Source organism: Hippocampus comes, unplaced genomic scaffold, assembly GCF_001891065.2.
Source record: "Hippocampus comes isolate QL1 unplaced genomic scaffold, H_comes_QL1_v1.1 scaffold91, whole genome shotgun sequence".
Taxonomy (NCBI): Eukaryota; Metazoa; Chordata; class Actinopteri; order Syngnathiformes; family Syngnathidae; genus Hippocampus; species Hippocampus comes.
This window is the reverse complement of record NW_017805034.1, coordinates 1,315,141-1,377,644: the sequence shown is the minus strand read 5'-3', so window position 1 is coordinate 1,377,644 and position 62,504 is coordinate 1,315,141. Positions and strand designations below refer to the sequence as shown.

The following is a 62,504-nucleotide window of genomic DNA, read 5'->3' as shown; positions in this document are numbered from 1 at the left end:
CGCTGCTCTATTTCCGTGTTCAACTGCGTAACCCGATCGCCTTAAGTTTGAACTCTGCGTTGTCAGCATGTCTCGAGCAAGGAGCCATTTTGGGGTCAAAATATTACCGTAATGACCGTACACAAGACGCATCGGATTTTAAGGCGCGCTGTGAGATTTTAAGAAAATGGAAGGCTTTTAGGTGCGCCTTTTAGTGCGGAAAATACGGTAATGTTTTTTTTTGTTTTGTTTTGTGTCGTTATTTTTGTTTTTTTTATGGAACAGCAACTGTAACTGGTAATTTCAGCCAGGCAAAATATAGGGTGTGTAAAGTATAATGTAATACCTAATTAAGAGACTACGAACACAGCTCGATAGGTCAGTGCAAATGTAGTCTCCAAACTCACCCGCAGCCATGGTGGGTAGCATACTAGCTCTCTCTTCATCAAGCATGAAAGCCCAGTCTTCATAGTAAATGCTTCAAAAAAAAAAAAAACAGTGGGAAAGTTAATTCAAGGTAGAGCATTAAAGTGGACGCTCATAAATGTCCTCTGTTTATTGCCGCGCCCACTGGGACACAGTTGATGGGATTTTCATCAAAACAAAAAATAAACAAAGAGGCTTCAAATAAAGCGCAAAGCGACAGCGCACGAACCCGAGGCGTGGTCGGTCAGCGAGCAGCGTGTGCAGGTAGCGCTCTAACGAATGCTCATTAAGAGCACAGCGCATCCAGGCCCGACCCCGGCCCAGCTCCGACGAGATGTGACGGAGGGAGTAGAAGCGCTGCAGCTCATGCCGGTTGAGATGCTCCTTCACGTAAAACCAGAATGTGAACTCTGCAGGAGGGGGTGGAGGGCATCATTAGGACTGTCGTCATCGCAAAAGTATTCAATAAAGTGATCATGAACGGTCCACGCAGTCAGAAAAAAAAAATGTGATAATAAGCATGAGCGAACGCTCGCTACCTTAAGCTGCAACCCTATGACATGTTGAAACATTCAAGTGATTTGGAAAGTGATAATGCAACTCATTTGCACATGATTAGCATACAGCTCCAGGACATTTGTGAAATTAATGCCTGCGATGGTTTGGGCTTCATTAGACTGCCGCAAAGCCGCAGGTTCGAACAAAAGGAGGACGTTATAAGTGCTAATAGCCACGAATGAGGTGGAGGCCATTACTGTGGGATGAACGGGCAATGCATTCTTGAATATGATGCGGTTTGACGCGCTAATGTGGCACTCACGGCGCCTCAAACAGCGCGACAGTTTTAGAGTTGGGTTGACGACAAGAGAATAATTATTCAGAGTGAACACTTCCTCATGACAGAGCTACATGAGCAAATCTCTAAATATATAACCCACATGAAACTTGTCCAGCTGCTTTCTTTTTGACATGCCGAATTGGAACGGTCTTCACACTGAAGCAAAAACGTTCAAAAAAAAAAATAATCACCAGCCACATATAAGTGTCAAGCAGTGTACCAATACTTTTGTCCAGCGTAAAAGTTTTATTTCTAACTTTCACATGATAATAATAATAATAATAATAATAATAATAATAATAATAATAATACATTTTATTTATAAGCGCCTTTCAACATACCAAAGGACACTTGACAGTCAAAAAAGAGACATGACACCTTCGTCATCTGTCATTCAAGGTAAGAGTTAAGAATTTAAGAATTGTCTTGGTTTTACTAAGACCCCAACGAGATGAATTTTTTTTTTTTTTAGGTCGATTGCAGATTTCGGTATTTGGCTGAATAAAATTCCGACAACCAATTAATCAGCTGACTCATTAAAAAATATGAAACAAATACAATACCTGAAAATATGCTAAAAATAATTCTTAGTTTAATTAACTTCAATTTTGGGCGCGTCTGTTAACGCTTACTCCTGTACAGATATTAATTACAGGCAGAACATTTTAGTCGAATTTAACAAAAGTAGAGAAAACAATCTAGAAGTCAGTAATTTTTTTTTTTTTTTTGCTGATTTAAGCGAGAGGGAAATGTTTGAATGTCGTTACTTTTGTCTTCAGGTGCACTTTATTTTAAAAAGCACTTAAAATCATCAAAAATACACAAAAAATTGGCCGGGGGCTGATTTTAAAAGCGTTAAAAATTTAGCAGATTAATCGTGTCTCATTCATATTGCTCTAGGATGCTTTAATGAGTTTTGAGTTAAAATACACTATTCTTGGTCAAATTACCAGACACGGTAGTATTGGCACACAGTATCGGCATCAGGACTGATTTTACCCAGCATCGAATCGGAAAGTCAATCAATGGTATTGATCGTCACCACTTTTTTTTTTTTTTTTTTTGCGGTGTTATTTTTGTGTTTTACGGAACAGCAACTGTAACTGGTTTTCAGCCAGACAAGACATAGGGTGTGTAAAGTATAATGTAATACCTAATTAAGAGACTACGAACACAGCTCGATAGGTCAGTGCAAATGTAGTCTCCAAACTCACCCGCAGCCATGGTGGGTAGCATACTAGCTCTCTCTTCATCAAGCATGAAAGCCCAGTCTTCATAGTAAATGCTTCAAAAAAAAAAAAAACAGTGGGAAAGTTAATTCAAGGTAGAGCATTAAAGTGGACGCTCATAAATGTCCTCTGTTTATTGCCGCGCCCACTGGGACACAGTTGATGGGATTTTCATCAAAACAAAAAATAAACAAAGAGGCTTCAAATAAAGCGCAAAGCGACAGCACACGAACCCGAGGCGTGGTCGGTCAGCGAGCAGCGTGTGCACAAAAAAAAAAAAACAGTGGGAAAGTTAATTCAAGGTAGAGCATTAAAGTGGACGCTCATAAATGTCCTCTGTTTATTGCCGCGCCCACTGGGACACAGTTGATGGGATTTTCATCAAAACAAAAAATAAACAAAGAGGCTTCAAATAAAGCGCAAAGCGACAGCGCACGAACCCGAGGCGTGGTCGGTCAGCGAGCAGCGTGTGCAGGTAGCGCTCTAACGAATGCTCATTAAGAGCACAGCGCATCCAGGCCCGACCCCGGCCCAGCTCCGACGAGATGTGACGGAGGGAGTAGAAGCGCTGCAGCTCATGCCGGTTGAGATGCTCCTTCACGTAAAACCAGAATGTGAACTCTGCAGGAGGGGGTGGAGGGCATCATTAGGACTGTCGTCATCGCAAAAGTATTCAATAAAGTGATCATGAACGGTCCACGCAGTCAGAAAAAAAAAATGTGATAATAAGCATGAGCGAACGCTCGCTAACTTAAGATGCAACCCTATGACATGTTGAAACATTCAAGTGATTTGGAAAGTGATAATGCAACTCATTTGCACATGATTAGCATACAGCTCCAGGACATTTGTGAAATTAATGCCTGCGATGGTTTGGGCTTCATTAGACTGCCGCAAAGCCGCAGGTTCGAACAAAAGGAGGACGTTATAAGTGCTAATAGCCACGAATGAGGTGGAGGCCATTACTGTGGGATGAACATGAAAGGGTTCAAAGCCGATGAAAATGTTCTGGATATTTCTCACTCAGTCCATGGTAAGTTTATTGTGAGAACGTTGAGATGTATTTCAATACCAGGCAATATTAGCTCTGTTATTTAAATCCTTCTTCTGTAAAAGGAAGGATATGAAAGGGTTCAAAGCCGATGAAAATGTTCTGGATGCTTCTCACTCAGTCCATGGTAAGTTTATTGCGAGAACGTTGAGATGTATTTCAATAACAGGCAATATTAGCTGTGTGTTATTGAAATCCTTCCTCTGTTAAAGGAAGGACCGGGCAATGCATTCTTGAATATGATGCGGTTTGACGCGCTAATGTGGCACTCACGGCGCCTCAAACAGCGCGACAGTTTTAGAGTTGGGTTGACGACAAGAGAATAATTATTCAGAGTGAACACTTCCTCATGACAGAGCTACATGAGCAAATCTCTAAATATATAACCCACATGAAACTTGTCCAGCTGCTTTCTTTTTGACATGCCGAATTGGAACGGTCTTCACACTGAAGCAAAAACGTTCAAAAAAAAAAATAATCACCAGCCACATATAAGTGTCAAGCAGTGTACCAATACTTTTGTCCAGCGTAAAAGTTTTATTTCTAACTTTCACATGATAATAATAATAATAATAATAATAATAATAATAATAATAATAATACATTTTATTTATAAGCGCCTTTCAACATACCAAAGGACACTTGACAGTCAAAAAAGAGACATGACACCTTCGTCATCTGTCATTCAAGGTAAGAGTTAAGAATTTAAGAATTGTCTTGGTTTTACTAAGACCCCAACGAGATGAATTTTTTTTTTTTTTAGGTCGATTGCAGATTTCGGTATTTGGCTGAATAAAATTCCGACAACCAATTAATCAGCTGACTCATTAAAAAATATGAAACAAATACAATACCTGAAAATATGCTAAAAATAATTCTTAGTTTAATTAACTTCAATTTTGGGCGCGTCTGTTAACGCTTACTCCTGTACAGATATTAATTACAGGCAGAACATTTTAGTCGAATTTAACAAAAGTAGAGAAAACAATCTAGAAGTCAGTAATTTTTTTTTTTTTTTTGCTGATTTAAGCGAGAGGGAAATGTTTGAATGTCGTTACTTTTGTCTTCAGGTGCACTTTATTTTAAAAAGCACTTAAAATCATCAAAAATACACAAAAAATTGGCCGGGGGCTGATTTTAAAAGCGTTAAAAATTTAGCAGATTAATCGTGTCTCATTCATATTGCTCTAGGATGCTTTAATGAGTTTTGAGTTAAAATACACTATTCTTGGTCAAATTACCAGACACGGTAGTATTGGCACACAGTATCGGCATCAGGACTGATTTTACCCAGCATCGAATCGGAAAGTCAATCAATGGTATTGATCGTCACCACTGCCAACCAAACATCAAGTTGCAAGACAAAAACCAGATTTGAAAGTGGATACTGAGTTAGTGCTCCCTTTTTTTTTTCATAACCTCTTCATAGAACACACAGGTCAACTCCAAACTCTGACCTGTTTCAACCTTGCTGCTGAAGCCCGCAGCCTGCTTGAGGGCGGCGGCGGTGAGGGCGAGACCTCGGCTTTTTCTCAAGCCGTGCTGCAGCACTGCCTCAAATTGGGCGCAAAGACAGATTACCCTGCAGAGAATAATAAAGAATTAAAGAAGAATAGCACTCCGCAATGACTTAATGATTGACTTAGTGATCCGCAGTAAGATTAGTCATTTGAAAGTCATTCAAAGGATGTAAGAATATGGGCCTGTGAGGCTTGTCAGATTGTCTAGATTTGTTGCTCCACCATTTGTGTTCATATATCCGTTGCTGAAAGGGTGATAACACCGATGTTATTTGTTAGCCCTTTTGCATTTTATTTGGTTTGGGCCTGTGAGGATTGTCAGATTGTCTGTCTATATTTGTTGCTCCACCATTTGTGTTCAAATATCCGTTGCTGAAAGGGTGATAACACTGATGCTATTTGTTAGCCCTTTTGCATTTTCTTTGGTTTGTCAGCATGAAGCTCAACAGAATCAATCATCGTTTGAATACACAAGCTGTAATTCTCTTTTTTGATGTTTAGTTTGACAGCAAACCTCAACCAGGAGTGGCAATAAACTGCTTGAGGCCAATTTTCAGATTTTTTTTTTTCTGCTGCTGCTTGTTGCGAAGTGAGCAGCACCATGCTGCGATTGGAATTAGAATTTTTGCTCACAAGTCAAAAAAAAAAAAGGGGCCTAACAACAGCTAGTCGCTTGAAAAACATATGTCGGGTCACTCCGGCCTCAAGTCATCATCACTGTGTAAAGCTGAAAATGTTCATTTGGAGATGGTAAATGCTGCAAACCTGCTGTCCGAGTCCGTTGCGATCTCCTTTCTGCCCCCAAAGCGGATTTGGCACTGGGAAGACAAGGGATGGTTGATAATGGACGAGAGATGACAAACTTGAATGCAAGCTGACTTTCTCGAAAGGCTTGTGCATTATTAGAATAGTTGTGTCTCTGGCGTGCCGGCCCACCTCTGAAAAAAAAATCTAAGCAAGCCTTCGGCAGTTCAGTAAATTTACATAATAAGCGCCTCCGCACGCAGTTTCTCCAAAGCCAACGAGGCTGGGTGAACATTCAGAGTCACTTTCAAGCAATGGTGGGTTACCACACTCCACAGCCTGAAACATTCTGAAGCTCTTATCACGTCGAAATCATGTCCAGTTTCTTGTTCGAAAATATGGCTAGAATTTAGCGTGCTAATGGGCTCATTAAATTCAGAGATGTTGAATAGAATGTCATATCCACACAAAAAAATATATATATATACAACACCATAGTTTGGAAAGGCGACTTGTACTAACCTGTTTGACAGCATCTAGTAACCTTTCCAAGAGGTTCTGTCTCTTGGCGTCACTCTGCACAGCGCCTGCAAAAGGCGAACAAAGACAACATTTGATTTGGTGGCATGCAATTTCTTAACTTATTGGACAATAATTGGAAACTTAAGGCGTGAAAAATTAATTGAAAAATCAAGAACTAATCGATTACTATTTTAATCGAGTCATTGTTTGGAGCAACCAACAAAGCCGCGCTCTGCTTGGCAAGTCGGTAACCCGTGACCCAAAAAGGCCTGATGGGACTCCTTCAGTTTGATGGCATCCTTTCTGCCAGTGTAAACCAGCGAGTTTGGGGGTTGCCATCAAGACAAGCACCGACCACCTTGCGGCCACAACTCAGATCGACCCCCTCAATAGGGGCGCAGAACGCGGTCCAGTTCGGACTCAATTTGCATGACTGTGGAGTTTACAGCTGCCGCACCCAAATAAAATAACATGTTTCCTACATACTGAAAATTAATAAAATTGTGTGAGCTTTGAAATTGTTTTCAAAACTGCAGCGTCATCTGCATCCTCACGCCCAATATACATTGCTTAGGAGAAAGGAAGCAACAAATACAGTCAGACTTCATTGTGATGACGACACATTTTCATGTCAGTAGGTTAAAACTGATTAATCTTGAAATACAACAGTAACAGTATAGAAATATTTCAAAGTCTGCAAAATCAAATGGACTTTTGCTACAAAAACTGGGAAGGATGTATGACAATAGCTTTGGAGAAACACCCGTGCAAATTGTCCAAACGTGTCCCATTGTGTTTTTCCAAACACGAACTAAATTTACCGTTCATTGTGACAACAAAACTTCAGGTGCGGAAACATCCAAGCTTGACGCTTCCCCACCGAGGTTATTCATCCCTCTTTTTCCTGCAAATCATCCACCGGGGAGGCTCGCGAGGGACCGGGCTCATGCGGCTTCCGTGGCCGAGTTTGACCCGCCCCACCGCGGCAAGAAGAGCGATGCTCTTTCGGTGAGCGGAGAGGCCTTGCCGGTGGAAAATCGCCGAGGCTAAGTGACCTCCGCTGGTTGACATCCAAGTGTCGAGTTCTCCATACGCTGGCGAGCTGACAAAATGCGCTTGTCAAAAGCCGGAATGCAATCTTGAAGTCATGGAGTACATTTGCGTTATGCGAAAACAGCTGCGAATGTGCAAACGCCGGAAGCGGACTGTTGACTCGTGAGCAGTGTGAAGGTCACGTGATAAAACACAGCTGTCACGTGTCCTTGCTCAAGTGGTCATGGGAAACGTAGTTTTTGACAGTACTTGCTCTGCTGTGGTTTTCGCGATGCATTCGCATTTCATTAAATTATACATTTGGTTCACTGACGATTTAATTTTGCCCGCAGGTGTTATTGTGAGTGTGTATGATTGATTGTTTATTTCTCCCCAGTGACTTTGAAACTCAGCTCAAGGTTTCAGGCCTTTTGTTTTTGTGATTTAGATTTGTTGTTGTGTTTACCTTAAGTTGTTTTGTTGAGCTAGTTTTTTTATTTGCTGGTGTGTATAGCATGTTGTTGTTTATTTTTTTGGTTTTCTGTTTTTATTTGCTGTCGCGGTTAGCTTTTTGTTGTTTTGCTTATTCTGTATTTTTTGTTGTTCTGTTTAGCGGTTTATTTTTGTGATTTTTTTTTTTCGCTGTGACATTTGGTATTCGTGTTTGTGTTTTTTTCATGTTTTGTTTAGTTGAATATTTTGATGTTCTTTAATTTGCTGTTGTTTTTTGAAATTCTGGGACACAGGAAAATTCAGTTGTTTTGACCAATTGAATGGAAAATCAGTTACTGTAAATAGTAACACCCTACTTGAACATGATAAAATCTCAGAGACTACCTTTATTTTTTGCAATCACGGGGGTTCATTCTAATACTGCTTGATCCCTGCTTTGTTACCGTCTTGGCGCACTTTGTCGAAGTGTGCAAGATGTGTATCTTATCAGCCAGATAAGACCATGTGCACTTATCTGGACAGTTTTGTCTAATCATTACCTGTGCATGATGGCAGAGCAAACGGCAAATCCCTTTAAAGCGTAGAAGCAAATAAAACAAAAACCCAAGTCCAGGTTTCGCATTTCACTCAGTTATTAACAGTGTGTTAGTCCCAACCAGTCTGCCGGGCACATGAGTGTGCCATGAGAGATCAAGTGCACTGCAGAAAATTATTTACGAAAAAAAATGTACTGTATCTTTGTTTGTCTATCCATGCCACCAACACATAGTGGCAGGCAGAGCTATTAAATGCTCTTCAATTGACTTATTAAATTTCAATCTTAAAAATGATGAATCAAAAGTAACCCAAATTGGGTGAAATAACATACCCAGTGCTGGGTCCAAAAGGGATTGACCCAATGCTGGGTTATTGACCCCCAGGCCATTGGGTTGAGAATTTGAACCAGCACATCGGGTCAAGATTTTGATCCATCAAGGGGTAAATGTTTTTTGGTTTGGTGGTGTGACGTGCGCATTGTCGCTGAAATTATTGAACAGGCGAGACATTTTCAGACGTGTGCGTCAATTTATTTGGAGATTGGTACAATCGGACATCCGCGTTACGTGCGCATTGCCGCTGAAATTATTGAACAGGCGAGACATTTTCAGACGTGTGCGTCAATTTACTTGCAGATTGGTACAATCGGACATCCGCGTTAAAAAAAAACTAAGAGCAAATGAACACAAAATCAGTTTAAACATCAGGACAAAATAGAGTGAAGCACACCACTGTCCGAGTCAAAAAAACCTTAACAAGGGTGCGAATCCAAAATTCAGGAGCTTTGTTTCTTCTTTCATATTGAAAGATGAATAATGCAACGGTCAACATAAATAAAAGCATAGAGTGAAGCACACCACTGTCCGAGTCAAAAAAAACCTTGACAAGGGTGCGAATCCAAAATTCAGCTTGGTTTCTTCTTTCACATTGAAAGATGAATAATGGAACGGTCAACATAAATAAAAGCAAAAAAAAAAAAAAAATCTTTACCTTTTATCTACCGTGAACATTGTCTTGAGATTCAGGACTTACAGTTTCCTTGCCGTACGTCCCGAAGCTCCTTGACCCAAGGTCTAGTTTCTCTCCAGGGACCGCTTTGTGTAAATCTATGTGACATCATCTCAAAAGACATTTCCTAATCAAGCTTGATGATGATTACACATCTTTTGCATGTGTCTTGGCCCGATAAAAGTTTTGGATGTTGATGTCAAGGATTAGTTCATATTGACAGTGTCTCTCTCACAAGTTGCTTTGACGATGAGCTCATGCTGCTGTCATATATCGTGAAGAGCGACAATGCCTCGGTATTTCGGGGTCTCTTTCCCGCCGAACATTCTCTGGTCGAAGCGACATTCTTTCTCAGGGAGTTCCGGATCCCGCTGGAGAACTGGTCGGACACGCGTCTCATCACTCGGCTCAGTCCTTTATTCCTCGGCTTGATGAGGCCCACGTCGTCCTCCAGCTCCTCGGGCGGCACCTCGATGTTGCCAGAGTACCAGAAGACCCACCAGATGAGGCTGAGGAAGATGACGATGGCGCCGGCGTAGATGAAAAGGTCGTGGATAGCCAGACCCCCGAACACCCCCACCATCATGATGAGCACGCCGAGGATGTCGTGGGCCACGGCAAACCAGAAGGAGCACTTGCAACGGCCCACTCCTCCGTACTTCCTCTCCACTGGCGCTTCCACCTGCACGGAGGTCGACATGGTCCTTGAGAAGATGGTGTCAGAATGAATCCAGATGTGGATCCGTAAGCAGCAATGTGCTGCGAGTCGCAGGCGTAGCTCTCACAAACTCTGCAGTAGCAACGGTCGAAGTTCAGTGTGTGCGTGTGGTTATCAACAAGACCAGCTGACTTGGGGAAAAAAAAAAAGTCATTGAATCATCGCAGTGACTGATGGTATCGTGGTTCACTCGAATGACAGCATGGGGCCAGTTCTCAGCGACAGTCAAAACAGAAGTTTGGATGAGTCTCATGAAATGCATCTAGTTCAACCCTTGTGTTAACTTTCTGAGGCCGACATGCAAACCATGGAAGGAGCAAGATGAAAGACTGCAACGCTGCAAAGACTTTTTGCTATGATTAATATGCATTGGCCTTAAAAACAAAATGGTGCCAGCAGGCACTAGTTAGCCCCAAGGACAACACGAGTAGCCCATGGGTGTGTTCTTTAAAAATAAAATAAAATTCAAAAAAGGTCAGCAGTCATGGGACACTATGACTTATGAAGACTTAAAACAGATGTTAACAGACATTCATTCATTTTTCAAACCGCTTGATACTCACGAGGGTCGCGGGGGGTGCTGCAGCCTATCCCAGCCGTCTTCGGGCAGTAGGCGGGGGACACCCTGAAACGGCTGCCAGCCAATTGCAGGGCACACAGAGACGAACAACCAGCCGCACTCACACGCACACCTAGGGACAATTTAGAGTGTTCAATCAGCCTACCATGCATGTTTCTGGAATGTGGGAGGAAACCGGAGTACCCGGAGAAAACCCACGCAGGCCCGGGGAAAACATGCAAACTCCTCACAGGAAGGCCCGAGCCAGGATCGAACCCACGACCTCTGTACTGTGAGGTCGACGGGCCGCATAGTTGTTAACATGTGTTCAGTTATTAAACCCAACATAGTACACATTTCTTCTATACCAAATATTCAGTTTTGTGGGGGGAAAACAATGCTGTTTTTTATTTATCCAAATATTTTTTTAATGTCGTTTTGGAGTTGTTATTTAAATACTGTGATACCGCAATGTTTTTTCCTTCAGGTGTCCCGTCAGAATTTAATATCGACCCATGCCTGACTGCATGGCGACCAGCCCAGACCATAGTCCTGCTTTCGGCCAAAGTCAGTTGAGAAAGGTTCAAGCTCTACCGTGACCCAAAACGAATGAATACACATCATCATCGTCAAGCCACTTGATAGTAGCACCGACGCCTCCTCTTCTCTTTCAATATTGGAATCCAAACCAAGCCCACCACTACAAACATCAGTCCCACGGACACACAGGCAGAGGCGACGGGTCCCGCCTGCACCATCTTACAGAACTGCAGCAGGAAGAGGACCACGCCCGCCGCCGACATCAGAGACCCCATCACGATGGAGATGATGGACTTGTGCAGGTAGGCCCAATCCGAGACCGCCGTACCCGAATGAGAGTTCGGACACAAAATGCCAGAGTCGACAAAAAACGGCGTCTCGTCATATCCTTCCATCATGCCCACAAAAAACGGTGTGACTTCCTGAAAAAAACTTGACTCATAACTTAAGCGGTCTCTGGATCAGAATCATCCGAATGCAGCTACCTCCCGATTGAGAGCTATGTCATCTGTTGTGTGCTTATTCTGTCGCCCAGAAAACTGTTGACACACTGTAATTCCAGATGGCCCTGCACCACACCCACACACACACCAACAGCTCATCGAAGATGAATGGATGAGACACACCGCCTCGCTTTATCATCAACATACTCATGTTTCACCAAAACAAACTCGACTGCACAACAGGTTAGTTTCTTGGATCTTTCCTGAGATTGTTTTTTTTTGACCTGTAATTTTTTTATTGTTAATTTTCATTAGTTTTGAGAGCGCGTTTGCACTTTTTTTTTTTTTTTTTTTTTAAGTACAAGATGGGAAAAAAAAAGTTTTGTGGAATAAAGTACATCTTGTCCACAAGTACAGTCATCCCTCGCCGTAACTTGGTTCATCTTTCACGGCTTCGCTGTTGCACCGATTGTTTTTTGTTTTTTTTGGTGAGACAAATATTTATTGAGAACAAATAATTTAACTTTGCCCATCTATCTATGCCAGCAACTAATAGTGACAGAAAAAAAAAATTCTCTCCCGTTCAATGACAAAAAGTATGAAAGTATGAATATGAAGGTATTTTATTCAGAGGAAAAAAAAAAGAGTCAGCAATTGACTCATCTGATAATTTGACACATTTTGCCCGGTGAAACGTTGGGATGTGATCGATTGAAGAGATTGACAAGCTTACAAAATACTGCGCAGTGTCCCTCAAGAAGATCATTTCCTTTTAGATACGTTTGCTTTTCTTTTCGGTTTCGGAGACCTGACACCTTTCTTGGACATTTTGAGCAGTATGCTTGCATGTTTCTTGTCAGCGGGTCTTCTTTTCTTGTGCTATAACAAAGAGGAGCAAGAGGGAGAAAAAAAATGTAATATAAGTCAATGTCGGAAAACTTGTTGGACAAAATGTACGATTTTTGCGTTTGCGTACAACACGCACCCGCACATTCAGCTTTTTGCCCTTGGTCTTTATGGGGACCAGTTGGGGAATGTCCTCATCCCCGCTATCGTCGTCCTCTTCCTCCTCTACCTTCCTTTTCTTTCCATTCTTTTCCTTTGCAAGAGTTTGTTTTGTGTCCTCGTCAGTTTCTTCAGCAGCGGACTCCTGAAATGCAACATGCACAAGGTGGTTACGACACTGCTTTTTTTTTTTTTTTTTTTGAAGCATTTGAGCTCAAATCTGTTCTCGCCTTCTCTTCCTCTGTGGCTTTGGTCTTCATGAGGTGGCCCAGGCCTGAAGTGTAGATGGGTAGGGCCACAGACCTTTCACTCTTCACGTGGATAATCTTCAGCGCTGGTCCTGCCTACGCAAAAGCAGCACAGGCATTTAGACAAAAGGAGTGCTCGTGAAATGATGACTGAATGATACTGTACCCCCTCAAAAAACGGACTCCCCGCTTTCGTTGACCATCAATTAAATTACAGCAGACATGAAGAAACAATGTGGACATTGTCGCTGAATAAAACGGCTGCGCTCACCATGCGTATTTTTCCCGCCACAGTTTGAACGGCTGCCTCAATGTTTTCCGTCAACTCATCAGCAGTCATGCCGCTGTGGCCCACACGCGCCATGCTGAAAAACACATCAGTGACTATGTCTGGTCCCAAAATACAAATTGTGGATACTTTACGATTATATGCCAGCTAGGGTTGAGCTCGCTTGTATCAACGCAGTAGAGGTAGACTCCGCTTTTTGGTTAGAGGCATTGAATTGGGCAAGCAAACACATTTGAAACCCACCAGCAGGCGCCCTTGTTGTTGATTTTCACACTGGTACCCTGGACCACTTTTTGGATGTCTTGAGCCAGATGTTTGCTCTGCAGGTTCACAGCAAGCGGCTCCCTAGAAAACAAGGAAAAGCGGTCAGCACGTATCCCGAACCTTTCGTCCTTTGAACTGTTTTAAATTGGAGGAAAATACGGTCTCAAAAATGTTAAAATCTGACCTTTTCTTCTCGTAGAAGTGTTTCCCGAGTTGGGAAGGCAGACGGCGACGAATGCGGCCATCGGCGAGAAACATGTTGAAGTTCCCCAGTAGGCGCCGTTTCGCCTCAAAAGGTTTGTACTCCGTCTTCAGAACCTTGAATGGGATTATCTGACAAAGATGGAGTGACATGGTCATTAGTGATGGCCTAGTCTGATCCAGTACGACTTTGGCAACCGATGATGTTTACCTCAGTGACATTAGTGACTCCCCTCTCTTCCATTAATTTCTTATAAAACCTCACGGTTTGGTCCGTGGTCATTTGGGGCTCATCTCGGGTGAAAAGGCATACTTCCTCTGAGCTTGTGCGTTCGGCATGAGGCAATGGACTGATGACCAGACAACAAGAGAGCACTATTAACTCTTCATTACAATGTGGGGTTAAAAAAGAAAAAAAAAAACTCTGGAAACTTTACAACACGCAAGCTGTGTCGTTGCACATTTATCACGTAACGTAAAATACAACACGATTATAAATCCACTTACATCCGAATTGTCTGCGCCTCATTGGGGATCTTCCATAAGGTGAAGAGTATGCTGATATTTTGAGACTCGTTCTTGAAAAGTTTTTTCCCGGTCGGCTTGCTTTTGAGGAATGCCTGCAGGGCTAGAACGGCCTTATTCACCTGTCTTAAATGCAAACAGGCCAAGGGGGTTTCCGCCCTTCTTTTTTTTTTTTTTTTTTTGAAGCATTTGAGCTCAAATCTGTTCTCGCCTTCTCTTCCTCTGTGGCTTTGGTCTTCATGAGGTGGCCCAGGCCTGAAGTGTAGATGGGTAGGGCCACAGACCTTTCACTCTTCACGTGGATAATCTTCAGCGCTGGTCCTGCCTACGCAAAAGCAGCACAGGCATTTAGACAAAAGGAGTGCTCGTGAAATGATGACTCAATGATACTGTAGTCCCCCCAAAACAACAGACTCCGCTTTCGTTGACGCCACGAATTAAATTACAGCATTGATGAAGAAACAATGTGGACATTGTCGCTGAATAAAACGGCTGCACTCACCATGCGTATTTTTCCCGCCACAGTCTGAACGGCTGCCTCAATGTTTTCCGTCAACTCATCAGCAGTCATGCCGCTGTGGCCCACACGCGCCATGCTGAAAAACACATCAGTGACTATGTCTGGTCCCAAAATACAAATTGTGGATACTTTACGATTACATGCCAGCTAGGGTTGAGCTCGCGTGTATCAACGCAGTAGAGGTAGACTCCGCTTTTTGGTTAGAGGCATTGAATTGGGCAAGCAAACACATTTGAAACCCACCAGCAGGCGCCCTTGTTGTTGATTTTCACACTGGTACCCTGGACCACTTTTTGGATGTCTTGAGCCAGATGTTTGCTCTGCAGGTTCACAGCAAGCGGCTCCCTAGAAAACAAGGAAAAGCGGTCAGCACGTATCCCGAACCTTTCGTCCTTTGAACTGTTTTAAATTGGAGGAAAATACGGTCTCAAAAATGTTAAAATCTGACCTTTTCTTCTCGTAGAAGTGTTTCCCGAGTTGGGAAGGCAGACGGCGACGAATGCGGCCATCGGCGAGAAACATGTTGAAGTTCCCCAGTAGGCGCCGTTTCGCCTCAAAAGGTTTGTACTCCGTCTTCAGAACCTTGAATGGGATTATCTGACAAAGATGGAGTGACATGGTCATTAGTGCTGGCCTAGTCTGATCCAGTACGACTTTGGCAACCGATGATGTTTACCTCAGTGACATTAGTGACTCCCCTCTCTTCCATTAATTTCTTATAAAACCTCACGGTTTGGTCCGTGGTCATTTGGGGCTCATCTCGGGTGAAAAGGCATACTTCCTCTGAGCTTGTGCGTTCGGCATGAGGCAATGGACTGATGACCAGACAACAAGAGAGCACTATTAACTCTTCATTACAATGTGGGGTTAAAAAAGAAAAAAAAAAACTCTGGAAACTTTACAACACGCAAGCTGTGTCGTTGCACATTTATCACGTAACGTAAAATACAACACGATTATAAATCCACTTACATCCGAATTGTCTGCGCCTCATTGGGGATCTTCCATAAGGTGAAGAGTATGCTGATATTTTGAGACTCGTTCTTGAAAAGTTTTTTCCCGGTCGGCTTGCTTTTGAGGAATGCCTGCAGGGCTAGAACGGCCTTATTCACCTGTGGGAAAATATTATTTGGTTTGATGTGGTCAGGGAAGAATTATTCGAGGCCTGCATTGAACAAGTCAAGACTTCAACTCGTGGGTTAGCTTCACAGCTAACAAATACGCCAAGGTACGGCGTTGTGGTCACTACTGGTCAATGCGTAAAGATATTAGACAACCCACTATCAATCCGAATGAAAAACCGATGCAAGTGTTTCAGTAAAAAAACAAATAATTCAATAAAAACAAAGCTTTTTACCTGTGACCGGTCCAGTTGAACTAGTCGCTCGTCGTCCATGTTGCCTTCACGTGTTTCAGACACGCGCGCATGCGTACTAGTTGATCACAGACAACGTGGACTGCAACGTCAAAAATCTAAATGAAAACTTTATTTGTACGACAAAAAAAAAATTCACAGGTTTCCTTCGTTTTACGATTGAATCTAATTTGTACGGCGGCGACATAACGCGCCCTGAGTTACAACTAATTTAATCAAAAATATATCGTTTTATTCAACTTGGAAATTGTCACGAGGAAAATTTAACAACTAACAAGATAAAAGGTCAGCAAAGGATATACCTTGAATGCAGTTAAAAAAAAACACATTTTCACTCAAGCGTCATGATTCATTTATTTTTTTCATGTGGCTTTGTTATGCAACATTTGCATGTTTGTTCGTCCTTGATTTATCGGAGCAGTGTGAGTGAGGCTAAACAAACTGATGGCGCGGCAACATCTAACAAATAAAATGTCCAAGGGACTTCTCTCATTTTTTAAAATTGGAATTGCACTCATCAAATTAGAATTGTATAATCTTGTTGTTGGTTTTTATAGGGAACAAAATCATCCTGCATTTTTGTATTTTTTTTAAAATTGGAATTGCACTCATCAAATTAGAATTGTATGATCATGTTGGTTTTTATAGAGAACAAAATCATCCTGCATTTTTGTATTTTTGTTCTCTCCAGACTCAGTAACACTGCATCCACCTCCATAGTAAAAACGATTGGTATGGCCAGCCGGCAGCGTTTTCAGCCATGTACTGTCGCTACATTAGTGTTATTGCAGAGCTCTCAATATGAGAACGCTGGACACTCACACTCTCTCACTGTCGATTGTTCATCATAAAAACTGATCCAGTCTTGTTATTTTCATTTGACGCAATTAATTCCCCTCTTCGCTCCGTTGTTGGAAGTTCTTCTCTTTAGCATAGTATAGCATAAAGAAAAGAGTCGCTGTTGTGGTTGGCCCGAGCAGCAGTGCTCTTCTGGTGACAAGCAGCATTACACAACTTGGATCTCGCTTGCATTTAGTCCTTTTCCGGCACCAGCTTCAGCACTTTTCCGATGGCGATGGTTTTGCCTGGTTGGTGGAAAAATAGGTCTCAGAAATAACAATTTGAAAAAGCACAAAGATAAACTTCCAGAGTGCCGTGTCCTTACCTTCATCACGTAGCGTGAATCGCCCCATTTGAGGAAAGTCCTTGAAAGTCTCCATGCAGATGACTCCCGCCGCCCGGAACCTGGCGATACAAACCTGGACCTGCTTCACGAAGCGCGGACGTGTTTTACTTTTCTCTCCCGTCTTCTTGTCCACCATACAAATTAAGGCCTGCAATCAGGATGCAAATCAAACCAAGATGTTGAGAAACTCATGGGAATACCTTGTGTGTAAACAAACGGCCGATGTTCAGCTTTTGTGTCGTTTGTTGATGTCTACTACTTGACATTATGGATCAACTTTGCCTTTTGCACTACTGCCACAGTCAGGCTAAGCCATGCATAACAGAAGGGGCAGCACAATATGTTTTAATATGCAAGGCTGTTAGTACGCCCAAAAGGTTGTTTTTTTACAGTCACAAAAACAAAATACAATAGAATTTTTTTTTTTAAATGCTTCAGTTGGGGAGGCTGGGCAGCAACTTACTGAGATTTGCACCTCTTCGATGCAGGTATGGAGGTGAAGTACTGCATTGTAACCAGGACAAATGATTGATTTGTGCTCAATGATGACAATCTGAAATATGAGAGGAGAAATCATTTGCAATCGAAATGACAATCGTGTAGCTGAACAAATTCAAAAAGGGTTGCTGGGCAACTCATTCAGGATTTCTTCTTGCATTTTACTTCATTACGTACTGCTCGTCGCCTCAAAACGATGCATGTTGGGAGTGTCATAAAGCGATGTATGTCACCTGAGCGTCAAAGGTGCGGCCGGTGTGGCAAAGGTTGTCGGGGCTGCACAAGATGAAACCGGGCAGGATCTCCTCTTCCTCGATGCCCTTGAGCCTCATCTTCAGGTTCTCCCCTGGACCTGCGTCATCAGTCTCCACCTCATCGCTAAGCAGGCTCAGTACTTCCACGATGTGCTGAAAATACATTTGTTTCCACACAAATAACATGAGACAACCTGATTTTATTCAATCCTATTTTTTTCACCACCCTCGACAGAATTTCACTCTGAAAGAATTCCCTTTGGGACATATTTTTCCAAACAATTCTACAAGAACAAAAAGTCATCTCACCCTGTTTGGCATCATGACCAACTGCTGGGCTTTGCTAATGGTTCCGGACTCCAGCTTCCCGAGAATGACTGTACCCATGTCCTAAAACACACGCATGCACGCAACATACAACATGTCACGTCTATGACACAACCTTCAAACCGGAGGCCATTGACTGCTGCGCTGTTTTCTATTCAACTTGGACAACGAAGATGACGACTTCGGAGAGAAAAAACAATAAATGTGACTAGCCTCAGATATTTGGACCTTATTTTTGCTGTGCGTATTTATTTGGGGTATCATCACTATCCTCCTTTTTTTTTTACTTTGTGCTGATTCTACTTGTGCTGAGTGGACTACGTGAAGGTTGTCTCTTGTATTTGTCGATGTAAGATGTGGAGCTTAATAATCATTAGTGAGGAAAAAAAAAGTTTATTTAGTTTCATTTTAAAACGGATTATGAATCACATTTAGAGTAACAGTGGGTTAAGCAAAAAAAGACTTGACAGAAGGTACTGCAGCAGTATATAAGGGAGGCGTGTTTTGAAATATGTAGCAGAGTCACAGTATAAATCACAGACGTCATGATCGTGCAATCAGAGGACTGAGGAATATAGCCACAATGGGAACAACATTCACACACACACACAAATTCCAGTCCTCTGTGTGTGTGCACGTGTTTTCTTTTGGAGGAAGAAATTATGTCACTTTGGCCTCAACCTTAACTGGAAACAATCTGACCCATGTCAGGCGTCTTCACCTGCTCACCTTGTACTTATCTACGATGGGGAGTCTGACCGGCCCGTTGATGGATCTGGTGAAGTTTGGCAAACTATCCAAGTGGGGAATAAATGGCAACCCCCTGGTACAGAGCAAAAAAAAATCAAAGTGGTTCTTTCAAACACATTTCCGATTCAGTGAGAAAAAAAAGTTTGAATAACTGCAGCCATCACGCCAACAGTCCCACTTACGTGTACCAGGGACATTCAGGTACGGGTTCCTTGAGGTTGGCACCTGTGAGTCCGGAGCAAGGCATAAAGTAGATGTCCTTTTTGGGGTTGAAGCCAACCTTCTTGAGAAATGGCACCAGCTTCTCCTTACACTCTTCATACCTGCAAGTATGGAGCAAACCTCTAAAGAGCCAGCACAAATGTTTCCTTTTGAAAGTCCCAACTGAACATCTACATTCACATTCATACACTTCACATCAATGAACCCATTATCGATGTTTTTGCAATGTGGGAGGAAATGTGGTGCTAAGCACCAAGCCCACCTCTGTTTCAAGAAGTCACTACTCGTCAAATCTGAACAAGAGCAGCAATCGCACCCACACCACGTTCACCTGTCTAGGCTCCAGTTGACAGTGGGGTCGTCCATCTTGTTGACCAGGACAATGAGATGCTTGACGCCTGCCGTTTTGGCCAGCATGGCGTGCTCCCGAGTCTGTCCGCCTTTTTCAAAACCCGTCTCAAACTCGCCCTTTCTCGCTGAAATGACCTGACACAGACCAGGAAGAAAGCGGTTGTTACAAAAAAAAAAAAAAGCATAAACGGCGAAGGAATACGCCATCTTCCAAAAGCTACCTCAATTACAGCCATGTTTAATTTTTATTTTTTTATTTCTTCATTTCATATTTACAGGCTAAAGGTGTTTTTCACACAAATATTTAATTCTGACTTTACTCATGTAAAAGCGTAGTAAATTTTTGTTACTATAGCAACAGAACTCCAGTGTAAATTCATGAATGATGTACTGTTTTACTTTATAAGTGACGTCAGTGGGTTTCAGTAAGATCATTTTTATAAAGTATTTTTCGGAGCAGTCAATACGATCATTAGCATCCTTTATGCGACATGCTAAAAGACGAACTGACCACAGGAAGTGGACAAGGCTGCGTTAGCATCCATGCATGAAAATGTGCACGTCTGATCAAAACGACCGAATTAAGATCGAAGTCAACCTCACCAGGACAGCCAGATCGGCTTGTGACGCTCCTCCGATCATGTTGGGGACAAAGCTCTTGTGTCCAGGGGCATCCAGGATTGTGAAGTGTTTTTTCTCCGTCTCAAAATATGCCCTTCCCACCTCCACAGTCTTTCCTTTGTCTCGCTCCTCCTGGTTTGTGTCCAGAGCCCACGACAGGTACCTGCAGCCACGAGAATAGTCACTCAAGGTATAATATCGCCGCTGTCGTGCTGAAATCCCGTATGTCCAAAAATAGTAAATTTAATTATTTCAAAAATCGATACTACTGGTCTGCAGCTTGCCCGTTATCTTACCATGTGGCATGTCCAATATATTGAAAGTCTGGATGTTTTTTTTCCTCCAAAATATTGTGTGAAAATAGTAATTTTAGTTACAACTGGGTAGTATTTTGTGAAAACTGATCGCTGTAATGCGTTGTTGCAGAAGTGAGGTCATTCGTTGGGAGGTAAGTCTGTGCGTTGGCCTCATGCTTAAGGTGTTAGTCACTTAATTGTATTTATTGTGTTAGTTGTGACGCTAAGACCTTTTAAAAGTCATTTGGGAGGATGCCTTTTACACACACGGTGGCTTTTGTGACATATAAATGACTCTTTGTTTGGCCGGGAGCTTCCCATGAGCACAGATTGTTATCATGAAAGCTGGTGCTAAGATTGTCCCATTTTAATCAATGACAGGGAAATAAATCGGCAAATTTTTACCTTCTTTGGGGGTAGGGGATCAAATTAGCCATTAAGGTAAGGCTCATTGAAGTTAATGGAGGACGAGTGAGCAAAAAGCCAAAGAAAGGGGATGTAACAGTTGAAACTTGTATTATTTAAGTATTTGGATTTACTCCCAATATTTCACGACTCGCTTGTGGAGTCATTTAAGTGAAATTTAGGCATCTGTGCTATTTGAGTTGTTTCATAAATGTAAATGCAGCATTAGTAGACTGTGTGTCAATAAAGATGTAGATGAAGTTGATCCATTAAAACACATTCATATAACAATCGGCATAAAATTAGATTTGGACACTTCGAAAATAGAACCCAAGCTGTGCTCACCATGTCTCTCTGTTTTTTTCTTTTGCTTCCCTTTCATATTTTTCCAAAGTTCGTTTTTCCACCATTCCAGTTAAATACCTGAGAGAAACACACACACAAATATCAACTAGGAATTATCTTCCATAATGTGCAATTAAATATCCTGTTGGCTCCTATTGCAGGACAGTCACTCAGAGAGAGGAAAACATTAAACTCCATGCTGGAATGGATAGCGTGCAGCAAGTGCGAACTGCAGTTTTGCTTTTGGACACAGAAGTCAAATGTGGAAGATGACTTCGCAATGTTTACTCACATTATTTGTCCACCAATCGTTGATTTTCCAGCATCTGACGGTCAAATAAAAATGATGGTTATCATATTAAACTGTGGTTTTGCAGTCATCATTCATCAATGACGATGCCGCTAAGGTTACGCACCCACGTGACCAATGAAGACAACATTCACATGTTCTTTCTTGGGCGCATCTGGCGTTGAAGGCGCCACTTTAGGCATAGGGATCTCCTCCTCTTCCTCCTCCATGATCATCTCATCCTCCTGGCTGTCAGCGTAGGGCGGACAATCCCCCGTCGCGGCCGGGTCCTCCTGTCCGCCACCACCCCCGCCTCCGCCCGGCTCATCGTTCAGCTCCCACGTCTCGTCGTCGGCTGCCATGTCTGCCTCTGAGCTGCCGTTCTCAACTGGAGCTGCGAACAGACAAGTCACTGGCTGACTCTGGAACCAACGTTTCTCAAAACGTTCTAGTTTTGGTTTGAAACGGAACTCTTCTGACACACGTTGTATCTGAACCATGTGTCTTGGTTCAATAGAGGGTGGGAATCACTGGTCTAGTTAATGTAAATCCTCTGTGGGCATGAGAATGTCACCATACTTTGCCCACCTCTGACATAACCAACTAATGTTTAATCTGCTGGGCACAAATTGTCAAAAGTGAAAATCCAAAGTGAGAACCTTGGTCGTGCAACGTAAGCCAATGAAAAGTCTATGTCGGGAAGTGGAGCAGTGAGGTTGCATCATAACATTCACACAAGGCAGTGCCTTGTGGTTGCCCAATGCCAGCAATCCAAATAAGGCTCACTATGTGAAACTTGAACAGAGCCCCCTGGCATTCCTGATGAGTTTGACGTTTCAAACATGACTGCGAGAAAGCGGGCGCACCCTGGTACTTCACCCGCACACCTCCTGAGTTCACATCACGCGGTTTTGTAACCTGACGACAATCACATTTAGTCGTTATAGTTCATTCATTGTGCCTGCATACCGACTGTCTGTGCCACCTCCATGCTGCTACCAACTGGATCAGGGGTACCTGAAAGGGAAGGAAAAACAAAACATTTTGAAAATATCATTGATATTAATCGCATAATGCTGGCCACGTTTCAGAAAGTGTGGGGAGTAATCACAGTCATGAATGAGCTGTAACTGGTGACGACACGTAGTCGACGTGTTGCAAGTGAGCCACGAGAAACGGGCTAACTCTAGCTACGTTAGCAAGATAGTTAGCAAGTTAGGCTAAGTTCCAAACTGCTTTCTAGCTTTCGTGTTACCTTACCGTCGGAAGGAGGCATTCCGGCAGCGGTGCTTTGAATGGAGGTAGGCACGAACACCGGGGCGTTGAGGTTGGGGACAAACGGCTTGGCGTTGACGTTGAGTGCGGCGAAGGCGCACGGGAGAGCCGCCGAGGTGGCCGGGGCCTCGGCGTCTTCTTCCAGCTCCCACGAATCCGGAGCTGTGTCTCTCGGGTCCATCTCTCCTCTTTTTTTTTTAACGAGAGTTGAGCAATAACCTTTGCCGGTAGAGCTGGGAGATGTTTGTTGTTCTACTAAAAAAAAACGCGGTTAGTTACGAGTAGGTTTAAACACTTGACAGCGCTGTTGGTGAACTTCCCATTGCTATGCTGCTTTGACAGGCATATGGAGCGCGCAGCTGACGAGGAGTTGCGTTTAGTCGATGTAAGTCTTGTGGCTACCGCTAGAGGTCACCAACGGTCCTCTGCTGGTCGTGATGTCCGGTTTACGACGGAACTCAGCGCCGTACGGCGGCTACGTAACCCGAATGTGTATGTAGGTCGAGTCAGATTGTGTCACATTGAAGACTATCTCAGTTTTATTGTGTAAAATCATTGACAAGGTGACAGATTGAATAAATACACCGGAACATGGAACAAAATTATGAAATAGTCGTCAAAAATATATTTTGAAACAGCTAACTGTGCAAACGATGAAATATTTATCTGTTTGTCCGTCACTCTTTCGCATCAACAATTCCTCCAGCTGTGATGGCAAAAGTAGTCTCATTCTGCGGCATATCTGGGCTGGCAAAACAAATGAAGACATTTGAAAATTATGCATATGCTTGTGGAATGAATACGGAGTTTCAATCTGTGATTTTGTTGTGAAAGCGATGCATTGCTATACCTCTTAAATATTTTGGCAATTCTCATCTCAGCGCGTCCCTTCCTCAGACTCAACCTTGTGGTGGAAGCGTCTGCATTCACTTTGTTGTTTGAAGCAGTTACAGATGGGAAGAGGAGCGAATCAACGTGTCCTTTTCACCAGTGGATCAAAGACGTCATGTTGAAAATGAGCACACGTCTGCTGCAAGCCAAGTTTGAAAGCAAACAAGAAGCTGTAGCGGCCATACTTGGCCCATGAATCTGATTCTGATTCATCTGTAATCTCGGTGCTTTAAGTGGAGCACACACCATTTAAAAACAAAACAAAAAACATTTTAAGCAGAGTACAGTTCATGCACCGCGATTTTTAACATCTTTTAACTTGTTTTTTTTTAATTCCTCCATCCTGCTTCCCTTCTACTACTCCTCAAGATTCCCAAATGTAGTTGAAACATTCTTGGAAGTACAAACCTAAAAAGAGACTAAACTATGCAGATTAAAATCTAGTCTCCTCAGCGATAGCACCCACACTCCGATGAAAGAAACGCAGTGCCGGTTCAGACATTCAGAAATTTTTTTCAACCTGGAGAGCATCTGGGCCAGTTTCTGCTGCCACTCTGCCAATTGACCTGGGCCTGGGAAGTCATCTCTGAACAGAGCCACGATGGCGTCAATAATCTAAAGAGCACACATATGAGAAACCTCAACTGTATGAATCACATTATACAAAAGTAAAGCCCAGCACTCATGAATAAAGTTGCTCCTCTTCAAAAGCTTGAAGGCCCCTCTTTCCTCATAAAATGTGGCTGCCACAAAGTCCAATAGCTCCATCTGATGTTCACCTGAAGGAAGAGCAAAAAAAGGACTCGTTACGATAAACAAGAGGCATCCAAAATCAGTGTACAGTATCAGAAAATGATTGAATGAGGTGAGGTTCCCCATGCTAGCATCCCTTAAACCTCGGCCTTTTCACTCACAAGTTCGCCTCATGCAGCAGAACCTCCAAAGTTGAACACCACAAAAGTGGCCGACTATTTGGAGCCCAGACCGTCATGAAAGGCAGATGTCTGTCAATCTATTAATTGTCCCTTGGTGTGAATGTGAGGATCAATTCTTGCCTCTATGTGCCCATGGAAGGATGTAATCTTGTAATACAGATTGACATTGCTAATTTTTCCAAAATTCGATCAAAGTAATTAATTCAAATACCCATTCGTCATGGACAACATTCGGAAATAGTTTTTAATTTTGGACAGCAGTAGTGCAATACTTTCCATTATGATTATGATATGGTCTCCCAAGCACTCAAAAAAGTACAGTGAATAGCAGTTGGGGTCTACAAGAGATGTTCAATAAATGTTGAAAACCACGTCTAAATGAGACCAATGATTGTGCATTCCTTCATATGTCATTTCCGATTAGTTGCCTTTACAGTACATGTAATACACTGACCTGGAATCGCTGCTGAGAATTGTGCTGCTTACAAACAGCACTTCAAGCTTGTTTCGTGAAGAGAAATTTCATATTAAAGTTAAAGCCAGCTAACATTGTCCTTATCTTTGCTGGACGCCCAGAACGAGATGACTCACCTGATGGGGTAGCTCCAAAAACCTAAATATTTTTTTGAGCAACACATTGAAGACAACACTTAAAACGAAACATGATTATATTGTTCTATAATGGTCTTTTCAGAACAACAATCAGAGTACAGCAGGAAGGCAACACCCAGCAGAGCCTCATTAAGATCTCAGAAGCTTCCAAGACATGTTTATTTCCTTTCAACAAATATTAAATGTAATAATGTCACCACATGACTCAGACCAGCATACATATCCTGCTCTTACATGTGGAGGAATGATTCAGATCATGGAAGCCATTTCAGACATCAAAAAACTGACTCAGTGTGTAACCTTTAACTGCCCCTTCCTTCACTGTAGCCCATTTTCCTCATTTCCCTTACAACACTTAAGTCAAGATCATAAACGCATTTACACATACAGTATATTTAAAATAAAAAAAAAGATGGAAGCAGTGCTCCTGAAAATCAGTCTCTGCAAGCTGTTGGAGGAAGGAGAGACAGTGAAACACATATGTGAAGACCTGTGTGAAGCTTAGGCCCTTTTTTTTTTAAATTTGTTTGTTGCGGCAGTTCTTTGCGTTTCTGCACAGTCTCTATGTCGCCCCTTGCGGCCACAAGCCCAGCATTATTGTGACAGCACATCCAAGCTTGAAGTGGGCAATGCATGGTCCTCAGATCTTTCCCGGGGCTGACGGCATCATGCCTGGCATCCCACCAGAGATTCCGGTGTTGGGCCCCAACAAGATCTAAGGAGAAAAAAGTTATATGTTAATCGTGTACCGTCCATTTCTATTAGACTCTTAAAAAACATGAGGTGGGAACAACGTATGTATTTTATTACTGGGTCCAAAAAATGTTGCATACTGAATTGGTTAGCAGTACTTCTTTGTTGCCACCAGATGGGGTTATTTTTCTTACCAATTGTCACACGCTTGGTCAAATCACACCGTTTTGGGGGTGGGGGTCTGCCTTGTGCAAATGCCAGGTTCCAATTTCATTACCATGACAACCGGAAGGTCGACCAAGCGAATGGATGCTCAGTTTTGCCAATTTAGCAAGTTTGCCACCATTTTTAGCAAATCTCTGACAACTAGTCCAAATTAAAGCTATGATTATGTTATTGAAGCTTTCTAGAGACTGTGAGACTTCCTCCTAACAGATGTTTAGGAAGACATTGGTGTCCACACTGCAAATGAATAGAGCATGCGTAAAGCCACTGCTGGCTAACTTAACCATATACACTCCACTTCCCCATAACGCAAGTGCCCATACAGATTCCAATGTATTTTCACTCAAGGAGACAACATTGTATTATGGGGCAGAAAAGCAGATGGCTTTCACACATATTTACACATTATCAGCTCTGGGTACAATTAAAATAATCACATATGTTGTCATGTTGACATGGTTGTTCGCGATGTACAAATCACCTGTCTCTGCTGCTGTAACTGCTGCTGCTCCAGCTGTAGCCGCTCCGTTTCAAACACCACAGGCAACACCAGGATCATGAAGGAAGTTGTTCCCACCCAGAGGGCCGAGCGAGAAAAACTTGAATAAAGCATGATGGAAAGCATCAGAACCCTTGGCATTTGAACGTGAAAAAAATGAACAATGATGCAAAGATAGACCAGATGGCTGTCGGTGAGCTTGACTACAAAAATGGAAGCAAATATACCTGTAAAACTTCTTGGCCAGTGAGACCGAACACTGTGCTGAGAACTCAGCAGCTGTGCGGACAGTGTCAGGAAACATCTCTGTCAGGCCCCACAGCCTCTCTACCAGGGTCTCATCAAGCTGAAAGAAACACACACCCAACAGAGCCACATCTTACCTCACCCAAGTCTTATTTCCATTTTATTTGATGTGTAACAAAATATAACTAAAATACTCGTTAATTGTACTTCACTTGGCCCAATAATTATTGCTGTCGATTCTTCATTCATTTAACTAAGCCTCAGACGGATAATGGCAAGTAGAAAAATGATGTGCTCTTCCATTAGATGGCAATTAACGTGTTCATCCATTTTCTGTGACATTTTTAATCGGTGGTGTGACGTAGGTTTTTTTGGTCATTTAGAATACCGTTTATGCCTTGGTTGAATAAAGTTTAGTAACGTAGACTTATCTACAGTCTGATTCTGCAGAAGTGAGCTAGCTACTTAGCTTGACTGCAGAGTTACTGCTGCTTTAGATCGAAACTCTAAACAAATAAATACAACTTTGTGTCATAGATAAGTTCAACATGAACCATAGACTGATTGGGAACTCACATCATCGTCATCGTCGTCGATTTCGTCCTCAGGTGGCCGGGTAGCCACCGGGCCCGCAGCCGGGGAAAGCTCCTCGATTCCGGCCATGTGTTCTCTCTTCTGTCACGCTACAAAAATGTCTCGTCGGTCAAGCAGCGCGCAATGCAACCGAGCTCGACAAACAACACAACGATGTCGATTGTTCAATGACAAAATTTTTAACAGCTAATGCTACAACTAATGCTAGCAAACGTGCATCTATGCGACTCTGAGGTCACCGGCGGAACGCATGCGTGTGTGCACGTCAGTTTCGGTGACGTCGTCTGACAAGGTCATTTGGTCCGTCGGCCAAATAAAGCAGCGCTCTCTAGCGTCTGGATGACTTAATGCAACCACTGATGATGTTTTGAACTGACCAAAAATAACTTGTTTTCGCTAAACCAGTTCCCTTATGGAACATCGGCTGAGCATGGATCCAAAACACGTTAAAGCATTTAGCAGTACCTGAGTGTAAACAGTACTCTGACCAAGGTACATGGTGTGAATATGTCACATTGTACTGAATAGGAACACATTTTTAGACAAAGTATACAGTATAATAGTATCTTAGGCCGTGTCGACCCAATACGGCTATGACACTCTTTGATATTTAACTACACAATACTCCACACTAGGCATTTACATGTTCATTAAAGTCATGTAATACATGTTGCATTAATGTAGCCATTTCCCCTAAAATTGTTTGTTTAAAATAGATTTGTTGTTGTGTTCTTAGAACATTTGTAAAATTAACACGATGAAAGCGTGAGTAAAAATAAACATGATGTACTGTGCATGTCTATTTTACTAAGCTTTTGTTATCATTTCAAACGTGGTTCTAAAATAAACAATAAAGTGTTTATTTTACCATTGCTATATTTTTAAAGTTTATTATTTTAAAAATATTTTGTAATTAAATACTTAAGGATCCTATTTATTATTGATGCATTAATTTTATTTCATGAATTGTTCATTTTAATTAGATTTTTTTTAACATCTAAAAAGTAAAACAATGCGCGTTTATTTTACTCATATTGGTAAATATATGATTCAAAGCCAATGAAAACATGAGTACAATAAAGCATTCTTGTTTTCGTATTCATTTCGTTTTAAAATAAGTTAAATCAACAATGTGAAACTTATCTCTCATATCTTATTTCAATATTTAAAAATAAATGTTTCAAATAATTAATTACCTGCGCCAAATCAATGAACTGATTGTTTGAATTAAATTAAAAATAGGATAAAAGACGACCTTTTTGTTAATTTTAGGTGGGCGGGGGGAAACGAATGACCTGGTTTATCTCTCTGTCCGTTTGAAAATTTTCAAAAGTTTGCAAAGCGTGGCACGACTCCTTGACATGACCAAAACGATAACAAGCTGTAAAATATTAACTTGACAAAGTTACGCAACATTGACTTAAACTCTCACACTTGTTTGATGTTGAAAGCATGTTTGACTTTTCTACGTTCACGTAAATAGCCAGTGTTTTTATTCCTGTTTTTTGGAGAGATGCAGGGATTCCTTGTTTACATCCTCGCGGAGTACGCGGCGGGGGCGGACGTAACTCCGCCCTCATTCTTTGACCCTGACGTCATTGTCGCTTGTTTTTTTTTTCTCTTTTTTTTTTATGAATGAAAGAATCCCACCTCAGAGAGCAGCGAAGTCATTCCGGGAAAAGGCGGACTGACATTTTGTCGCTTAGAGGCAGTGGTGAAATTGTCACATTTCAGAACTACGCAGCCACTGAATAGTTTTTTTTGCGGACTTTACTCATGTAAAAGCGTAGTAAATTTTTGTTACTATAGCAACAGAACTCCAGTGTAAATTCATGAATGATGTACTGTTTTACTTTATAAGTGACGTCAGTGGGTTTCAGTAAGATCATTTTTATAAAGTATTTTTCGGAGCAGTCAATACGATCATTAGCATCCTTTATGCGACATGCTAAAAGACGAACTGACCACAGGAAGTGGACAAGGCTGCGTTAGCATCCATGCATGAAAATGTGCACGTCTGATCAAAACGACCGAATTAAGATCGAAGTCAACCTCACCAGGACAGCCAGATCGGCTTGTGACGCTCCTCCGATCATGTTGGGGACAAAGCTCTTGTGTCCAGGGGCATCCAGGATTGTGAAGTGTTTTTTCTCCGTCTCAAAATATGCCCTTCCCACCTCCACAGTCTTTCCTTTGTCTCGCTCCTCCTGGTTTGTGTCCAGAGCCCACGACAGGTACCTGCAGCCACGAGAATAGTCACTCAAGGTATAATATCGCCGCTGTCGTGCTGAAATCCCGTATGTCCAAAAATAGTAAATTTAATTATTTCAAAAATCGATACTACTGGTCTGCAGCTTGCCCGTTATCTTACCATGTGGCATGTCCAATATATTGAAAGTCTGGATGTTTTTTTTCCTCCAAAATATTGTGTGAAAATAGTAATTTTAGTTACAACTGGGTAGTATTTTGTGAAAACTGATCGCTGTAATGCGTTGTTGCAGAAGTGAGGTCATTCGTTGGGAGGTAAGTCTGTGCGTTGGCCTCATGCTTAAGGTGTTAGTCACTTAATTGTATTTATTGTGTTAGTTGTGACGCTAAGACCTTTTAAAAGTCATTTGGGAGGATGCCTTTTACACACACGGTGGCTTTTGTGACATATAAATGACTCTTTGTTTGGCCGGGAGCTTCCCATGAGCACAGATTGTTATCATGAAAGCTGGTGCTAAGATTGTCCCATTTTAATCAATGACAGGGAAATAAATCGGCAAATTTTTACCTTCTTTGGGGGTAGGGGATCAAATTAGCCATTAAGGTAAGGCTCATTGAAGTTAATGGAGGACGAGTGAGCAAAAAGCCAAAGAAAGGGGATGTAACAGTTGAAACTTGTATTATTTAAGTATTTGGATTTACTCCCAATATTTCACGACTCGCTTGTGGAGTCATTTAAGTGAAATTTAGGCATCTGTGCTATTTGAGTTGTTTCATAAATGTAAATGCAGCATTAGTAGACTGTGTGTCAATAAAGATGTAGATGAAGTTGATCCATTAAAACACATTCATATAACAATCGGCATAAAATTAGATTTGGACACTTCGAAAATAGAACCCAAGCTGTGCTCACCATGTCTCTCTGTTTTTTTCTTTTGCTTCCCTTTCATATTTTTCCAAAGTTCGTTTTTCCACCATTCCAGTTAAATACCTGAGAGAAACACACACACAAATATCAACTAGGAATTATCTTCCATAATGTGCAATTAAATATCCTGTTGGCTCCTATTGCAGGACAGTCACTCAGAGAGAGGAAAACATTAAACTCCATGCTGGAATGGATAGCGTGCAGCAAGTGCGAACTGCAGTTTTGCTTTTGGACACAGAAGTCAAATGTGGAAGATGACTTCGCAATGTTTACTCACATTATTTGTCCACCAATCGTTGATTTTCCAGCATCTGACGGTCAAATAAAAATGATGGTTATCATATTAAACTGTGGTTTTGCAGTCATCATTCATCAATGACGATGCCGCTAAGGTTACGCACCCACGTGACCAATGAAGACAACATTCACATGTTCTTTCTTGGGCGCATCTGGCGTTGAAGGCGCCACTTTAGGCATAGGGATCTCCTCCTCTTCCTCCTCCATGATCATCTCATCCTCCTGGCTGTCAGCGTAGGGCGGACAATCCCCCGTCGCGGCCGGGTCCTCCTGTCCGCCACCACCCCCGCCTCCGCCCGGCTCATCGTTCAGCTCCCACGTCTCGTCGTCGGCTGCCATGTCTGCCTCTGAGCTGCCGTTCTCAACTGGAGCTGCGAACAGACAAGTCACTGGCTGACTCTGGAACCAACGTTTCTCAAAACGTTCTAGTTTTGGTTTGAAACGGAACTCTTCTGACACACGTTGTATCTGAACCATGTGTCTTGGTTCAATAGAGGGTGGGAATCACTGGTCTAGTTAATGTAAATCCTCTGTGGGCATGAGAATGTCACCATACTTTGCCCACCTCTGACATAACCAACTAATGTTTAATCTGCTGGGCACAAATTGTCAAAAGTGAAAATCCAAAGTGAGAACCTTGGTCGTGCAACGTAAGCCAATGAAAAGTCTATGTCGGGAAGTGGAGCAGTGAGGTTGCATCATAACATTCACACAAGGCAGTGCCTTGTGGTTGCCCAATGCCAGCAATCCAAATAAGGCTCACTATGTGAAACTTGAACAGAGCCCCCTGGCATTCCTGATGAGTTTGACGTTTCAAACATGACTGCGAGAAAGCGGGCGCACCCTGGTACTTCACCCGCACACCTCCTGAGTTCACATCACGCGGTTTTGTAACCTGACGACAATCACATTTAGTCGTTATAGTTCATTCATTGTGCCTGCATACCGACTGTCTGTGCCACCTCCATGCTGCTACCAACTGGATCAGGGGTACCTGAAAGGGAAGGAAAAACAAAACATTTTGAAAATATCATTGATATTAATCGCATAATGCTGGCCACGTTTCAGAAAGTGTGGGGAGTAATCACAGTCATGAATGAGCTGTAACTGGTGACGACACGTAGTCGACGTGTTGCAAGTGAGCCACGAGAAACGGGCTAACTCTAGCTACGTTAGCAAGATAGTTAGCAAGTTAGGCTAAGTTCCAAACTGCTTTCTAGCTTTCGTGTTACCTTACCGTCGGAAGGAGGCATTCCGGCAGCGGTGCTTTGAATGGAGGTAGGCACGAACACCGGGGCGTTGAGGTTGGGGACAAACGGCTTGGCGTTGACGTTGAGTGCGGCGAAGGCGCACGGGAGAGCCGCCGAGGTGGCCGGGGCCTCGGCGTCTTCTTCCAGCTCCCACGAATCCGGAGCTGTGTCTCTCGGGTCCATCTCTCCTCTTTTTTTTTTAACGAGAGTTGAGCAATAACCTTTGCCGGTAGAGCTGGGAGATGTTTGTTGTTCTACTAAAAAAAAACGCGGTTAGTTACGAGTAGGTTTAAACACTTGACAGCGCTGTTGGTGAACTTCCCATTGCTATGCTGCTTTGACAGGCATATGGAGCGCGCAGCTGACGAGGAGTTGCGTTTAGTCGATGTAAGTCTTGTGGCTACCGCTAGAGGTCACCAACGGTCCTCTGCTGGTCGTGATGTCCGGTTTACGACGGAACTCAGCGCCGTACGGCGGCTACGTAACCCGAATGTGTATGTAGGTCGAGTCAGATTGTGTCACATTGAAGACTATCTCAGTTTTATTGTGTAAAATCATTGACAAGGTGACAGATTGAATAAATACACCGGAACATGGAACAAAATTATGAAATAGTCGTCAAAAATATATTTTGAAACAGCTAACTGTGCAAACGATGAAATATTTATCTGTTTGTCCGTCACTCTTTCGCATCAACAATTCCTCCAGCTGTGATGGCAAAAGTAGTCTCATTCTGCGGCATATCTGGGCTGGCAAAACAAATGAAGACATTTGAAAATTATGCATATGCTTGTGGAATGAATACGGAGTTTCAATCTGTGATTTTGTTGTGAAAGCGATGCATTGCTATACCTCTTAAATATTTTGGCAATTCTCATCTCAGCGCGTCCCTTCCTCAGACTCAACCTTGTGGTGGAAGCGTCTGCATTCACTTTGTTGTTTGAAGCAGTTACAGATGGGAAGAGGAGCGAATCAACGTGTCCTTTTCACCAGTGGATCAAAGACGTCATGTTGAAAATGAGCACACGTCTGCTGCAAGCCAAGTTTGAAAGCAAACAAGAAGCTGTAGCGGCCATACTTGGCCCATGAATCTGATTCTGATTCATCTGTAATCTCGGTGCTTTAAGTGGAGCACACACCATTTAAAAACAAAACAAAAAACATTTTAAGCAGAGTACAGTTCATGCACCGCGATTTTTAACATCTTTTAACTTGTTTTTTTTTAATTCCTCCATCCTGCTTCCCTTCTACTACTCCTCAAGATTCCCAAATGTAGTTGAAACATTCTTGGAAGTACAAACCTAAAAAGAGACTAAACTATGCAGATTAAAATCTAGTCTCCTCAGCGATAGCACCCACACTCCGATGAAAGAAACGCAGTGCCGGTTCAGACATTCAGAAATTTTTTTCAACCTGGAGAGCATCTGGGCCAGTTTCTGCTGCCACTCTGCCAATTGACCTGGGCCTGGGAAGTCATCTCTGAACAGAGCCACGATGGCGTCAATAATCTAAAGAGCACACATATGAGAAACCTCAACTGTATGAATCACATTATACAAAAGTAAAGCCCAGCACTCATGAATAAAGTTGCTCCTCTTCAAAAGCTTGAAGGCCCCTCTTTCCTCATAAAATGTGGCTGCCACAAAGTCCAATAGCTCCATCTGATGTTCACCTGAAGGAAGAGCAAAAAAAGGACTCGTTACGATAAACAAGAGGCATCCAAAATCAGTGTACAGTATCAGAAAATGATTGAATGAGGTGAGGTTCCCCATGCTAGCATCCCTTAAACCTCGGCCTTTTCACTCACAAGTTCGCCTCATGCAGCAGAACCTCCAAAGTTGAACACCACAAAAGTGGCCGACTATTTGGAGCCCAGACCGTCATGAAAGGCAGATGTCTGTCAATCTATTAATTGTCCCTTGGTGTGAATGTGAGGATCAATTCTTGCCTCTATGTGCCCATGGAAGGATGTAATCTTGTAATACAGATTGACATTGCTAATTTTTCCAAAATTCGATCAAAGTAATTAATTCAAATACCCATTCGTCATGGACAACATTCGGAAATAGTTTTTAATTTTGGACAGCAGTAGTGCAATACTTTCCATTATGATTATGATATGGTCTCCCAAGCACTCAAAAAAGTACAGTGAATAGCAGTTGGGGTCTACAAGAGATGTTCAATAAATGTTGAAAACCACGTCTAAATGAGACCAATGATTGTGCATTCCTTCATATGTCATTTCCGATTAGTTGCCTTTACAGTACATGTAATACACTGACCTGGAATCGCTGCTGAGAATTGTGCTGCTTACAAACAGCACTTCAAGCTTGTTTCGTGAAGAGAAATTTCATATTAAAGTTAAAGCCAGCTAACATTGTCCTTATCTTTGCTGGACGCCCAGAACGAGATGACTCACCTGATGGGGTAGCTCCAAAAACCTAAATATTTTTTTGAGCAACACATTGAAGACAACACTTAAAACGAAACATGATTATATTGTTCTATAATGGTCTTTTCAGAACAACAATCAGAGTACAGCAGGAAGGCAACACCCAGCAGAGCCTCATTAAGATCTCAGAAGCTTCCAAGACATGTTTATTTCCTTTCAACAAATATTAAATGTAATAATGTCACCACATGACTCAGACCAGCATACATATCCTGCTCTTACATGTGGAGGAATGATTCAGATCATGGAAGCCATTTCAGACATCAAAAAACTGACTCAGTGTGTAACCTTTAACTGCCCCTTCCTTCACTGTAGCCCATTTTCCTCATTTCCCTTACAACACTTAAGTCAAGATCATAAACGCATTTACACATACAGTATATTTAAAATAAAAAAAAAGATGGAAGCAGTGCTCCTGAAAATCAGTCTCTGCAAGCTGTTGGAGGAAGGAGAGACAGTGAAACACATATGTGAAGACCTGTGTGAAGCTTAGGCCCTTTTTTTTTTAAATTTGTTTGTTGCGGCAGTTCTTTGCGTTTCTGCACAGTCTCTATGTCGCCCCTTGCGGCCACAAGCCCAGCATTATTGTGACAGCACATCCAAGCTTGAAGTGGGCAATGCATGGTCCTCAGATCTTTCCCGGGGCTGACGGCATCATGCCTGGCATCCCACCAGAGATTCCGGTGTTGGGCCCCAACAAGATCTAAGGAGAAAAAAGTTATATGTTAATCGTGTACCGTCCATTTCTATTAGACTCTTAAAAAACATGAGGTGGGAACAACGTATGTATTTTATTACTGGGTCCAAAAAATGTTGCATACTGAATTGGTTAGCAGTACTTCTTTGTTGCCACCAGATGGGGTTATTTTTCTTACCAATTGTCACACGCTTGGTCAAATCACACCGTTTTGGGGGTGGGGGTCTGCCTTGTGCAAATGCCAGGTTCCAATTTCATTACCATGACAACCGGAAGGTCGACCAAGCGAATGGATGCTCAGTTTTGCCAATTTAGCAAGTTTGCCACCATTTTTAGCAAATCTCTGACAACTAGTCCAAATTAAAGCTATGATTATGTTATTGAAGCTTTCTAGAGACTGTGAGACTTCCTCCTAACAGATGTTTAGGAAGACATTGGTGTCCACACTGCAAATGAATAGAGCATGCGTAAAGCCACTGCTGGCTAACTTAACCATATACACTCCACTTCCCCATAACGCAAGTGCCCATACAGATTCCAATGTATTTTCACTCAAGGAGACAACATTGTATTATGGGGCAGAAAAGCAGATGGCTTTCACACATATTTACACATTATCAGCTCTGGGTACAATTAAAATAATCACATATGTTGTCATGTTGACATGGTTGTTCGCGATGTACAAATCACCTGTCTCTGCTGCTGTAACTGCTGCTGCTCCAGCTGTAGCCGCTCCGTTTCAAACACCACAGGCAACACCAGGATCATGAAGGAAGTTGTTCCCACCCAGAGGGCCGAGCGAGAAAAACTTGAATAAAGCATGATGGAAAGCATCAGAACCCTTGGCATTTGAACGTGAAAAAAATGAACAATGATGCAAAGATAGACCAGATGGCTGTCGGTGAGCTTGACTACAAAAATGGAAGCAAATATACCTGTAAAACTTCTTGGCCAGTGAGACCGAACACTGTGCTGAGAACTCAGCAGCTGTGCGGACAGTGTCAGGAAACATCTCTGTCAGGCCCCACAGCCTCTCTACCAGGGTCTCATCAAGCTGAAAGAAACACACACCCAACAGAGCCACATCTTACCTCACCCAAGTCTTATTTCCATTTTATTTGATGTGTAACAAAATATAACTAAAATACTCGTTAATTGTACTTCACTTGGCCCAATAATTATTGCTGTCGATTCTTCATTCATTTAACTAAGCCTCAGACGGATAATGGCAAGTAGAAAAATGATGTGCTCTTCCATTAGATGGCAATTAACGTGTTCATCCATTTTCTGTGACATTTTTAATCGGTGGTGTGACGTAGGTTTTTTTGGTCATTTAGAAATACCGTTTATGCCTTGGTTGAATAAAGTTTAGTAACGGAGACTTATCTACAGTCTGATTCTGCTTTATTTTTATCAAATCAATCATCTGACAAACTACACTACACCCACAAACTTAGTTCTTTCTGATGCGTTCAATGACTAGCATGTTAGCATGTTAACATCAGCTTTCGCTGGTGTAGAATGAAACATCACGACTGTGAGCATGATGTTAGCATATTAGCATGCTAACTTCCGCCTTTGCTGCGAAGCGCTAAAAATCACGACTGCGAGCATGACGTTAGCATGTTAGCATGCTAAATTCAGCCTTTGCCGTGTAGCGTTAAACACCACAACTGCGAGCATGACGAGCAATTAACTCTTAAGGTCTTTTGACACAACAGCTACTCTGGCTTCATGCAAAGCATCTTTCCATCCAATTTAACATGGCAAAACCAAACACAACAGACGTAGTAGCATTGTGCTAATTACGTCACGGTTTGCCTCTCTGGACAAGAAAAAAAGCAATGTTTATAAATCCCCGCATAGGCGAATCTAAAATAATGCGTGGGAACAATGAGTTTGGCATGCACACAAAGCTAAACTCTCCACACTTACACATTTAATTGTGTCAGGTGCTGAGATGAATTGAACCAAAAATGTCAGTGATGGGAGTGTCCCATCATGGGGATTTTGAAAGCCACTCTTTTCCACTAAATGACTGTAAGTGAGTGCTCAATCCTCATTATGCCTTCTCACCCAGGTCAGCGCTGTGCACCGTTTGCATGTGATCACCCAACGACCAAGACATAGCGATATGATTCAGAGAACACTAGGTGCATCCCCATCGACTCTCACAAGCATTAAATGGTAGTCCACATGCAAACCGTCCGATTGCATCCTTTGTAGAAACAAACAGCATGCCGGCGATTGAATCAGGAAAGCAAATGTGAAAGTAGTTGTAGTTGACTGGCTGGCATGAGGGGGTGGGGGAAGAGTCGACAAATCAAGGGGGGGGCCCCTGCGATGTGGAAATTCACCACGGAGGTTTGATCACTGAGCAACATTTTTGCTGTCTTAAACTCTTTGCATGAATCACTCAGTGTTTTTTCCCCCCCACGTGGGCTTCATAGATGACGTTACACCGTTTTCCGTCATCTGTGTTTTCAGCAAAAGGTTCAAAAGACATCCAGCTGATATCATCTGATAACATTTCACCTGCTCTCTTTCAGACGCGTGTGGCGTTTGAAGGGGGACGATCAGCGTTTGCTTTCTTCTCATCAAGACATGATTATTATATTCAAGGAACAGAAATCAAAATATCACGCTATCTGGAGAGCAAATTGAAAAGTTGCATTTACCGCAGAAAGTCCAGAAAGTGCATCATTTCAACAGCAAACCAATATATTCGACTCACACCATGAGCCCCAAAGTGCAGCAACGCAGCGTCGTCTTTCATTCTGTAACATCAAAACATTTGGTTTCCCCGATTTGAACCCTGCATCTAAAATTAGCAGATTTAAAGGAAGCGTGGGTGGTCTTAAGAGGGGAAAAGAGTCAAGCTCCTCACGATTCAGTTCCACAAATTAAAGATATTTTCTGTGTTTGGTCGATCCATCAAGTTAGCAGCTGTATTCCTGGTGATTACACATCTTAAAATAAATAAGGAAAGTTTTTTTTTCCCCCAGCAAAAAAACATAGCATATATTGCAACATGTTTAAGTTGTCAGGTCGGCAAACAAGAGACACAAACAAGTCACTGGCATGTTATAGCCTACAACTACATAAACTATGTTGATTCGGTTATTTCAAAAAAATTTCAGTGACACTTTTTATGAGTATCAACAAAGCTCAAATATTTTTGGGACATTTTGTTCCAGTAAAGCTCATACTTTTGGGGGGAAATTTTTAACCAAACCGTATGACATAAAATACTGGTATGACAAATACAAATAAATAAAAAAAGATTTCATCGATATATGTGATTGAAAACTGTCTTTCAAATTTCCAAATATTAAAAATAAAATCCAATAAAATGTATCAGCAAAACAACTGAAATCTTTTGATTGAGCTTGTGCAATTTAAACACACAAATAAAGTTAGGGGAAAACTGATCTGAATTATCTCTTTTTTTTCCCCGATACTGCTCTCATGAATAAGTTTGCCCGATCATGTTATCTGAATTCGGTGCATTTTTACTTTTCCTTTTTATTCGTCATCATGATGGTAGAGGCCCCAGAAAGCAGGCAGGCAGGAAAAGCAAGGTGGACTGAACAAAATGTATGAACAAAACATTGGAAAAACTGAATCGAAAGCATTAACAAAGTCTTGAAAAGATCAAACTTCAAAGTAACAAAATATCAGTAACTGAATCACGACTATGAGAAACAAAACATGACTTGAACAGAACCAAGACAATTTTTATGAATGAAAGAATCCCACCTCAGAGAGCAGCGAAGTCATTCCGGGAAAAGGCGGACTGACATTTTGTCGCTTAGAGGCAGTGGTGAAATTGTCACATTTCAGAACTACGCAGCCACTGAATAGTTTTTTTTGCGAGTCGATCCCAACAAGAACGGAGGAAGCGTAATCATCGGGAATTCGCCTTTTTTTTATGAATGAAAGAATCCCACCTCAGAGAGCAGCGAAGTCATTCCGGGAAAAGGCGGACTGACATTTTGTCGCTTAGAGGCAGTGGTGAAATTGTCACATTTCAGAACTACGCAGCCACTGAATAGTTTTTTTTGCGAGTCGATCCCAACAAGAACGGAGGAAGCGTAATCATCGGGAATTCGCTAAATAACCCAAGGACAAGTGAGTGGGCAGCTGTTTACTTTAATCTTTCGTAGCCGACACCACTGATGCTAAAGATGCTAATAGCTCGAATTACTAGCACGTTCAAAACAGCGTGGGTGATGTATATTCTCTGCCACTAATCATAATATTACATCGCGCTATTTGCCGAACAAATTGGATTTCGTAATGGGTGTAATTACTCGCTTCAGCATTTGTAATAACATCACAGTTTTACAGTCATGCTAAAATGGATGTCGAATACAGCTCCTATGGCTGTTTACTACCCTAAACTGGCCAGATCGTCTGACATACAGAAGGAAGTGGCAATGAAAATATTTTCTCTTGAGTCGTGTACATACGAGGCATTGTAAGCGTTTTAAAATAGTGTCGTTGTTGCGTGGCGACGTTGCGTTCGCTTGTTGCTCTCGGGTTCGGTAAACTTACATGTAAAACCCTCACAGCCCTTCTTAGGTGGTATTTTTAGCCGAGCATATGCGCGGATATCCCGTAGTCTTGTGACAAATATAGCAACGGATCACGGGCTAGTTTTGCTTGGATTGTTGACTGGTCGAGGCCGGTTTAGCTTTTAGCGGGGCGATTGGTGTATTGCTGAATCACCATGACTTTACGAAACGACAGTTTACAGTCCCACCGGCTGTTGGGACGCCTAGTGCGGTTGCGGCCACTTCACGCCCCACGCTTTTCGGGAAATTCCAGCAACTGTATGCAAAATTACAGAGCGTTGTCGGTTTCATATTATAAACAGTAGTCGTTCCTTATTTTGGAAGCCCACACGTGCTTTGAGCTCGTTCACCCTTGAGGGAAATGGACTTAAGCCTAATTGACTGAATTTCTGACTCCAAGTAGTGTTCGCTAATGTACATGGAATGTGGTGTAAAACGACACCGAACACCAGCAGGTTAGTTCAGGTAAACACCAAAATGAGCGACGAGCTATTTCATAAAGAAAGAAAGAAAATGAAAGTGAATAAAAGAATAAAATAGATCATTATCATACTTGCTGGAGAAAGTACAGGGTGTCCATTCAGCCCTTACACAATGTGATTCGTTACAAAAGCAAACGAATAGTGTAGAATACACCGACACAGACACTGCCCTTGTCTTATAAATTTCTCGTGCACTGCATGAATTATGTCGATTGGATGTCTTCCATATTTAATCCTATAGTTTCGCAGAGTCTACATACCAAACTAGGTTTGGTGGCCTTTTCTTGAGCCTTTCTTTAGATTTCATGTCCATCAGAACCTATTGGATTGCCAGGAACACATAAATGTAATATAATTAAAAACTTTGATAATCACTGAGTATATTGAATACACACAACAAGGTGTGTCAGAAAATTTCAAGGTATTTCAAATCCAAAACTACAACTACCGCCTTCAAGCCTTCTCTCCCTCATACCCCCTGGGGAGATCTGCCACAGCTCCGTTCTCACGGGCCTCATGATGTCATTCACATTTTCAAAACGGATCCCATTGAAGACCTCCTGTATCTTGAAAAACAAGGGGGGTGGGAGGGGAGGATTAGACTCAGGGTGGGTGAGTGGGAGATTACTGCAGCACGGTGATGTTCCTCTCTACCAGGAACTGTCAGATGCTCGGGGCATTGTGAGCAGTCACGAGGCACAATCCCAGAATTTTTCTGACACACCTTGTTGAACAAATCTAATTGCGATACCGCATCGCATGCTTTATGGGGATCGAAGTGCTTACTGAGGTGAAATAACGGAAGGTCAACATCAACAAGGAAGTGTGCGCTGACAATTCTTTCACACGAAGCACACTTCCTTCTCCTCTCAACCTGAAAGCGAGAAAAAAAAAAAAAATAACCGCCTCACACAATGAAAGGTATTGTCGCCATGCCGCAGACACTGTTGCCACTATGGGCCTGCGTGCTTTTTCTAGCCCCGGCATAAAACCTCTCGTTAAAGTCATCGTGACAGTGACCCGACATAACCCGCAGGCTGACCCCCACCCGAAAACAACTGAACTTAAGAGGAATGTAGGAAGTCACACACGGCCTGTGTGGACTTAATGTTAGATAAGATGATAACGTTTCTAAATAGAGCTGCTCAAAGACGCCGCGCGGTTAAACAAACACTTCTGCTAATGTAAGCATGAGTTCCATGTTACCCAAATGCCCATACTTAGTTTGAGTTTGGCTTATTCTATTTTGGTTAACGCAACAAAGTGGTAGCATTTGTCCCTTCATCATTAGGAAATATTTGTGGTGTGAAATCTGTGAATAAGACTGTACTCATTTTCATTTTGTTTAATAAGTCTTAAATGACTGTGGTTTAATGGTTGATTTAACACTTCTTACAGCGGTGCATTGAGTTTAATTTGATCTCTGATGTCCTTTTTTTTCTTAAAAAAACACTCTACAGTATTGTACTTATAAAGGTACAATAAACACTTTTTGCATCATGATTTCGTGCTGCAGTGATCACTGCAATTATGCCACAAGAGGGCAGCGTAATACAGACATAAATAATTCACTTCAGAGTTTTACACCTAAAAGACTCGGTAAACTGCTTTTCGTTTGTTTCGCAGAGGATAAAGAATACAGCACGAGAGATTTTTTTTATATTGTCTGTCTACATGTGTTGTCGCACCATTTGTGCTCAAATATCTGTTGCCTGAAGCGTCTTAACTTCCGCAACACTGGTGTTAGTGTCGTGAGTCAGTTTGTGTCGTTTTGCATTATGCATTAGCAATTAGCATTAGATTGTTTGGGTCGCGGCTAAGCTGGAGAATTCCAGCTGACTCTGGCGTAGGGGCAGAGTAGACACCAAACTGGTTACCAGCCAATCATAGTGCACATATCGAAAAGCAACAATTAATAGTCACATTCACTCTTTTTAAGAGTCTTCAGGGAAAAAAGCTCACGTGAATCCCGGACGTCAGAACGCTGAGGCAGACGTGCCAAATACTAGTGCCACCATAATGCTCCGCAAACACTTGGCCCAGAAAGGAATAAAGATCAGTCAGCAGAAAAGCAAGGACGTCAAGTCATCAGCGATTGAACGCAGCTCGCTGTTGGGCTTACAAAATACAACCAAAATGTGTTGCATGGAAATGTATTCATTTATTCTCAACAGTTTTGCATTTCTCTCTCTCTTATCTCGCTGACATATATATTTGTCAGCAGACTTACGTGCTGTTATGTTGTGTTTTGTAAGGGCAACACAATTGTGGTGTTAAGTGCAAGAAAATAACATTTTCATGCTGATGTTGAATTGAAACGTACCACCGCGAAATCGCATTTTTCTGCAGCGGCAGGCGCCAAGCGAACGCTTTTGGACAGTTGGCAGTGTGTTGACAGGAGGAAGTGTTGCTTAGGACACCTGCTTTGAGCAAGCAAAAGGCCAAAAAGCCATGGTAACTTCCCCCTTACCGCACCAGCCAGCCAACAAAGGGGCCTGTCACTTTCACGACAAACACAAACACACACACACACACACACACACACACACACACACACACACACACACACACACACACACACACACACACACTTCCTCTGATATCAAACCACGGAATTAGACGAGAGCGCGTGTGGAGGGAGGAATGAGAGCTGTGCGCCTTTCTTCTCCTTTTCTCTGCCTTGCATGACCGGCGATCTTGTGAGCGGACGTAAATGTCAGGCTAGAACCAAAACGGCGTGATGCCCTGACTCGCATGTGACCACTTACTTAAAAAAACACACACACACACACACACACACACACACACACACACACACACACACACACACACACACACACACACACACAACTTTTCTGAATGCTGTTTGTTTCTTCTCAGAGTGTCTGAATCTGTGCTGACTGGTTCTTGGGGGCGGGGGGTAACCCGAGGAGAGTGGGATCATGACGACAGAGAGAAACAGCAAAGCCCTGAAGGTAACACGCACAAGCAAGAAACAGTTGGAGCGCATTCTATTTTGATTTTAACCCCCCCCAATGCAAAATCAGGGATTTTGAGTAGGGCCGACCAATCTGGATTCTATTTTTTTTTTTAAGGCCGGTGCTGATTCAGATAATTGGCAGAAATAAAATTTCGACAACCTATTATTGGGCCGATCGATTTAAAAAGTACATATAGAGAATTAATAAAATAATTTCCTTTTGAGTCACCTTAACTCTTGTACATGTCTGAATTGCGGGGAAAGCATTTGACTGTTTTCCAATATTTTGTCCTTCTCGTATTTGTTTCACTTTAAATAGAGAGAAAAATCAAATAAATGATTGAGGATTTTTTTTGGGGTGGGCTGGGGGGGGTTGAATGTTATTATCTTTGTCTAATGATGTAATGTGTTCACGTGTAAAAAAAAAAAGGAAAATATGGGCGCAATTTTACAAAAGCTATTAATGGGGCCTTACTGTTGGTGTGCGCATTGCAGCGCTTTGAACTCCGGAAACTGCAAACAAAATCTCTTTTTCAAAAAAATCAGCAGAATAAACAATAAAAATGATTTCATCCTTCAGCATCAGCAGAATAAACAATAAAAACGATTTAATCTTTCAGCACAATACAGTAAAACCCGTTAGCGATGGTGATACTTTCCAGACCAGCACAATAATTGAAAAACTGCAGTAGAGACCATATCAAAATGTTTTGACCGATTTTACAAAGTACTCCCTTTAAACACATTCAAACCTGTTAAAACACAACTCCATTGTAAACTTCAAATGCGAAAAAAAAAAAAAGCCAAAATATTGTGCCATGGTCACCTTGGTTCAAGATTTGGATTCACCTAAGAGTAAGAACTACCCATAATGAAGCGTTAACACTACCAAGAAATGGGTAACCAGATTATCAGTAAAGCTGTTGCAAGTGGGTTAGGAAAACAAGCCATTTTTTTTTTTTAGTGTGTCAGGTGTTGAGTCTCTTTTTTATTTTTTCACCCACTTGCATTTTGTCATCCTTCCAACTCATTCAGGTGAAGCAGGAATGTGGCGAGAACGTGCCCTTCCTGTCAGACAGCGAACTCATGTCACTGTCGGTGCGGGAGCTCAACCTGCATTTGCGGGGCATGTCCCGCGAGGAGATCCAGAAGCTGAAGCAGCGCAGACGCACCTTGAAGAACCGGGGCTATGCAGCCAGCTGCCGGGTCAAACGGGTGTCCCAGCGCGAAGCTCTGGAACAGCAGAAGATGGAGCTCCAGAGGGAAGTGGACCGGTTGGGGGCCGAGAACGCCGGCATGAGGAAAGAGCTGGAGGGCCTGGGCGCTCGCCTGGCCGCGCTGCAGAAGTTCGCCAGGGGCCTGGAAGCCGGCGGGGGCAACCTGTTGGCCACCGCGCCGCGCCTTAACACTGCCTCCGTCATCACCATCGTCAAGAGTCCGGCGCAGCCTCCGCCGCAGAGGGACCACGAATCTCCCTAGGCTCTATAAACTGACTGATGGGCTGTGAGACATACACACACGTACGTAGACATCCGCAAACATACACAAGAACAATATTGGTAGGATGAGACAAAAAAAAAAAAACATCAATGCTGTACCCACATGCAGGAGTTATCATGGTGTGACATCATCAAGGACCAGCCGAGCTTCTTTCTCAGTTGAAGTGCTTGCTACTTAATAATTGGCGAATGTTCACTTTAAAGAAATTTTTTTTGCGTGGTTAGAATGTACAGTACTGTGCAAAAGTCTGAAACCGATCACCGCTCGTCCGTCAATGACACATTCCCTAACACCAGGGGTCGCCGACCTTTTTGAAAGAGTTATTTCTTGGGTACTGATCATCGCGAAGGGCTCCCAGTTTGATACGCACTTCTGAAATGCTCAAATTACACCAGTCAAGAGCACATTTTAGTCCAAGATGACTTTTTTGTCTTGTAGTGTATTTATGATGCTGATTTCAAATGTATCATTAATTTTTTCAGGTTTTTGAGATATTTTTATTTTTTGTTTTTAAGCTTGATCTCTAGAAATGAGCGACAATTTGAGACAGAAGAACATCAATATAAAAGATTTTATTTCTAAAAAAATTGAAAAATTATTTTTTACATTTTCAAACAATAATTTGTATAAATATTCCTCGAAAATCACAATGTCCCAATCATTGGTTAGCTATTTTTAGAAAGGGTTACTCATGTGGTTCTTGGGGACTTTTTGGCGCCACAGAATGACCCCTGCCTAACACTCTTTTTGACAGGGTAAAATATTACAGAGGAAAGTAGTACAATGAACCTACAAAAATCAGTGTTTTGGAGTTTCCATATTTGAAGAGTTTTTTTTTGGGGGGGGGGGGGTTTCACCCATTTTTAACTTTAAAAAAAAATCACCTTTGTGTGCTTTGGCCAAAACTGGCTTTGGTGGGATTCTGGCACTGAAGTGAGTTGAGGAGCTTCATTTTGACAAAATAAACAGTCCTTTGCTGCTATTGTGAGGCATCTATTGCGGGTGGTGTTAAATACTTGCAGATGTTTACTATTTTACTCCTGTAAATGGTCAACTTAATTCTTTGAACCATGTTTCAATCAACGGCTAAAATATAATGCAACTAGATCTGATTGATTTTACTTGTAAATCCTGCACTGTGAAGCCGACGTGCTAACCAGTCGACCGCCGTCCCGCCCACCCCCTTTAATCCCAATTTTGACAAATGAAAATTGAAACAAGGCCATGATGGCAATGCCGAAACAAGACTTTTCCATAGTACTGTACACCGGTCAAACTAACTGAAGCCAAGCCTTGCTGACTGTTGGCAGCTTAAGCACAATCCGACTGTCACCGGTGCCGTTTTAGGCGACCGAAAGGGCGAAGCTTCCTCCGCTTCTGCTTTTTGGGAACGTGACCAAAAATTAAAAAAAAAACAAAAAACCACGAATTAAAAAAAAAAAACACACCAAAACTTTGCAGTTAAGCTTCCCCCCGTGGTTCTACAAACTTCTGCATTCCAGGTTATTTTTGTTTTCTGTTACCGCTACCCTTAATGGAAAAACAGGGTCGTGAGAGGCTTATATGTCCCGTAATATGTATTCAAAGCAGAATATATTTACAATTGTTGCTGGGGTTGATTTTTTTTGGAACTCCTGCTTTGAGGATAACTTGATGTTCAGGGTTTGTACACCGACGCAGTGCCTTCAGTGCGTGTGGGAGGTATCAAACCAAAACTGCTGACCGTCCATCACACTTTTTTTCCCCCTGTCTTGACTATACTAGCATACGACGTACTCGCCCGACAGTTCCTACCGTGCAGTAACGATTCTGCTACGCGTTTGCAGTGTGGCTCGCCCGCCGCCGGTGGGACAGGCTGAAAGCCCCCCCAGCGCGAACGAGGACTGCTCGACTCCCCAACACACTGTTGGTCTTTTTGTTTAGCTCAAAACACGGCGACTCACTCCGCCCACATTCCTCTTGACGTGTTCTTATTTGTAATGTTTGTCTGTGCCGTCAATACGCCAATGTTGAGTGACATTTATCAGAGATATATTCTATATTTTATTTGTATTTAAAAGTAGATATTTTGACAAGACAAGCTAACTGAGTGCTGTGACGTTATGTATGTTTTCAGTACTTCCATAGTTTTGGGGGGGGCGGGGAATATTTTCATGTCTAATTGTATTGTGTGACAACGATTCCTACTTCACGAAATGTTTAATTATTAGCGATGTAGAAATATGCTCAAAGCCATTGGACATGTTGCTGTGTGATGATTCGTGCACGTCTGTTTTTTGCCATATTTGTACTGGATTGCCATAGTGGATTCTTGGAGGGATTTTTTTTTTTTTTTACTTTGGTGTGTTATTCGTGTGGAAAAATGCGAAAGGCAGAGCTGAAAGAGAGAGGAAGAGAAATGAGGAAGTGAGAGATCGGGAGATGGACGAATGATGGAAAAAGAAAGTGGTCAAGAAAAGACGGGGAAAACTGAGGGGTGAAGCGTATTCACTTGAAAAACCTGCATAGAGATGAGTTATTACAATTTTATCAGCGGACGTCGTGACACAATTAGACTTGTGTTAAAAAATAATTCAAATATACGAAGCTTATATTTAGCTCTATGAATATGTGTGGTTATTCCCAAAAAAAGCATTTATTATCTGTATTTCCAATGTCTCACCTCTTGTCAAATTGTGCTGGACGTTTTGTGATACTTGCAAAACAAAAATGGTCTTTGTATTTATTGTACTTTTTCTATTGTGAAAATTGAAGTACATCATCTATTTTATATATTAATTATAATAAATGTTGTACATATTGTACATAAAATCGTGTGGTTTTCTGGTTGTTGTTGACCCAGAAGTGAAGGAAGAGGTTTGACGCAACGGATGTGTTGTGCGTAGATAAGGCTGGGGTTAGATGGAGGTCGGTTATGACTGTTATTTAAATGAAAAAAAAAATATGTTCACTGGACACTTCTTTCGGCGCGCCTACACATTTTAGTAAGGTCCACATTACTGCCAAGTTATGGAAGAGTGGATTAATAAATGAGGAGGATTTGAGGCCTTGTGGGATCAATCAGGGCGGCACGGTGGCATGTCGGAGGAAACCGGATTACCCATCGAAAACCCACGCAAGCATGGGGAGAACACGTATCGTACGTATCTTTCTTATTTTAAGAGCTGGATGAAGTGGCTGGGGGAGAGCAAAAACGAGCCTTCATTACCGAAGTTGCTGCTTCTGCGACTTGACCCTGGAAAAGGGGAAGAAAATGGATTGATGAGTGTTCTTGTTAGTACCCATGTCAAACATACTTATCACCCAGTTAACATTAGTCATCATTTAAAAAAAACAAAAAAAAACAGGCCGGCATTGCTATTCTTGTAACGACGACAGAGAAGTCGAAAAAATAAAAATGCCACATGATCCATGCCTGTCTTAAGGCCTGGCCTACTGTTTTCTATTTCCTGGTGATAAACACAAAGTTTGCGGAGTGTCTCGACAGGTGAGATGAATTAACGTATCCGTGATATGACACAAGAATATGATTCAAGTGCGCTGCAGACTTCCTGTATGGGTTTTGGGTCTATTTATGGCATCTGTACGGCTCCTCCTGGTGTAAATATGCGGTATTGCACTTGCCGGGAAAGTCACTGAGTCATTCAGTTACACTTTGGTCGTAGTTTCTCCACCAAAAAAAGTCTCTTTTGACTCTGAGTTATCTTTCCTTTGGAAATAAGTGTGTTCATGCACAAACGTGAACTAAATTGAACTCTGGCATTCAGGACGAATGTAACATTTCAAAGATGGAGATTTATTCGTAGGGTAACGCTCGTGGTTTGACTCATCACAGCAAGCAAGATATACGTTGAAAGAAGACTAAACTTACACTTAATAATGATAATAATTTATAGGGCATGCCGAGATATTTTAGAATCTAGAAAATATTTTAAAGCAACAGTCGTCGTCTGTGGTCAGCGCGTTTCTCCTTGAACCATGGCTGGAATTAAATGGTAAATGGCTGCCCTCTGCTGGCCTTTCATGGTCCTGCAAAAATGTGTCAAGTGCCTCCATTTTCACAGAAACAATATTTGCAGTTTTCATGCATTATTGTATGTTTTCATATGTTTATGCTATTGTTCTGATGCAGCACCCCAATAACGCGGACTATTATAAGATAATAGACGACTATATTTGTATCTCCAGCCGGAAGAAAACGTTCGTGAAGCCTTTGAAATGATCTGGATTTCTGGATAAACTGGCAATAACGCGTGAGATGATCTTGGGCTCAGTCACAGTCATTTGTTCTTTTCACCTTAACAGATAATCCACACCGAAATTGCATTATCCCTTTCAAATTCAAATTGTTGTTCACATATATAATAATCGAATGGTGAGGCACATACCATGTACACAGTGATGCAATAATATGCCTGATAACATTTATATGGTGTTCACAATCTGTGGGAACCAAAACTCCGATGCAGCCCAAAACAAAAATTGGTTTGTAACCCCTGGCCAAGGCTAATGACTCCTCCAAGATTTCATTGTTGTCAGGAGTCAACCAACTTGCTGTCCAATCAATTTATCGAGATTGGAGACGCAGTTTAAATTTCCCTGGCCCCTATTTAAAAATACACATCAGTTTTCAAGTTTCTATTCTCAAGGGACATTGTGAACCATGCTTCATCCAAGAGAGCTCTCAGACACATCAGGTTAAGAATCGTTAACTTACATGCTGCTGGAATGGGTCACAAAAGTAGCTCACAAAGCTTTGATGTTCATCAATCCGTGTGGTAAAAAAGAGATTGTCAGCACTGTTGCTATTCTCCCAAGGAGTAGCCATCCGGTCAAAATGACTGTAAGGGCACAATGCGGAATGCTCAATGAGGTGAGGAAAAAAAAAAAATCAGAGCCTGTGAGCTGAAGACCCAGCGCCACCTCTGACACATGCTCAGTAAAACATTCGACAAATGGATGTGATCGGAGGACCTCACAAAGTAAGCCGTTTTTGAAAATCAAAGAAAAAAAATCCTTTGTAAAATTACCTTGCATCAAGTATCAAGTACAACTTTGTCATCTGTGCTGTATGTGCATACAGCACAGATGACATTTCCTCCCTCTTAAACAGACAACAAGAGGAGCCGCTGCGGGTGCCCACGCCGCCATCAAAAAAACACTTAACATAAAATGACAAAATAATACAACACAACACATAAAACAGACAGTCTTGTCATCTGAACCACTTTTCCTCCTTTGTGTACTTCGAGTATTGCGCTCTCGCTTGACAGTAATGGTGACGATGCCTTTCAAATAACGGGACACATGGCATGAATAATTAGCTGTAGCATTCATTACTGAGCCACGAATAAATCTGAACATACTTAAAGATTGGAGAACTCTATACATGTTGTGCTTGAGTTTTCCCGACGGCATATCAGCAAACTTTGCTTCCAGTCAAATGAGAAGGAAAAAAAAAAAAAGCAGCACAGCCAACTTTCAAATTCAATCATTGTTCCCATTGTCGCCGCCGCGTCAAGTCAAACGGTGTCATGTTCGGGTTGCCCCACGCGGGTGTGAGCTCGTGTGTTGGCTGCGGTCGGGGACAGCCGTCTGCTAGGACACACGAGGTGTGGAGGAAATTCTAAACGCGCCCGCCAGCCAGTTTGTGACACCTCTGACATCCGCGTTGACTTATTCATTCTTGTGATCTTCAGCGTTATGAATTAATAATGTACGGGCTGACGCTCGCCACTGTGTGAAGCCTCACGAATACAGTACTTTTTTTTTCTGGGGGGGGGGTGGCGTAGGGATGGGACTCGTCAGTTTACGGAGGGAAAAAAAGAGTCATCCGACTTTTTATGGGTGTCGTCGCTAGCGTCACTGTTTGCCAACCAAGTGAAAGCTCTCACGTCGGATGGTATTGTTACTGTTAAAAGGGAAAGATTATTTTCGTTTAAATATAAGCCACACTGTCAACAAGGTGTGTCCACTTGAACATGGAAACCACCTGCTCCACATATTTCACGTAAAGATTACAACCACGTATGCCCCTCCCCACAAAAAAAAAAAAAAGTCTCAACCTTGGACTTTGCCGTTTTATGCCTTTATGATTATTGATGGAATTTGGTTCCTTCCAGACATCCACTCTTGGAAAATGAGAGCACTCCTTGCTCCAGTCACAAATGAACCCAGTTCGACTGGTTTCGACTGAATGAGTCGAGCGACCATTACTCCGATTTCACAACCTCAAAATCCCCCACAGGAAAACGGACGGAGCGAACGGGAAATCACCATACTCGTAAAGAGTAAACTGATCATCATGACGAGGCAGTTAAGCTATTCTGGATGCATGAGAAGTTAAGTCATGTTAAAGGCCGTTTTTAATTTGAAGAGACGACTGAGTTTTGGGGATCGCTCTGTGGTCTAAGTAACCTGAAAATATTTTTCACCAGGCTCCGAGATTCTCCATTGGTGCCACCAGGTTTCCAAGATACCAGACGATCCAGATGGCTGATGAAAAGGACAAAGGGGTCCGGATAAGATGGGAAAAAAAAAAATCTCATAAAGCGAAGTGAGTGAAGACAACCACAAGGAAATTGATGAAGAAGTCTCCAGGAAGACGCTAAGAAAAACAGAAAAGGCCAAGATAAGGCTTGTAATCCATCCTAAAGGACTATCCTTTGTGCACAGACAAATTTCAGCGCTTCCCTAGTTGACTTTTACAACTGGAAATAGCTTGGAGGGGAGAAAAAAAAAACAAGGGAAAAAAATGATTGCAGCATTCTTTTTTTTCTGCAGCTCCATCTGGATGCCGATTGTTTATTTGTTTGCTTAGCGATGAAGACAAAAGCCTCCCTCGATGCTCATCTTCATCGACGTTCTGGTCTCATCTCCAACCTTGGTGAATGTGGAAAAGTTTTTTTGTGCAGTCCGATATTGGAACTTTTTTTTTTCTTTTTCATAAAAAATAAATTAAAAAAAAAAAAAAAAGGAACATTATTCTAAAAGATGAGCGATGCGCAATCAAAATGCATTTTGTATTCGGTGCGTCGACAACAAAGGGGAGACTGAATGGAGAAAACTGATCCTTCAACAATTCAAAGTAATCCAGGATCAAATTTGCAGCGGGCGGGCAACATTTACGAACACCAACAAACATTCAACCGCTGGTAAACTTTATTCCTTGCAAAGTATTTGACATTTTGCTTTTCCCCAAAAAAATCGGCACACAAAAAAAATAGGAAATTGCTATTTACATAGGAAAGATGTTCTTCTGTGCGCAGCCTTTCTGCCTTGAGTTGGGCTTGTCCCTGATTAAGAAATCTTTAAAAAAAAAAAAAAATTTAAAAAGTGACACCGTTTTTTTTTTTTTCTTTAGCTGAAGGTTTTCAGTCTTTCAAACGTTTTTGAAAAGCAGCGCCCTTTCATCATTCACGGGAACCCAACCTGCGAAGAAAAGGAGGGGTATCGTCAATGGCAGTGCGCGGGACATTACATATTTCATAGCTTCAATTCAGAAATCATTTACCCGACAAATACGACACAATTCACTGTGAACCGTAATTTCAATGATTAGATCATTATGTTGCCTAAAAAACCAAATCATTTGAACTCTCTCAGGTCACCGCGTTTCTTCCTCAAACTCGGCAAAGGTCACGCTTTTGCCCTGCCGACTGGTACGACCACATCATGGTTAATGCATTGTGTAACCGTCATATAGAAGATGTAAATATCATAGTCAAGAACAATTGTGTTTTTTTTCAGTTTCACAAATCAGGTCAGGTCCGTTTCTGCGGGACAAACAGGTTCAAATAAGCCTTTCAGAATCTGCTGTTGCTGCAACATTTGGGTGTGGCTACTCCTGCAAAATGTCACTTTGGGGATTAAGTGAGTTTTTGACCCAAGCTAACTGAATGATGTCCAGTTTATGCAGAGGGGCAGTCACAGGTTTACACTTGAATCCTCTTAAGCACAGGTGTCAAACTCAAGGCCCGGGGGCCAGATCTGGCCCACCACATCATTTTATGTGGACCGCGTAAGCAAATCAACTTTCATGATGCTTGCTAAAATTTCCACCAAAATGTCAAATTCTCGTTTGTAATAAATAAGAGTGACACTGTAAGCATTTTCTTGTGACCAAACTCCTTATTAGAGTAACTTAAACAGTCGGTGAATAAACCGTTATTCTTGACTTCTTTATATGCTTTCAGTCAAACCGGCCCTCCAAGTGAAACTGGAATTAAAATCTGGCCCCCGACAAAAATGAGATTGACAACCCTGCTCTGAAGGCACAGATAGGATTGTATTTTTTTTTCTTCTCCATTAAAAGTATTTTACTCCAAAATCTATTCCAACATTGGTCAATTGTTTCGAGCCGGGTCATAAGTCATATGCTGGCAGACATGCAAATTTGAACTCTCCACTTCAATGCGAACACGTGGAGTCATTTCAAATGTCAGATGAATAATGAAGGAATCTGTTCTTGAGTCAAGCTCTGCGGGAAAATTCTACACAGGGAACACACCCGAGCGAAGCAGCAAAACGGAGACATTTCATAAATAAGACGGCGCCTTGTGTTATCCCACCGCCACCCCCCCCGCCCCACCAAAAAAAAAAATACGGGAAGAAACACATTGGCATTCAGGGTGCGGTGTTTGTTCCTCTGGCTGCACCATTTCACACAGCACATATCTCATGATCATAAGAACTCGGCGAAGGCACATTCAAATTTACTAACTGGAACGAGTGTGTGAAGCGAATGCGCACAAGGCATACTTATGAGGGAGGGGACCAGATGTGTATTTTCTTCCCTGTCTCCTTACCACCATTCATCCTGTGGATCAATAAAAAAAACAAAACAAAAAAAAAAACGCTGAGCTCCATTAAAATGTAATTGCACCTTTTTGAGCCAAAGGCTGGCTGGCTTTCCACCCGATTAAAACGTGTATGTGAAGGTGACCAGAACCAGTCCGGTATATATGTGTATATATATATATATATGTATATATATATGTGTATATATATATATATATATATATATATATATATATATATATATGAATGTGGAGACAGTGTTAAAGTACTTTGAAGTTGGAAAAGCACTATTAAAAAAAGCCAATTTACCATGCATGCTAGATATATATGAGATAAGTTACCTGGTCACGTTGTAAGAGTAGTGGCATAACCGTGACAGGGTAGGCCAAGGGTAAAAATGGTGCCCGCTTTCCAGAGCGCATGGGCTTCAAATGCTCGTGCCATTTAAATGACTGATAATAAAGCGAGTCACTTCACGATCATGTTTGGTCACAAGCGGTGATAAGACTTAAATTGGTGGCAGTGACAAGAGAGGTTGAAAGTAGGCGGCATGTTCACGTCTTCCGCTTGCAATTGTTTGTTTGGGTCCACACGTTGACGCTTTTTGCATGTCGGCCATGTTTTTAAAAGGTATGCTTGGATAATTTGTAAAATGATGCGACTTGGTTGATGGTGTCGGGAGACAAAGCAGGTTCAAGAAGCGAGTTTCAGTCATGACTCAAAAACAAAAAGTTTAAACCCGTAGGCTTGCTTTCATTTTAAGAGCCCTAAAAATGGATGTGATTGATCAGATTAATAGCTGATGCCTTTTTTTTTTTCCTTCATCGTTTTCAAATCCGGCAAATCAGACATTGTAACTTTTTAAAAAACATTTGACAAAGCTAATAAACCACACAAGACACAGTGCTGACACTCAAACAACCAGACTGCATTTCAATAGATGGTAATTTTATGACACAAAATCAGCGGTGAATAAAGCAGATTTAAAACATGTCAGGTTTTCTATGAAGGCTGTCAAAAAAAAAAATCAAGCGTAGAGATTATTGTGGCTTTAAGGCGTCCAACTGCACCGTGACAATTAACACGAGTGAACATGGTCAACAGATTCAGTCTCGAGTAACTCTGATTAATGATGACTACTTTAATCAACAGTCTGACGCGGGTTTAAATGAATTAAGGCTCCCCCCCTTAAACCTGGTGCATTGTAACCTGTATTGTACTGCAAGTCTGTTTTCATTAATTTGTAAACTTTCCAATTCAACAGCTATAAAACTGATTTTGACAGTGGAATGAGTATGTCATCAAGAAGGTGGAGTATTTTTTTCGCAGCATCATACATTGGCGAGCTTAAATATTTTAGGGGGTTGAACTTAATATTTTACTGCGGTCGTTTTATAAACCTACTCATGAGGATAAGCATCATAGAAAAACTGTAAGTTCACATTCTTGATTTGCCCCTGGTCAGCAAATTGCTCAACACAAATAATTTAAGAATTTACACCATACGCTACAGATTTCTAAAAAAATAATCATAATAATAAATAAATAAAAAAAGCATGAAAGGCAGTCAATGTGCCTTTGAGAGGCCCAAAGCAGCTTCAGGAGTGTGCTCATAATGTATGTCGGTTCTTCTGGCATTCAGTCAAAGTGCGGCTCTCCTTTCCCACATGCAAAGGCATTATAATCAAACCCATATGAAGAGCAAGGGACGCAAATGTGGAAATGGAAACTTTGTACACACCTTCTGCAGCCAGAGAGATTTCTCCGATTTGTTCTCCACAGGGTGCAGATTGACATCAGAGTTCTTCAACGCACCCAACTCCACGTTTTTCTCATCTGGGTTGCACTCAATCCCCACAACAAAGCCCTTGTTGTCGTGACCGGTTGTCAATTCCCAAGTAGTCCGAGAGGGCTCATGACGAGGCGCGGTTCCGTTCATCTCTTTGCCAAAGGTCTTCTTCTCCTGCAGAGACTTCTTGGCGCTTCTGGAGAGCCTCTCAGACAGCTTTCTCGCCCAATTTGTAAAAGTGATGTCCAGTGAACCTCTCCTGTGATGATCCGCGTACAGTCGTACGTTGCCAGTGTACCACAAAACCCACCACACCAAACTGAGGAAAATGACAAGCGAGCCCGTGTAGATAAGAAAATCTCCGTAAAAGCGGCCGTTCACGTTGAGATTGCCGAAAATCCCCACCAGAAGTACAACCAGACCGGCGGCATCAAAAATGATGGCGAGGAAAAACACCGGCGCGCAGTTGCCCACGCAGGTCGCAGCCATCGCGGCGGAGGGCCAGAAGCTGGCCCGTGTAACGGCACTCAACTCTGGAACGTGTTTTTCAGGAGATACATGTCGCAGTTTTCGCACCTGCTCTGTGTTCAGTTCACCTGCGAGTAAGCCCCGCCTTCATTTTTTTACGTCACGAAGCAGCGCGCTCCGATACTTTTTTTTCGGTGTGCTGCGTTCAAAGACATTGTGGGAAATCAAACTTTCAAAGATCAGCAAACACGACTGTAAATTTGGCGTTTGTCAAATTTCCATGTCCAATGCAGGAATAAAAGAGGTAATTTGACAGCCCCCTGTACAACGTATGTTTACCAAATCTCTCATGAAAAAAAGACAGAATAACAAAACCATCACAATATTACATTGATTTGATTTACACGATCAGAATATAGACTAGAAGAAAAATCTGTTGACGGTATTTGTTTGCAGTGGTGTACAAACTCTCAGTCTGACATCTGACAAAACCAAGAGTCTTTGTAAAACTAGATTTTTTTTAATCTGCATATTGTACAAGTGGCATTTGTGTTGTTGTCAGAATGAAAAAAAAACATCTTCAATTAAAATTAACAACTCAGTCAGACCTCAGTAAGTCAGAAGATATAACAAGTAAGTCATCTTCACTGTCATATTTCAAGTCCAATTTATGAACCATAAATGGCCCTGCGAATTGCTCTCCATAAATATCCCTAAGTGGCCTTTTGCTTGTGCAGTTCTTTGTTATTCAGATGCTCTCTCCCAACCCCACTGCTCAAAACTCAGCACACCCGCATTTAGTGTATCGGGTATCCAGAAACTGGGACGTGTCAACGAAGGTAGAAAACAATCCCTTGATTTACCTGCTTTTCAAGTCAAATTTTAACTGTATTGAGGGATGTAAAAAAAGAAAATAAGTAAATTTTATGTTACTAAGATCTACTATACCATCCTTAATACGGCATATAATGTATAAAACACATAAATACATTTTGTATTGAGGGATGTAAAAAAAGAAAATAAGTAAATGTTATGTTACTAAGATCTACTATACCATCCTTATAACCGGCATATAATGTATAAAACACATAAATACATTTAAGAAGACGGTTGATTCGCGTGAATGTACGGCGAAAAAGTTCATTTCAACTCTTTAAGGCGACTTTCTGAAGTGTTGTAACTTTGAAATGAAGAGAATGCAGATCCATTCGCGAAAAAAAACCCGACATTAACTACTGTACATGAAAAAGGTCCTTACAGGCTACTGACACGCAATACGTGCCGGGTCTGTGTTGTAATAAATTGATACATGTCGAGATTTCAGAATAACTGTAAAAGTTACACCTTATTTTTCATGCATTCTACTGTATCTGTGTATTCTCAAATGATCGCTAGAGGACGCCAGTCGTCTTTAAAACAGTTATATGGAGGTTGTGTTCAGAAAACACAAGCTGCACTATTTTAACCACATTTTCTGAAAGGTTCTTTATTGGGATCAAATCAATGAAAACATAATTCACTAAGGAGAGGGAAAGTGCTGTATTTAGATTGACAAATTTTGGATTTGGACATCCACTAAGGGAGGACAGACAATCACGGGAGAGAAATCAAAATAAAGCAAAAATTACCTTTCATGGTTTAGCTAGCAAGAACAAAACATTTGATGATGGATTGCGGAGGCTAATGTTCTAATTCTGCAATAACAGCCTGCAGCACACCGATTTTTATCTGATCGACCTTCTTCAGACAGACCCAGTACACTGTGAAAAATACGATTTGCTACTTCCCATAAAGTACTGAGTAAGTTGAAAGAAACTTCTTGATATTTGGACTGTTCCGAAAACGCATGGGACAGATTTATGAAGCTCCCCCTCCAAAAAAAAGTGCTAAAATTGCATGCTCACATTAACAAATTGCTATCGCTGTTATTAGGCATGTTACATGTGATCTTCAAAGATCATGCCTTTAAGGGCCTGATTTTTAAGACCCCAAATAACGGGCCAGGTCTGGGCCTTGGGTCTTATCCTTGGGGATTTTGGCTAGGTGTGTTCTGGTCCCCGCATGCCATTAGGGATTGCCGTCTGTCAAGGTCCTTGTGGGCTTCCTTAGCTTTGTACTTTGCGACACTGCGGAGAAGTTAGCTGCATGACTTAGCCCGATACATCAAATAAAGTTTGAAGAGATCGAATTGGAAGTGCGAGTGGAAGAGGCAAGCAAATGTCTTACTGAGTTCACAGAAAATAAATCTTCGGTGGGGGTGGGGGGGGGCATGGTTTTTCTAAATTTGTGACCCCCCCCCCCCCCGCCCGTTCCTTAAAAATAAATAAATAATCGGTCCCCTCTGCCCCTGACACTTTTACAGCCGCTCCAACAGTTCAAATCCCTTTGAATGCCGAAGCACGTTTTTTTTTTTTTCTTTCCGAGAGTAAGGCAAATGAAACGAAAAGTCAAAACAACTTAATACTTCGACTGGTCCTCCTCTAAGAGTTCTGAGATAAGCGGCCACAGTTGTTACCGCACAATTTTGATTGACTCGCCCGCTAAAGGATGTGGCTGCTTCAGGCTAATCTCCGAGTGCTCCAGGTTGAGTTGGTTTATCGTCAGCATGCAAGGGATTTCAATAATGTATGCCGATAAACCCCAAGTTATTATGGGACTCTTTCCTTTTCCTGCTTTGGGCCACTTGGTGTATTTAGGTCAGAGCACTTTTGCCCACATTTCCTTATATCATAATGATCGAATTTCTGCTTTGGGTTACGTTGAAAATTCCACAAGAATGCAAATTTCATACTGTAGATTTGATCTCAAGAACTACAGTGCAGTGATATTATATCGAGAACTGGACAGGGATGCATTGTGGGATCACAAAGAATATACGCATCTCTGGGCGGATTGTACAAAAGCACGGAATCAATCAGAAAGGCCGCAGTATGTTTTGCCCAACCACCCTTAATCTTTGGCAGAAAGCGCCGCAATCGGAGAGTGAAGTTATCTCGATCAGCTCGTGCAAGTAAAGGAGCCCGGAACCGCATACTGTAAAATAATTGAGAGCTGCGAGGTAATTGAGGACATAGATCAATAATATCTGGGGGGTTGTTCTCATTACAGCGATACAGAGACACTTCCGGAAGTTATTGCTCAACCATGATGAATCTGAAGAGAAAAGCAGCGAGAGGAGCGAGGAGGGGAAAAGGGGGAGTAATGAGATCGAAAAATTCGAACAAACGAGACCCCCTGTCTATCTCATCACAAACCCGTATCAAACCTCTCCGTGCGGCAGGTGGTTCGGCCGCTTCACATCTCAAATAATGTGGTGGTGGTGGTGGGGGGGGGGGGCTGACGGCTTGCCATGCCCTGATTTCCCCGAGGATTGGGATTCCCGACACGCATGGGCGTCTGCGAGTGTTTAAACAGTCAACCCCCCCACCCAAACCTCCCATCCAACCTCACAAACTGCACCCATCTCCCTATTATTGCCGCTTCTATCCTCCCACGCTTCATTTCAGTTCCCATTGCCTGGAAGTGATGTATAAAAGGGACCGGCGCAACTTCTAAAAGCGTTTACGGAACTTGTTGGATAAGTCATTTCATTAAATGTTTACCCTGTCTTAGTCGAGGGGGAGGGGGAGAGAAGTGTGTGTGTGTGGGTGTTGGGGGATCCATTGAAACTCGGGTTTCAATTTTGAGATGCCACCCGGGGCAAAAACAGGAAGGCTGCAGTTCCTTTGATAGAGGAGCGTATTTTAAGGGAACACCATTTTTTTTTTCTCGATGTTATCCTTGAGGCTCTGAGAATGGAGAGGCTCTTCGTGGCGGCTAAGTCGCACTCTCACACAGACATTTTTTCCGAGGTGTTTTTTTTTTTTTTTTCATGATTTCGAACAACTTGCCTTCACTCACATTTCATCCCAATGAAAGGTATCTCATTAGTTTAGCCCCCTGCAACCTGACAACATAAGCTGTCCACTGTCATAACCGGTGTTCGTGAAATTCATCCATCCATCCATTTTCCGATCCGCTTATCCTCACAAGGGTCGCGGGGGGTGCCGGAGCCTATCCCAGCTGTCTTCAGGCAGTAGGTGGGGGACACCCTGAACCGGTTGCCAGCCAATCGCAGGGCACAGAAAGACGAACAACCATCCGCGCTCACACTCACGCTTACGGACAATTTAGTGTGTTCAATCAGCCTGCCATGCATGTTTTTGGAATGTGGGGGGGAAACCGGAGTACCCGGAGAAAACCCACGCAGGCCCGGGGAGAACATGCATACACCACACAGGGAGGCCAATCGGAAAATGAATGAATGAATAACATGCATGCGAAATGCTAATTTGTCGCCACAAAATCCAAATTGGTGGCCATGATATTTGCTTACCTAACCTTCACGGCCCAAAATCGACATTTCGTTTGCATGTGATACCCCGTTTCTGGCAACAAATCTCTGCCTTTTGTGCTTGTACGAGTAAGTCAAGGACATCGACAACCACGTTCTTTGCCGAGTGCCCACAACTGATTGCAGAAACGGCAGCTCGCCAAATTGCAGGATAACTAACCCAATTGGTGCCCACAATTTAACCTTGGCGGAGGCCTGTGCTTTCCTGAGAACTATATTTTACTTTGGATTCTTTGCATGCGGGCTTGTCTCTTTGTTGTCCAGAGAGATCTGCTCTCCAATTACAGTTTTGGCTGTTATAGCTTTGAGAGTTGAAGTACGTGCTTCACTTTGAACGCAGCCGAAGAATCAGGCTTGGAATGTCGTGAATGCTTATGAAAGCTCTCCCCCTCAAATGCCATTTTCCTCTCTGAGTGGATATTGTCTTCACCCTGGTCATTAAAATCAGACAGTGTGTGAAGGGGGAGGGATTAAATGGGGGATGGATGGATGGAGGCACAAGGGACGGTGGCTGAAAAGAGACTTGTGTCTTATGGCCAAACTGTCCTCTGCAAGGTCGCCCACACAAGCGATCGGCTTGTTTGTGAGGAGAACAGGATTGTGGCAGATGAGAAAGCATGTTATGAGGTCTATGTTACCAAAATCTAGAGGCATTTGGTTTGCGATATTTTCTCTGAAGCTCTCCAAGGACAAGAACATCAACAAAATCCCATGAGTGGGCTTCTTTTATTGTTTTAGAGGGTCTTTTTTTTAAATATAACTTTCATCCGAAACATTTGATATTTTTGTCAATGTGTGTTCAAACTCAATGTTGTGTGGGCTGTCCCTGATGACAGCAGAGCAGATGGCTGTCACTCCCACTCTCAAATTGTCTTGCATTATTAGTGGTCTGAAAATAGGTACGACACCCGTTCAATAATGGCTACGCTTAAAGAGGTCAGCAATGCAATTATGGGTTTGCTAGTTGTCTAAAAAAACATTTGGTTAAAAAAAAAATGTACTCTGGACATTAAAAAAAAGTTTGTTTGCAGATGCGTTCGAATATTGGGTTGACTGGAGATACAAAAAAAAAAAAATCTCTTTTGCAGATGTGGTGGATAATAGATTGCGAACAGACCCGAACTCAACTAAAATGCTTGGTGAAAAATAATTGAAAAAAAAAAAGTGCAATGGTAATGTCCATGCAAGCATACATATTATGTTGTCATTAAATCCACCCATTAATCAGACAACTGGGAAATTAAATGTGTGACACGGCACCATCAGCAACTGGTGGCTCGGTTTCTTCTTTGAGGAACCAAATGCAATCAAAACTGTTGGCAAATCAACGATATCCGTTGGGTCTGACTCCAGATAGGCAATTTAATGAAGATTATGTCGCAACTTTTTTTTTTGGGGGGGGGGGTCTTGCTGCCAACACAAAATAAGCTTTTTGCCAAGTATGTAACTGTTTTGAGTGTTATTTTCAATATTATGACCATGAATGGGTAGCATAGTTGCACAAAACTTAATATGAGGCTGGTTTCATCGCCCTATTCTGGTCACGTGCAAAGTATCCAGCGGAGAAGAATTGATTCTGCGAAATTAATGAGACATGGCTGTCTTGGCAATCGAGTTCCAAAGTGACATGCTCCGAGGTTTTTCCGTAAGGTACTCATTTGAAAAATGAAATGGCTCCTTACATATAGGACAATGACCTGATTCCGAGAGCATATTTTAACAACACAATATGACCACTGCGTCGGAATATAAATCAGGCCTCCTCCAAGTCTCCACGATGCCCCCGGTTGCCTCGCCGCTATTCATTTGCGTTCCCCCATTAGTAATCCAATTGAGCACACGGGCTTCTGCCATTGACGTACGTGATCATTTCTTAATCGCGTTAAGCCTTTCAACTCAAGCTATTGTTTGTTTGAAATTGTCCAGAAAAACGTGATCTTGGAGGACAAAGGAATGACACTTGGGCAAAAAAAAAAACATCCGATGAAGGGGAACTCAACAGCTAACTGGGTTACTTTCTGCCAAAGCGTCCAAATGCGAAGGGCTTTTCTCATCAACGTCGGATGGGCAGTAAAAGACATTGCTCACTCATAGGGCAGTAGTAAGTCAATCTATTACAAGCTGCCTATGGTTGTGACAGAGTG

At 42.1% G+C, this 62,504-nt stretch overlaps 9 protein-coding genes across 16 annotated transcripts in view; 1 reads left to right on the top strand and 8 right to left on the bottom strand.

Annotated features, from left to right (window-relative positions):
- The window catches only part of snx29 (sorting nexin 29), a 121,040-nt gene extending 113,497 nt beyond the window's left edge, over window positions 1-7,543 (bottom strand). The window contains exons 1-6 of the mRNA XM_019863575.1: window positions 7,131-7,543; window positions 6,310-6,374; window positions 5,809-5,861; window positions 4,981-5,105; window positions 2,913-3,093; window positions 2,458-2,528 (exon numbers count right to left, since the gene is read on the bottom strand). Coding sequence (XP_019719134.1) covers window positions 2,458-2,528; window positions 2,913-3,093; window positions 4,981-5,105; window positions 5,809-5,861; window positions 6,310-6,374; window positions 7,131-7,137 — 502 coding nt within the window. The 5' untranslated portion in view covers window positions 7,138-7,543. The remainder of the gene's footprint in view (window positions 1-2,457; window positions 2,529-2,912; window positions 3,094-4,980; window positions 5,106-5,808; window positions 5,862-6,309; window positions 6,375-7,130) is intronic.
- A 1,665-nt stretch (window positions 7,544-9,208) lies between these two features.
- LOC109512077 (transmembrane protein 238-like) lies at window positions 9,209-10,574 on the bottom strand. The gene has a single exon (XM_019863574.1). It carries the CDS (start codon window positions 10,037-10,039, stop codon window positions 9,551-9,553), a length of 489 nt encoding a protein of 162 aa, XP_019719133.1. The 5' UTR covers window positions 10,040-10,574; the 3' UTR covers window positions 9,209-9,550.
- A 1,627-nt stretch (window positions 10,575-12,201) lies between these two features.
- On the bottom strand, window positions 12,202-16,125 carry rsl1d1 (ribosomal L1 domain containing 1). 2 transcript variants are annotated; one of them, XM_019863522.1, is made up of 9 exons: window positions 16,009-16,125; window positions 15,624-15,763; window positions 15,328-15,466; window positions 15,100-15,248; window positions 14,895-14,996; window positions 14,634-14,727; window positions 14,343-14,456; window positions 12,585-12,749; window positions 12,202-12,478 (listed from the first exon to the last, which is right to left on the bottom strand). In XM_019863522.1, the coding sequence occupies exons 1-9, from the start codon at window positions 16,045-16,047 to the stop codon at window positions 12,362-12,364; spliced, it is 1,059 nt and encodes a 352-aa protein (XP_019719081.1). In that variant the 5' UTR covers window positions 16,048-16,125; the 3' UTR covers window positions 12,202-12,361. The 2 variants fall into 2 exon arrangements, with proteins under 2 accessions (XP_019719081.1, XP_019719082.1); XM_019863523.1 differs by having other exon boundaries at window positions 15,624-15,769; window positions 16,015-16,063.
- A 536-nt stretch (window positions 16,126-16,661) lies between these two features.
- On the bottom strand, window positions 16,662-23,248 carry gspt1 (G1 to S phase transition 1). Of its 2 annotated transcripts, XM_019863519.1 has the most exons (14): window positions 22,831-23,248; window positions 22,540-22,587; window positions 21,698-21,964; window positions 21,574-21,607; window positions 21,282-21,359; window positions 20,218-20,398; window positions 19,595-19,749; window positions 19,224-19,364; window positions 19,021-19,114; window positions 18,274-18,354; window positions 17,944-18,117; window positions 17,676-17,765; window positions 17,192-17,360; window positions 16,662-17,111 (listed from the first exon to the last, which is right to left on the bottom strand). In XM_019863519.1, the coding sequence occupies exons 1-14, from the start codon at window positions 23,024-23,026 to the stop codon at window positions 17,059-17,061; spliced, it is 1,761 nt and encodes a 586-aa protein (XP_019719078.1). In that variant the 5' UTR covers window positions 23,027-23,248; the 3' UTR covers window positions 16,662-17,058. The 2 variants fall into 2 exon arrangements, with proteins under 2 accessions (XP_019719078.1, XP_019719080.1); XM_019863521.1 differs by lacking the exon at window positions 22,540-22,587.
- Window positions 23,249-25,408: 2,160 nt separating this feature from the next.
- Window positions 25,409-40,637, bottom strand: LOC109512049 (mitochondrial import receptor subunit TOM22 homolog). 2 transcript variants are annotated; one of them, XM_019863528.1, is made up of 5 exons: window positions 39,930-40,637; window positions 27,523-27,629; window positions 26,928-27,046; window positions 26,683-26,800; window positions 25,409-25,998 (listed from the first exon to the last, which is right to left on the bottom strand). In XM_019863528.1, exons 2-5 carry the CDS (start codon window positions 27,607-27,609, stop codon window positions 25,924-25,926), a joined length of 399 nt encoding a protein of 132 aa, XP_019719087.1. In that variant the 5' UTR covers window positions 27,610-27,629; window positions 39,930-40,637; the 3' UTR covers window positions 25,409-25,923. The 2 variants fall into 2 exon arrangements, with proteins under 2 accessions (XP_019719087.1, XP_019719086.1); XM_019863527.1 differs by lacking the exon at window positions 39,930-40,637 and having other exon boundaries at window positions 27,523-27,817.
- Window positions 32,426-34,043, bottom strand: dmc1 (DNA meiotic recombinase 1). Its single transcript, XM_019863435.1, has 5 exons — window positions 34,031-34,043; window positions 33,823-33,895; window positions 33,528-33,732; window positions 33,076-33,158; window positions 32,426-32,972 (listed from the first exon to the last, which is right to left on the bottom strand). The coding sequence occupies exons 1-5, from the start codon at window positions 34,041-34,043 to the stop codon at window positions 32,903-32,905; spliced, it is 444 nt and encodes a 147-aa protein (XP_019718994.1). The 3' UTR covers window positions 32,426-32,902.
- On the bottom strand, window positions 34,789-36,454 carry LOC109512050 (mitochondrial import receptor subunit TOM22 homolog). The gene is made up of 3 exons (XM_019863529.1): window positions 36,308-36,454; window positions 36,063-36,180; window positions 34,789-35,378 (listed from the first exon to the last, which is right to left on the bottom strand). Exons 1-3 carry the CDS (start codon window positions 36,382-36,384, stop codon window positions 35,304-35,306), a joined length of 270 nt encoding a protein of 89 aa, XP_019719088.1. The 5' UTR covers window positions 36,385-36,454; the 3' UTR covers window positions 34,789-35,303.
- maff (v-maf avian musculoaponeurotic fibrosarcoma oncogene homolog F) lies at window positions 39,303-47,245 on the top strand. Of its 3 annotated transcripts, XM_019863525.1 has the most exons (4): window positions 39,303-39,503; window positions 42,781-42,885; window positions 43,312-43,406; window positions 44,447-47,245. In XM_019863525.1, exons 3-4 carry the CDS (start codon window positions 43,374-43,376, stop codon window positions 44,888-44,890), a joined length of 477 nt encoding a protein of 158 aa, XP_019719084.1. In that variant the 5' UTR covers window positions 39,303-39,503; window positions 42,781-42,885; window positions 43,312-43,373; the 3' UTR covers window positions 44,891-47,245. The 3 variants fall into 3 exon arrangements, with proteins under 3 accessions (XP_019719084.1, XP_019719083.1, XP_019719085.1); XM_019863524.1 differs by lacking the exon at window positions 42,781-42,885; XM_019863526.1 differs by lacking the exons at window positions 42,781-42,885; window positions 43,312-43,406.
- Window positions 47,246-49,332: 2,087 nt separating this feature from the next.
- On the bottom strand, window positions 49,333-56,125 carry LOC109511992 (transmembrane protein 238-like). Of its 3 annotated transcripts, none has more exons than XM_019863429.1 (2): window positions 55,450-56,125; window positions 49,333-49,369 (listed from the first exon to the last, which is right to left on the bottom strand). In XM_019863429.1, exons 1-2 carry the CDS (start codon window positions 55,986-55,988, stop codon window positions 49,348-49,350), a joined length of 561 nt encoding a protein of 186 aa, XP_019718988.1. In that variant the 5' UTR covers window positions 55,989-56,125; the 3' UTR covers window positions 49,333-49,347. The 3 variants fall into 3 exon arrangements, with proteins under 3 accessions (XP_019718988.1, XP_019718989.1, XP_019718987.1); XM_019863430.1 differs by lacking the exon at window positions 49,333-49,369 and adding an exon at window positions 52,059-52,342 and having other exon boundaries at window positions 55,452-56,124; XM_019863428.1 differs by lacking the exon at window positions 49,333-49,369 and adding an exon at window positions 55,303-55,368 and having other exon boundaries at window positions 55,452-56,125.
- Window positions 56,126-62,504: the final 6,379 nt, after the last annotated feature.

What these genes read in the sequence shown, in the direction of transcription:
- LOC109512077 (XM_019863574.1), bottom strand. Translation starts at nt 10,039, where the DNA reads ATGTCGACCTCCGTGCAGGTGGAAGCGCCAGTGGAGAGGAAGTACGGA.
- rsl1d1 (XM_019863522.1), bottom strand. Translation starts at nt 16,047, where the DNA reads ATGGACGACGAGCGACTAGTTCAACTGGACCGGTCACAG. An exon ending in GAGGCGCAGACAATTCGGAT is followed by an intron (nt 15,467 to 15,623) that starts GTAAGTGGATTT and finishes TCTGGTCATCAG; the next exon opens with TCCATTGCCTCATGCCGAAC. An exon ending in TGGCGGGAAAAATACGCATG is followed by an intron (nt 14,457 to 14,633) that starts GTGAGTGCAGCC and finishes GCTTTTGCGTAG; the next exon opens with GCAGGACCAGCGCTGAAGAT.
- gspt1 (XM_019863519.1), bottom strand. Translation starts at nt 23,026, where the DNA reads ATGGACCCGAGAGACACAGCTCCGGATTCGTGGGAGCTGGAAGAAGAC. An exon ending in ACGATTGGTGGACAAATAAT is followed by an intron (nt 21,360 to 21,573) that starts GTGAGTAAACAT and finishes TGTTTCTCTCAG; the next exon opens with GTATTTAACTGGAATGGTGG. An exon ending in AAGCCGATCTGGCTGTCCTG is followed by an intron (nt 19,750 to 20,217) that starts GTGAGGTTGACT and finishes GGTCTGTGTCAG; the next exon opens with GTCATTTCAGCGAGAAAGGG.
- LOC109512049 (XM_019863528.1), bottom strand. Translation starts at nt 27,609, where the DNA reads ATGGCCGGAATCGAGGAGCTTTCCCCGGCTGCGGGCCCGGTGGCTACC. An exon ending in TCGACGACGATGACGATGAT is followed by an intron (nt 27,047 to 27,522) that starts GTGAGTTCCCAA and finishes TGTTTCTTTCAG; the next exon opens with CTTGATGAGACCCTGGTAGA. An exon ending in CTGGCCAAGAAGTTTTACAG is followed by an intron (nt 26,801 to 26,927) that starts GTATATTTGCTT and finishes GCTTTATTCAAG; the next exon opens with TTTTTCTCGCTCGGCCCTCT.
- dmc1 (XM_019863435.1), bottom strand. An exon ending in TGCATAGTTTAGTCTCTTTT is followed by an intron (nt 33,159 to 33,527) that starts TAGGTTTGTACT and finishes GCTTCAAACAAC; the next exon opens with AAAGTGAATGCAGACGCTTC. An exon ending in ATTGCCAAAATATTTAAGAG is followed by an intron (nt 32,973 to 33,075) that starts GTATAGCAATGC and finishes TTGTTTTGCCAG; the next exon opens with CCCAGATATGCCGCAGAATG.
- LOC109512050 (XM_019863529.1), bottom strand. Translation starts at nt 36,384, where the DNA reads ATGTTTCCTGACACTGTCCGCACAGCTGCTGAGTTCTCAGCACAGTGT. An exon ending in CTGGCCAAGAAGTTTTACAG is followed by an intron (nt 36,181 to 36,307) that starts GTATATTTGCTT and finishes GCTTTATTCAAG; the next exon opens with TTTTTCTCGCTCGGCCCTCT. An exon ending in AGTTACAGCAGCAGAGACAG is followed by an intron (nt 35,379 to 36,062) that starts GTGATTTGTACA and finishes TTTTCTCCTTAG; the next exon opens with ATCTTGTTGGGGCCCAACAC.
- maff (XM_019863524.1), top strand. Translation starts at nt 43,374, where the DNA reads ATGACGACAGAGAGAAACAGCAAAGCCCTGAAG. An exon ending in GAAACAGCAAAGCCCTGAAG is followed by an intron (nt 43,407 to 44,446) that starts GTAACACGCACA and finishes CAACTCATTCAG; the next exon opens with GTGAAGCAGGAATGTGGCGA.
- LOC109511992 (XM_019863428.1), bottom strand. Translation starts at nt 55,988, where the DNA reads ATGGCTGCGACCTGCGTGGGCAACTGCGCGCCGGTGTTTTTCCTCGCC. An exon ending in AATCTCTCTGGCTGCAGAAG is followed by an intron (nt 55,369 to 55,451) that starts GTGTGTACAAAG and finishes CATGTGGGAAAG; the next exon opens with GAGAGCCGCACTTTGACTGA.